Source organism: Physcomitrium patens, chromosome 2 (assembly GCF_059467195.1).
Source record: "Physcomitrium patens ecotype Gransden chromosome 2, ASM5946719v1, whole genome shotgun sequence".
Taxonomy (NCBI): Eukaryota; Viridiplantae; Streptophyta; class Bryopsida; order Funariales; family Funariaceae; genus Physcomitrium; species Physcomitrium patens.
Window position 1 is genome coordinate 87,495 of NC_143411.1, and position 69,552 is coordinate 157,046.

General features: G+C 35.6%; 8 protein-coding genes across 25 annotated transcripts; 6 read left to right on the forward strand and 2 right to left on the reverse strand.

Moving 5' to 3' along the window:
- The first annotated feature begins 5,202 nt into the window (after window positions 1-5,202).
- Window positions 5,203-7,282, forward strand: LOC112279038 (uncharacterized). Of its 3 annotated transcripts, none has more exons than XM_024513092.3 (7): window positions 5,203-5,235; window positions 5,542-5,715; window positions 5,854-5,933; window positions 6,044-6,272; window positions 6,382-6,527; window positions 6,620-6,848; window positions 6,956-7,282. In XM_024513092.3, exons 2-7 carry the CDS (start codon window positions 5,692-5,694, stop codon window positions 7,181-7,183), a joined length of 936 nt encoding a protein of 311 aa, XP_024368860.1. In that variant the 5' UTR covers window positions 5,203-5,235; window positions 5,542-5,691; the 3' UTR covers window positions 7,184-7,282. The 3 variants fall into 3 exon arrangements, with proteins under 3 accessions (XP_024368860.1, XP_024368858.1, XP_024368856.2); XM_024513090.3 differs by having other exon boundaries at window positions 5,542-5,711; XM_024513088.3 differs by having other exon boundaries at window positions 5,542-5,686.
- A 10,832-nt stretch (window positions 7,283-18,114) lies between these two features.
- LOC112293758 (ubiquinone biosynthesis protein COQ4 homolog, mitochondrial) lies at window positions 18,115-20,310 on the reverse strand. 2 transcript variants are annotated; one of them, XM_024543579.3, is made up of 4 exons: window positions 19,854-20,310; window positions 19,260-19,448; window positions 18,802-19,075; window positions 18,115-18,421 (listed from the first exon to the last, which is right to left on the reverse strand). In XM_024543579.3, exons 1-4 carry the CDS (start codon window positions 20,175-20,177, stop codon window positions 18,390-18,392), a joined length of 819 nt encoding a protein of 272 aa, XP_024399347.1. In that variant the 5' UTR covers window positions 20,178-20,310; the 3' UTR covers window positions 18,115-18,389. The 2 variants fall into 2 exon arrangements, with proteins under 2 accessions (XP_024399347.1, XP_024399338.1); XM_024543570.3 differs by lacking the exon at window positions 18,115-18,421 and having other exon boundaries at window positions 18,452-19,075.
- A 4,366-nt stretch (window positions 20,311-24,676) lies between these two features.
- On the forward strand, window positions 24,677-35,174 carry LOC112275227 (transcriptional activator DEMETER). Of its 11 annotated transcripts, none has more exons than XR_012217006.2 (23): window positions 24,761-25,142; window positions 25,278-25,409; window positions 25,602-25,652; window positions 25,981-26,157; window positions 26,465-27,233; window positions 27,391-27,621; window positions 27,764-29,026; window positions 29,141-29,231; window positions 29,448-30,648; window positions 30,756-30,838; window positions 30,941-31,025; window positions 31,270-31,361; window positions 31,578-31,646; window positions 31,769-31,805; window positions 32,016-32,098; window positions 32,540-32,958; window positions 33,079-33,121; window positions 33,397-33,454; window positions 33,615-33,712; window positions 33,854-33,919; window positions 34,014-34,128; window positions 34,248-34,286; window positions 34,477-34,904. XR_012217006.2 is itself a non-coding variant. In XM_024505427.3 (23 exons), the coding sequence occupies exons 1-23, from the start codon at window positions 25,032-25,034 to the stop codon at window positions 34,635-34,637; spliced, it is 5,676 nt and encodes a 1,891-aa protein (XP_024361195.1). In that variant the 5' UTR covers window positions 24,766-25,031; the 3' UTR covers window positions 34,638-35,174. The 11 variants fall into 11 exon arrangements, 8 of the variants coding, with proteins under 8 accessions (XP_090112393.1, XP_024361195.1, XP_024361176.1 ...); XR_002967669.3 differs by having other exon boundaries at window positions 24,766-25,142; window positions 32,338-32,958; window positions 34,000-34,128; window positions 34,477-35,174; XM_024505427.3 differs by having other exon boundaries at window positions 24,766-25,142; window positions 32,338-32,958; window positions 34,477-35,174.
- A 405-nt stretch (window positions 35,175-35,579) lies between these two features.
- LOC112275269 (uncharacterized) lies at window positions 35,580-36,862 on the reverse strand. The gene is made up of 2 exons (XM_024505504.3): window positions 36,321-36,862; window positions 35,580-36,174 (listed from the first exon to the last, which is right to left on the reverse strand). Exons 1-2 carry the CDS (start codon window positions 36,585-36,587, stop codon window positions 35,752-35,754), a joined length of 690 nt encoding a protein of 229 aa, XP_024361272.1. The 5' UTR covers window positions 36,588-36,862; the 3' UTR covers window positions 35,580-35,751.
- Window positions 36,863-37,809: 947 nt separating this feature from the next.
- Window positions 37,810-38,518, forward strand: LOC141045100 (uncharacterized). Its single transcript, XM_073532173.2, has 2 exons — window positions 37,810-38,202; window positions 38,322-38,518. The coding sequence occupies exons 1-2, from the start codon at window positions 37,948-37,950 to the stop codon at window positions 38,454-38,456; spliced, it is 390 nt and encodes a 129-aa protein (XP_073388274.1). The 5' UTR covers window positions 37,810-37,947; the 3' UTR covers window positions 38,457-38,518.
- A 129-nt stretch (window positions 38,519-38,647) lies between these two features.
- Window positions 38,648-39,265, forward strand: LOC112294525 (protein EXORDIUM-like 2). Its single transcript, XM_024545062.3, has one exon. It carries the CDS (start codon window positions 38,660-38,662, stop codon window positions 39,119-39,121), a length of 462 nt encoding a protein of 153 aa, XP_024400830.2. The 5' UTR covers window positions 38,648-38,659; the 3' UTR covers window positions 39,122-39,265.
- A 7,137-nt stretch (window positions 39,266-46,402) lies between these two features.
- LOC112274979 (KH domain-containing protein At5g56140) lies at window positions 46,403-51,868 on the forward strand. Of its 5 annotated transcripts, none has more exons than XR_016506604.1 (9): window positions 46,403-47,106; window positions 47,649-47,734; window positions 47,965-48,098; window positions 48,248-48,355; window positions 48,781-48,897; window positions 49,119-49,262; window positions 49,451-49,769; window positions 50,849-51,024; window positions 51,718-51,868. XR_016506604.1 is itself a non-coding variant. In XM_024504880.3 (7 exons), exons 1-7 carry the CDS (start codon window positions 47,015-47,017, stop codon window positions 49,598-49,600), a joined length of 831 nt encoding a protein of 276 aa, XP_024360648.1. In that variant the 5' UTR covers window positions 46,403-47,014; the 3' UTR covers window positions 49,601-51,228. The 5 variants fall into 5 exon arrangements, 1 of the variants encoding a protein (XP_024360648.1); XR_016506607.1 differs by lacking the exon at window positions 51,718-51,868 and adding an exon at window positions 51,291-51,435; XR_016506598.1 differs by lacking the exon at window positions 51,718-51,868 and having other exon boundaries at window positions 49,451-50,453; window positions 50,849-51,228.
- A 1,531-nt stretch (window positions 51,869-53,399) lies between these two features.
- On the forward strand, window positions 53,400-57,958 carry LOC112274972 (uncharacterized). Its single transcript, XM_024504871.3, has 7 exons — window positions 53,400-54,478; window positions 54,946-55,177; window positions 55,615-55,691; window positions 55,949-55,991; window positions 56,257-56,314; window positions 56,451-56,520; window positions 56,675-57,958. The coding sequence occupies exons 2-7, from the start codon at window positions 54,949-54,951 to the stop codon at window positions 57,584-57,586; spliced, it is 1,389 nt and encodes a 462-aa protein (XP_024360639.1). The 5' UTR covers window positions 53,400-54,478; window positions 54,946-54,948; the 3' UTR covers window positions 57,587-57,958.
- Window positions 57,959-69,552: the final 11,594 nt, after the last annotated feature.

Below are 69,552 nucleotides of genomic sequence, written 5' to 3' on the forward strand. Positions count from 1 at the left end.
TTGTAAAAATTCCATATCACACTTATATGTTAGCCAAATCTACATATTTTTAGACACCATAGATGAAACACTCCATTGAAAGACTATCAAAACTTAGAAAAAATAAAGAAAAAAGAATTTCTACTTTTTGAATTTTAAAAAATGGACAAAAGAGGGCAAGAAAGAAAGCAAGATTGAGGCACTTTTATGAAATTGAAGAGAATGAGACTAAAAATAATGTTGTTATCTAGGTTGTTTAGTGATTAAATATAGATATTTTTATTTATTTTTAACACTATGTAGATATACTTAAATTTATCTTGAAATAATTGAGTAGATTTGATCTAATAAGAAGTAGAAATGAATTATTGAGCTTGGACCAAATGACATGATTGACCAAATTATTGAGCTTAGACTAAGTGACATGATTGATCAAATTATTTAGTTGGATTAAGTCACATGATTGAGCAAATTATTGAGCATAGACCAAGTAATAAAGTTTGATCAAAAGATGAGGTTGAAAATGGATAAAGCTTTGATTTTGGAGGCTTTTACATTGGATCGATATTTTGATGATTTTTTATTGAACTAAACTACTAGTGGCTTTTTTTGAACTGTTCTTTGGCCATGAGTTAGGATAAAAAATTACAAATGAAGAATAGCGAGGCATTTAAATGTTGATTGTGGATTTTAGAGTTATTAGGATTTTAATAGTATTAAGTTTCCATGTATAAGTGAATAAATATATTTAAAAATATTATTTGTAATATTTTTTTTCAATGCCATAAAAAAAATAGATCTTGACTTTCGATTTTAATCTATTGTATTTAATTGGATTTGTTTTTTGAAATGAGCTTTAAAACATTCAATTATGATAAATTAAAAATATATAGATATATGTATATATATATATATATATATAATATTTTCAAGCTAGAAGCTTATTCCATCAAAGACCTATGAAGAATTAAAATGAAGGGGTCCAACAAAGCTAGAAATCAAGAGTAGAAAGTTTGAAGGTACGCAACTCCATAGATAGTTAAAGGTTTTATGTGAAATTTCATATGTATGTAGTCTAATTAGTCTACCATGTATTTTCAAAGTTTTATGATAAAAAAAATAGTTTAAAAGATATGGATAAATGAATGATAGAGGTTTGGCTGTGAGGTAGGTAGTAATAAATTAAAAGTTTAATTTGTTATTGTTGGTTTTAGCCTTCTAAATCTCATATAAATAAACATAAAATAGTTAACTAATTGTGTGAGTAAATGCAAGTGTCTTCATATTAATATATTGAATATATAAAGAATTATATGAAAATAATTTGAGAAGATTATTTAATATTATTTTGCGTTTAGATTAATGTTTTGGAGAAGAAGTCTTGAATTCATAAACCTACTACAATAATAAGCCCCATGCTTATGAACAATAATATAAATCATGATATATTATTAATAGAATTGATGCAAAAAATGTATAGTGATAGAGGATGTGAGATGTATCATACACTTAGATTTCTTCTTAAAAATCCTTTTATAATTAAACTTATACATATAGATAAGATTCATTTTTAAAATTATTTAATAGTAAATTTTGAAGTTATATTCATGAAAGAAGTTAAGAATTCAGAGGTACTAGTAATGTTTTGAATTGTGAATTATGAACAAGAGAGAGACATTATTATTTGTATTTTTTATTTGAACTATTGTGGAAAAATATAGAATAGATTAAATATAAGCTAGTATTAAAAAATTAGTATTATAGAGAAGAAGAAAGATACAACAAGTGGAATGAAAGGACTACTTTTTGTAATAGATGTGAAGTAAATAATGCGATTGTTTGAAGCTTTCAATTTGTATATGGGATAACGACAAGAAATGCAATAAAGAGAAGCATTAGCAACTATAGCTCTATACTCTGTAGTAAAGGAGGACCAATTTAATAATCAAGATGTCACTCCATATTTGCACATTTATGTAAGGAAAATGGAATTGAATAAGATTATAGAAAGAGAGATGATCGAGAGTTTTGAGTTTGCTATAATACCAAAGATACATGGAAGAGTAAGAGTGTTGAAAGAGAATGATGGAGAGTCTTAATTAGCATTTATACAAGCATTGAAGAAAATATTCTTCATAGAAGATTTAGAGAGAATTATAAAAAGAAATTTTTGGAGTAGATTGTACAACCAAATAACATTTTTAATATATACTTTAAATATGATTGGCTTTTTATTATCCAGCTCAATTTTTGCAAATCATCTGACATCATTATTGCAAAATAATTGCTCATCATACAATAAATGAATTATAATTTTTATTCTTACAAAAATAGATTCGTATTAGAGGTGAACACATCTTTTATATTAAGAATATACATGTACTATCAAGACCAGCAAGCTACATTGATGTTCACATTATGGTCAAGGCAAGCATAATATAGCTACTTTGAAGTAGAGAAATAGTGTCACAAAGAGGATGGAGTAGAAGGTTAAAAAATGCACATCAAAATTTCTCTTTATGGCATGGTTGTTTTAATAGAAGTTAGCATAACTTTGTGACAATTAAGGATGATCAAAATTTATCCAAATCTTAGAATCAAAGGAATAGATGCACTAGTTGGTGTTGAATTTTCTTGCTTATCACTCTCATGAGAAATACCAAGCCACATAATATATAAGCCACTTACATGGACTTGATAGAAATCAAACCTGGACTAATTGTGTAAATTATTGCAATCTCCAACCAACTGGATGGCTTGGTGATTGAATTTCACGACATGCAGGTATTTCTACTTACTTATTTTGTTGCTATTTCATTTTTATCTTCTGAATTTTTTGATATCCTTCTTTAAAAATAAATAAATAGTATTTTAATTTTTTAGCTTGGATTAGAATAAAAATTTGAGTTATAATCAGAATGGATAAAAATTAAAAGTTCATTAATTAGAAAATAAAGAGATGATGGTGATTCAAAGATGGGCCAATAAAATTCAAGCATCCAACATAGATAAATAAATTGGCCTTATTTTTTACCATTTGATAAAAAAAATAGAGGTAGGAGATCAAAGAAGTCGTTTTAAGTTCTTTTTTCCTACTTTGAGGTTTGGTTTAAAAGATAGGATGGTACATTTAAGCACCCCAAGTAGTATTTGAATGGACTTAGTGAAATTTTTCATATTTTGTATAACATTTTTGCATTTAATGCAAGATGGATGTGATTAGTTATATGTATATATATATATATATATATATATAATCACATATATACATATAAATATATACATATAAATATATATATATATATATATATATATATCAGGATGTATGTGAAGTGATTTAAGCAATTCATGGCCCAAATTGATAATTCCAAGGATGATATGCACAAGTAACAGATTTAAATCTAAGAGGGTATTATTTTTTATGTTTTATTAATTTTAAGTATTTTAAGTAAAATTTTAGGATAAATCAAGTTATATGGGAGTTAGTTAGTATATGGATGTTTTGTTTAAGCTAAATAAAATATTCTAGAGCTTAATTTAATTAATTTCAGGATTTAATTAATAAAAATAATTCATTCATGTCTAGAAGAATTTTTTTGGAGTATTTTGAATGTTTTTGAGTGAAATTAAAGTTAATTTAAGTAAAAAAGTGTATAATGATAAGTAAAAGAAAGTATATAAGCTAAATTAGATATGTTAGGATCTAATTTAATTAAATTCAGGATTAAATAGGAGAAAGTAATGGTTTAGGATCTATTAGAGGAAATTAGAGGTTTTTGAGGGGATTTAGTAATGAAATTTAGTGATAATCAATAGAATTGTAATTATAAATATTAGATTTTTAGTAAGAGAGTATTTAAGGATAAAATTAGATGGTCTAAGAACTAAATTTAGAAATTTAATATATAACTAAGATTTTAGAGAAGGAATAGATATTTTAAGATCTAATTTAAAAGAGATGCATATTACTTTTAATTAATTTAGACACATTAGAATCTAAGTTGATTAATTTAAGCTTTTTTATTGCTAATATCATGATTTGACATTTAATTAAGTATTAATGGAATTTAAAGACATTATTAAGTGAATTAAAGCATGGCTTTTGAGAATTAAAGGAGATTAAAGCATGATTTGATAACTTCTACTCCTTTCAACTCATTGTAGCCAAGAATCTAGTGTTTCTAAAGCAACTCTTCCTTTATAATAGCTCTAGGTAGGAACAACATTAAACAAGCTAGAATTAGCTGAAAAGGAACTTATGAAGAGTTTAAAAGCTTGAGAGAGGCATATCTTCCTAAATACTAATTCAAATGGGTTGTTTGAGGAGTCTATTGGCATTTTGACAAAGACTAAATAATAATAATGTGGTTGTTCAATAGATTTAAAACTTGGAAGAGGAGGAAGTTATGGAGCTTTAAAAGTTTGGAGGAAGTCTCAAAGGCTACCATGGACTAAATTCCTTTGGAGGAAAATGGTGGTCTTTCAAAAACTTAGTAAATATGGAATTGGACATCAACCTAAGGCCAGTCAAATTCTACAAAACATATTATGAGAGGGGGTTGGTTTCCTTCTTCACTTTGAAGGATTCTAAAGTGATTAGTAGAAAGTCTTAGTGGATTGGAACTGGTATTGGGGCCTCACATGAGGGACTCATGGACTATGGTAAGCTAATGAGGTGGCCGAGCTTACAAAAGAAATTAAAGTATTCTACTGTGAGTCAAAAAAGACCGGAATGAGAGATGGTATCCCTAAGACGATAGAAGGTGGTGGCCAAAAGACATAACTAAGTACTTGGTCCGATTTTCACCATGGAAGTGAATTTATATTTATATATATATATATACACACACATGTATTAATGGAGAATCATGGCCAATTAATGATAAGACAAGCAAACAGGAATAATTCCATGCCATTGCCGGCACAGCGATGAAGACCCACCACCGAGATGCTTTCATTCCATCGAGATGTGCTGCATCCCACTCTGTGACTTCCGCTTTGTCCACTTTCCACATGAACTCCGCTTTTGGCCTCGACACGTGGTATGAATTATGGGGCCGAGGGTGCAGTAAGCGCTCAAGGCAAGTGGCAAGGAAGCCCGCCAGGAAATGCAGTCTCTCTCTCACCTCACCTGACATGCTTCCCACGTACTGATTATTGGGCGAGGATTCCCCACACCTTATTAGTATTTGCTATCTTGGTTGTCAGTCCAATCGATAATCTGGAGGACACACGAGATTGGCATTATCGTTCGCTGTAAGAATTGTCATTTTGTATTCGAATAGTGTTTCAATACGTTTTCCTTGTCTTGAACGAATTTTCTGCAGGATTGAGCTTAAGATGTCCATCCTTGCTTGGCATGTTTTTAACTGCTTGTCATGATTATTCGCAACTCTCCATCTCGACAGAACTCTCTTAACAATTGATTCATGGAGACTTACTGATGAGCATTCTTGAACGCCCTTGATCGGGTTGCAGAACCCTAGAGATTTGACAATATCAGAAACTGAGATCACTACGAATTGCACGATAGATTGAATCTAATGGGAGATGAATTCGCAGGAAAAGGATGGGGCAATGGGGGGGAATACTGGGCCTAGAGACTGGAATTGTGCAAGCACCCATGGGACCTGATATCTCCGGCCCGGAGCTTGTGGCCGCCGTTGCCAATGCAGGAGGTCTCGGCATTCTCCGCGCTCCATCTCAGGTCTCATGCTTCCGTCTCATACTGGGTGTGTAAGTACCAATAGTTTATGTGCATTTTGTATTTAGTTCCATGTGTGTAGATATTTTGCCTGATTGTTTTCGATTCTGGTGGCTCAAGTTTCGATTATCGTTGGAAATGAAGGATTGATAATTCTCGGTTGCTTGCAGGACTATCCAGGAGTGCTGAAGGAGATGGTGGCCCGCACGCGACAGCTGACCAGCAAGCCTTTTGGAGTCGGTGTCATTCTGTGAGTATGGCACCTTACTTGCATCCTAAATTGCCGTCGTCGCCTTTATTAGGTGTGGGAATAGCTGGCTATATGGACAAGCTCACGGGTGGGATCGTGTGTATTAACAGAGCATTCCCACATGAGAAGACCCTAAAGGATATATATGCGGAGAGAGTCCAGTTCTTGCAAGTGTATTGGGGCGACTTTCCGAGAGAGCGGGTTGAAGAAGCTCACAAAGCAGGAGTGAAGGTGTTGCACCAGGTGGGGTCCGTTGAAGAAGCTCGCAAGGCCGCCGAAGCAGGGGTGGATGCCATCATTGCCCAGGGCACTGAAGCTGGTGGCCATGTCATTGGCCAGGCAAGCCTATATCCATTCTGCCTTCAATAGCACACCACAATTCTTCAGTTACTGTTTTTTTTTCCTTACACGGCAATAATGATCTGATGATTCAGAAGTCTACGTACAGGTTGGTTTACTGACTCTAATTCCAAGTGTAGTGGATGCACTCAAGAGCTACAACATACCTGTCATAGCAGCAGGAGGTATTGTGGATGGCCGTGGCTATGTTGCTGCACTTGCTCTTGGAGCCCAAGGCGTTTGCATGGGGACCAGGTTACTAATACCACTCTCTTTCCCATTTGCTTGATTGCACTTGAGAGTATATTTTCCTTTGTATCCTTAAGTGGTACCTCTCTGGTCTGAAGGTTTCTGGCCACACCTGAATCCTACGCGCATCCTCTTTACAAGCAAAAAATTGTTGAAGCTGGATATGACAGCACAGAGTACACTCATATGTATGGGAGAGGCCGCTGGCCAGGTGCTGCACACCGTGTCCTGAAATCTCCCTTCTTTGAGAATTGGAAGAACAAAATTGCACCAGATGAAACTGAAATTGGTCAACCCATCATTGGGAGCACCACTACATTTCACAATGTAAGTCATTCCACCACCCTCATCAGCTTCCGCATCTTAATTATAGCTGTCTATACCCTTGGGTTCATTCATAATTTTGCTTTATATCCACTGAATGTGTGCAACAGAAGGAGGAGGTGCCAAGATTTTCTGGAAAAGTTCCCAACATTACAACACAGGGTGATGTGGATAGTATGGTCATGTATGCTGGGATGGGTTCAGCTCACATCAAGGAAGTCCTCCCAGCAGCAACTGTGGTCAGGAGTTTACTTGAGGAGGCTCAAGTCATTATTGAGCAGAGGCTTCATGGACTTCTTGAAACCCAACTTAAACACCCTGCAAGCACAATGTTGTAAACTTTCAAAGATTGTAGACCCTTATATACTTCAGTGTTTGGTAAAATGTGTGCACAATAAAGTTCATCATGGTCCTCCCTGAGCCCAAATTTCAATGGCGGACGGTTCTGTGCGGCTTGTGACACTGCCACTTCGACAGGCCTAGTTCTTCATGCAGAAGTGATTCCTATGTTTAATTTCTCCATTTACTAACGCACAAAGCATTCCTTATTTCCAAGACTTGACTACAATCAGAAAACCAGCATATCAGGCATACATGGAGCAACAGATAGAATCATACAAGCAGCTGACTATCCTCGCCCCTTATACTTGAAATGCTTGCAGGTTATTTGGTGCATCTATACAGTATTAATAGAAAGTCTGAAAGTTGTGTCTGCCTACAGAGCTTATTATTGAGTTCTGAACACAAACAATAGAATTGACATTGTGTAGTACAAAGTTGTTTTGTTTCAAATGAGGCCTACAAACGGGCTCAAACAATTTTAGTATCAAAATTTTTTTTAAAAAAATTGGGATTTATTCCTACCAAAATTCTTAAGAATTAAGCATTTCATGATTTTTTTCATGATGATGAAGTATAGGCTTTCATTGTAGGAAGTTGTAAGTATTTCTAGGACTTCATGCCAAGAGGCCTGAGATTTTAGCCTAAGACTAAGCTTAAGATTTTAAAAAATATCTATCTTATACGTAATTTGTCATTAAGTAATATGCAAAAGATTTCCTATATTTAATCTTTGATATACTAAATTTGGTGTAATCTATAGAATATGTCAAATTTTATTATCCAATACATTGATGGAAAATAAAATAAAAATAAAAATAAAAACACATGAAAATAAAAAGATTACATTATTGTGCAAATAATTTATTTTATTTCTATCATAAAAGTAGCAAAAATTGTTCTTGTATCATGTGATATGGAGGTACTATACTGGATATAAAAGAAAAAATGCCAAGTTTTTTTGATATGGATAAGGGTGAGTAAGGTGAAGTAGCAATAATTAAGTAATGTATAGTGAGACAATTGTTAAAGGAAAACAAGATGTCAAGAACACAACTTAGAACCTCAATCACAAAGAAATGGTAATGTTCAAAGAAGACTAAAAGGTATAGATAAGAAAATATATTAGACTAGAATATATTAACAAAATGGTTATTTCCTAGAAATATAAAGGTTTAGAAGCCACAAGAAGAACTAATTTAAAAAATAAATTGACAAGAGTAAAGATGATGTCAATATTATTTCTATTCATATTAGCTTTTTATATGGTGGCTCCTTAAAGAATACATGGTTGGTGGGACAACAAATCAACTTGCTTAGACATGTATTCAATTACGAGGCCTTATTGTGCTTGTAGGTCCAAACTACGTCTATAAAACATTTAAGATGTTTTATAAAGAAAATAATATCAAACCAATATATTCTACTTATTTCTACCTACTTCTGTATACTTAAGTAATTTAGACATTTGTTATATTATTTCTTTTAGAAAAGAGTTCACAAAGAGTACTCAAGCTATTTCATAAATTAATGAAGTCTAAGATCCATTAAATCATATTAGTAATAAAGTGGAATTTATATTCTTTATAAAGAATGTAGTGTTGAAGATTGATGATGTAGAGTCTTTGCTCAAGAACAAGTGTTGTAAGATTAAACAAATGTTTTGAAAGTTTTCGTATTTAAGACTACCAAAAAAAAATTTAAATAAATTTTACAATATTTTTATTTCTAAAATATCATGTTACAAAAAAATCATGTTTTCCTTTAACAATTGTATTTGAAGTGCACACAATTTTATTTAAATTTTTGGAACATTTAAATATCTTGAATGAAAATAAATAAAAATAAAATAAAAATAAAAATAAAAACTTGCTTTTAAATTTAAATTTTCTAGAATAATTAAGAATGTTAAGTCTAATGTCAAAAATAAGATGTTTTATTAATCTAATTCAAAAAACTTCATTAAAAAAGCTAGAACCAATTTATGTAAATGCATTTTAATTAATGAATTTTTTTTAAAAAAATATTAAAATCGTATAGTTATAAAAATATCAAATTAAAGAGTTTTTTTTGTCTGTCTAAGTATTTATTAAGATTTAAATTTTATTATAAACTATAATATTATTGTTGACTAAAAAATCATAAAAATAAAGTCTAAGTAATTCTAAGACACATTATTCTAATTAGTTTAGTATTTTTTTATATTTTTAATAGCTTTTGTTTAGTCTCTAAAACTATTGTCTAAAATTTTCTTTTAGATATATGTGTTATTTATTAGAAATTTTCAAAAGATAATTGGTAAGTAAAAAAAGAATAAAAAAGGACATCATGACTTTTTAGTGATTTCTACATTATAAAAAAACTAGCTAATTTAACTCAATTATATTGCCATAAGAAATCAAGAAGTTATAATGAATTATTATTAATTTGATATTATCATCTTATATACAATAAAAGACTTTTGAAAAAATCAATTAAATTATTTTACTAATTTTTAGAATATAATTTTAAGATTTTTTTCTAAATGATTTTATCACTTTTTATAGGCTATTACGAAAAATTAGAGCAAGATCTAAAGGTCTCTTAAAGTTCTTAGGCTAATTAGATGTTTTCAAATATCATGATGAAGTTAATTTATTTTAAGAAATAATTATATTGATAGAATTTAAAGTAAGCAACAACTATAATAGTTGTAGTAGTAGTATATTATGTATAAATTGTAGCACCTTGGAAGTAGACAAGATGATAAGACTAAGACCTTGTAGCTTATATACGACACTATATACCACTTTTGAACCTTAGTGAAGCTCAAATTCTTGATTACTTAATTAAGTTATCCTTAAGATAAAATTAAATTGCCTAATTATTTTTAATATTTACCTTCTACCTTCAAATTGTCATAAACTTAATTATAATAAGATATATTTATATTTTTTATGTTTTCAAAACAATAAACAATAAATTAGATAAAATATATTTCTTAACTAATAATTATAATAATTATTATTATATCATTTATCAAGTAAATATCTAATGAAAAGAGCATGACTTATTTTGGAATACTTACTTCTTTGATTCTCTTTATTTCTGTTTTTCTTATTTATTCATTTTTTTCACTTTATATTGCAAATTTCAAGAAAATTCTAATTGAATTTACCTTACAATTTGGATTGATGCTTGACTTTTACCATCATATCTTATAATTAAATCATATATTTTTTACTATTAAATAAATTCTTTTCAATCTAAAATATATATATATATATATATATATATATAGATAGATCCAATTTTGCTCTTTATTTAATTATATATGAATATGTGTTGGACATCCAAAAGATTTAAGCTTTAAAGAATCTATAAATTTATTATACTAATTCTTTTTAAGTATCTTATTTTTAATTATAATAAATAAATAAAGATTTATAAAATAATAGCAAGACTAGTAGCTTTAACATAGAAGTTTATTCTAATTTTAAATTATTTAACATATTTGTAAATAATCATTCATAAAATTATTATTAAAATATTATTGTGCATAGCACAATTTAACTATATCCAATCGCTTTTCTCCTTAATTAGATGTAATAGCAATTCTACTTTTAAAATTTTCTTTTGTAAGTTTATGAATGGTTTGATCTTCTCATTTATTACCAAAATATAATATCTTTAAGAAATATTTAGAATTCTATCTTTTACTATCTATTTACAATCTATAGAGTCTAATGCATCAAATCAAATAATATATATATATATATATATATATATATATATAATATAAGTATACTAAGTATCAAAAAACATATTCTAAATGACATTAAATATTTTGATATAAATTATATCAAAGCAATTTATAGAAATCTATCTTTAAATATATCAAATCAAGTTTTGTATTTTAACATGTAACTTTTCTTATTCTAAATTTCTTCAGTAATTCTTTTTCTTATGAATAAATATTCACATTATAAAGATTTTTTTTTAGGTTCTATTCTTATATTATTACATAAACAAAGACTAATTATCTCTTCTAATTCTATTGTGTATTTCTTATATTATAAAGTAGTGAAAAAATAAAAATCTATCTTTGATTTATTAATTATTTTTCATATGAAATTTTTTTAATATTACCAATATTTTTTTATAAAATTCTTATTTATATTATTTCAAAATTCTTGATTTCTAAGATTCAAAAAAAAAAAAAAAAAAAAAAAAAAAAATTGTGCTTATTATTCTTGGTCTATTTTTTCCTATTCTTTATAATTTTTGTCTTAAAACTTTTAACCTATAAATTTGTAGACTCTTTATTATATACGCATATATTCTATCCTTATTTATTTTATTTTAAAATTTTCTTTCTATTAAATTTTTCTACTTCAAATTTTATATTTACAAACTTTGTTGCCATTTTGTTACTTCAATTATACTTTAGAATTAGCTTTTGAAGAAAACAAATACAAAATCACTCATACACACATATACACACACATACATATATATATATATATATATATATATATACATACATTATATTAAAAAATGGTTTTATTAGAACTAGAATAAAATACTTATAATTCTACATAGTTATATATAAGAGCTACTAAAATTCTCAAAGACTATTAAAAATACACCTTAAGCCTCTACTAAATATGATCTACATTAGGCTTCACATGGCAACACATTCTACCCTTCTTTAGTCTTGATAAGACTAAAATAATTTCTTTTTTATATTTGAAATCTTCACAGGGATATTTAAATAGATGGCAAGAAAATCCAAGATATATACAGTGACAAACAAAACCAAGTACAAAATCTGAAGTGCCAACTTTCAAGAGCAATTACAGAAATTTCAATGATTGCTTTATAAATCTAAAAGTTACATGGAATAATACACACAATCTTGTACACATGTACAAAGTTGCACATCAAATTGATAACTAAACATCCTTCTACAAAGTCAAATCAACAACTATGTCTTGTACTCAGTATTGTTCAAAGAAAATCTTCAAACTTCAATATTTAGTCCAATAACCTTTTGCTTCCAAAACAGGTGAAATCCTTCTTGGCATACTTTTGTATAGTTTCTCACAATCTTTTGCATCAAAACTAGGGTAAATACTACAAACATTCTCCCACAATTCTTGAACACCTCTTGGCCTTGGAGTGACTTGGCTTAAACGCTGTTTGAGAAGGGCCCAAAAATGTTCCATTGGATTCAAATCTGGAGATTGAGCTGGCCATCGAAGGAGCTGAAATGGCTGTGAAGAGAGCCAAAACTGAACACTTTTTGCCATATGTTTGGGATCATTATCATGTTGAAAAACCACCTTAGTAGGATCTAAGTTGTAATTCTTTGTGGTACTTTGCAAGTAGGTTTCTAAAATTTTTTTGTACAAGTGTTGCTCCATTCTACCTTCAATTTGATACCAAGCACCCGGCCCAAAAGCAGTGATACAACCCCAAATCATAATTGAACCACCACCATGTTTGACAGTTTGACTAACATGTTTAGGTCCAGGTCGTTCTCCTTCTCTCAACCAACACCAAGTCCTACCATCTGAGTTGATTAGGTTAATCTTTGTCTCATCACTGAAAATAATCCATCTCCAATCATCAACGGTCCAATTTTTGTATTTATGAGCAAAACTCAACCTTGCAAGAACATGTCTTTTGGCAAGTAGAGGCTTCTTTTGTTGCACACAAGCACCCAAACCAGCTTCTTTCAAACCACGCCTCAAGGTGATGTCTGAGAAGTGTTTACTTGTTTTTTCTCGAAGTTGTTTTGCAGCTGCACTTGCCGTTTTGAGACAACCAGGAGTGACAAGGTGCACACCAAGTCGCTTCTCTTGCTCTCCTAAAACCTTTGGACGTCCTCCTCTTTGCTTTTCTATTTCACCACTAATCTCCCTCCTCATATGAGCTACTCAAGACTGACTCATTCCAAGTGAGTCTGCAACTTTTCTTGTAGAAACACCACTCCTAAGCTGCACCAATGCTTGATGCTTCAATGATTCACACAACCGAGGCATAGAGATACAATTGACAAATCAACTTTCACTATAGATAGTACACAAGAAGAGCAACACAACAAACAAAAAATGCCCTCAAATCTTGCAACAAGGAGTGTACATTGAAATTTCGAAATTCAGTAAGAAGAAGCAACCAAAACTGAGTACGCACGTTTGTGTGCTTCTACAACACTTTTTTCATAAACCCTACCTCAAATGATAATGAGATTTTTCATCCATATAGAGGACTGGATGAATACACACAATAAAAAAGTAATTCTATCAATTGATTTATGTGTCAGTTGGAAGGATCAATGAATTATGAGTGTTCAGATTTTGTACTCGATTTTGTTTGTCACTGTACATATATATGATTAGTCAAATAAAAATAAGATTCTATAAAAAGAAATAAGTAAGTAATTAAAAAATATATAAGAAAATTGAGAAAGACCATCATACTTATATTACTAGCTATAAAATAAAAGTTGATATTTTTTTATTTATCAAGTTTAATAGAAATATTTAATTTCAAAAGTAAAACACTTCAACATAAAGAATCACATGATAAAGTAAAATCTTGTCCAATCTTATTAATCTAATTGATTGATTAAATTAATTAATTTTAAAAGATTAATATTTAATTAAAGAATGATTTAATGATTGAATATGTTTCAAGATAGTAGTACTTAGATTCTCGAAAGAAGGCTAATTATAATAAAACATTGAAAAAGACTTAACAACTTAGAATTTTTTTATCTAATTAAATAAATTGTAAAAAAAATTATTATAATCAATAAGATTGAGTAAGTTTCTAAAAATTATCAAAGGTACAAATTATTTTTAGAGTTTTAGATGTAACTATAATAATTCTTCTAAAATATAAGAGTTGTAGGAGATTTAAGTCATTTTTAAATTAATTATCTCTACTCTTATTTTTTAGACAAATCAAAGTTGTAGAATAAAATTATGTAAAAGATATAAATAATAAATATATATATATATATATAGATTAATGAAGTATTTTAGTATATAGTTGTGGTGGATGTTAAATTATACCCAAAAACTTAGAAACTCGTGTTGAATTATTATGGATAGTCTTTTAATTCTAAAATAAATTGAGATATTAGAAAAAAAATATTAATAATATTAATATACAACTTGGTTTAGAGATTAATACTAAAATTTGTTAGTTGAAAGTTGGTATAATTATTCTTCTTCTAAAAATTACTGACCAACTATGTACTTGAGTACCAAACTATTAGTATATTTCTAAAGATTGCACATAAGCTACTTATATTATAATTAATTTGGTAAAAATAATAATCCGAATACACAACTCTTCAGGTTGATAAGTAGCAAAGAGATTCTATAAATTATTAATACTCTATAATAAGTGACACTAATCAGATCAAAGAATAAGTTCAAGATACAAAAACAAATCTCAAGATATGCTCAAAATCCTTAAAAGTATAACACATTAGTTTTAAAAAAGTTGTTGGAGAATATTTGATTTTACAAAGAAGATATATAGGAAAAAAATAGAATAAAAAATAAGTAGAATCTGCACAATATAGCCAATTAAGTTTAAAGATTCTGTTGACTGGAATAAAATAAAATAAAATAAATAAATAAAAATAAAAATAAATAAGAATTTGATTTTAAAATTTGCAAAAAAATCAAAGATTTGTATGAAGAATTACAATTTTAAAAAAAAAGTTTTTAGAACTTAAAGTATAATCAAGTACATGATTTTGTTAAATAATTTAAATAAAGTTCAGATGCTTTAAATACCAAACATTAAATTATGTTACAATTTTTTTTGAAAAATTTTAAAATTAATTAAAATTTGGTTAATTTTGCAATATTGTAGCAACAATTAATGGCAAGCATTTTTAAAAAAAAAAAATTATAATTTAATTCTTTTTTAAACGGCCAATAGAAATATTTAAAAATATATATTTTAGACTTCTAGACAATACTTAGATCTTGCCAAATAAAGTTTTGAGATGATGATTGATAGCCACCATAACACTTGGTATTAGTCAAATTAAGACCAAGAAGACATTGATTGAAGAGTGAAGGCATAAATAGGGAGATAGTAAAAGAACCATTAATTTAGCCAATGAATTAGAGATGTAGTAAAAGTAGATAATAATATCTCACTTTATATATTTATTAATAGAAAATCTTAATTTAAAAATAGATATTTTAAAAAAATTCACTATATCAAGTAACTTAATTCAAATTTGTTGAATTAAATGAATTTTTACTCGATTGTCAATTGTGTCAACTCAACTTATTCAACTTAACTACATTTATTTAACTTAGATAAAGAAATGCATATCAAAATTAAGATAAGTGCCAACAATTGAATAGATTTTAGAATATAAACACTTAGTTTTTAAGAGATTTAAGCGCAAATTCATTAAATATTATTTAATCTAATCTAGCTTTCTAGCATAAATTAATGTTTTTTTTTTTCATATATAATTAGAATTATTTTGAAGTAAGTAAGTGTATGTCATATCTTTTGGAATTAGGAATACACTTAAACATTATTTTAAATATAAGAATTAAAAGAATTAGTTTCTTTAATTTACTTATTTGTATTTTAGTTTTGTATAAAGACAAAAATTATACAAAATAAACACAATATGAGAGAAGATTACATATTTTGGCTAGATATATTATTATTTTTAAATGTAATAAAAATTAAAATTTAAAACCTAAGTTTAGAAATAAAAATTGATTCGAAATTTTAAGGTTTATTATTATCATTAAACAAAGTAAGATAGAAGAATATGACAAAATAAATAAATAACTAAATAAATGAATAAATTGAATGGTGGTTCCAAATTTAAAATCTTTATAACAATATGCAAGCCAATGACTATACAAATCTGTATACACAATGATTTTTTTTATAATACACACTACAAAAGGATAAAAATAAATAAATCAAATTCAAAATTAACAAAGCATGTCAACTTTCCTTATTTAAAAAAATTATATGATACTAAAAAATATAAAAATAAATAAATAATTCTCTTTAAATAATATAAGAAGAAATTAAATCAAAAATTATTTTTTAAGTTAATATTTAAACTAAAATACACTATTATTATTTTAGTTTATAATTATTTTAAAATAGCAAATAATTAACTAGAAATAATAGTGATAATTGTTATATTATAGAAAGAGAAGTAAAAGATTCGCTATTATTTTATTTACTATTTTAAAATAGCGAATAATTATTATTTTAGTTATAGTTATTAAAAATAATACACTATTATAAATTTAATAATTATAAAATAATACACTATTATAAATTTAAAATATTTTTTATTATATAGTTTAAAACTATTCTCACTAGCTCTTTTATATTTAACAATAATCTAATTTGGTTATGAGAAAAAAATTATGTAATAATAATTGGACCATCTTGTACTATATTAATTCAAAATTTTAAATTCTGAATAAAAGTAAATAGATAAATAATAACATAATCCACATTAACAGATTACAATATGAATATGAAACATGTGAAGTTGCCAAACAAAACATGATTTAGTTACAAATATATGAGTTAAATTTAGTTCACATGCTTTATTCAGCTAAAAATAATCTATAAATAAAATAATTAAATTAAACTAATTAAAACTTTAGGTATAATAGGCTTTAAAAAAGAATATTTTTACTATTACTAGTAAGGACAATAAAATCCTTAAAAAGATTGTATCTTACATCATTTTTACTCTAGCAACTTAAAACTACATCCTTAGATAGAAATCAATTTCTTGAGTTGATGCTTTAATATTTGTAGAAAGTAATATGTGCATTGCAAGATTATGAACTAGTAAGGACAATAAAATCCTCAAAAAGATTATGTTATTATTGAAACTTGAATATAAAAATAAAACTCGATTCTAATCTTAAACAATTTAGTGAGCAATAGTTAAATAAAATATTTTAAAATAACAGAAGATGACTTTGAATTTGAAAGTATAAGGTTTAGGATTTAAAATGACTTTTTAAGCTGCCATGAATTTTAGATATATCTTAGAGATAGATACAAGACTTCTTGAATTGACAAAATTTGATATCTTTGTAAATATAGTTATATCAATGAAAGTGGTATACAGTTGTAAATACATTTTATGAATATCTAATTTCAAAATGTTAATTACAATTAGAAAAATCTAAAACAAAGTTCTAAGATAGAGATTTAACAAAAAAAAAATTATCATGTTTTAAATTTAAAGTATTTGTTTTGTATTCCAAACATAAATCTGTTATTAAATGGTATTTTATCTTATTGATACTTAGTTTTCTAATTCCTAAATCTAAATGCAATACTATTAAATAAAATAAAAGTTATAGGTTGATATAGACATACTTAAAGTAAAAACATGAAATTAAGATATGTAAACATAAAAGTAAATTAATTAGTCATACTAAGATTCTTTTTTTAAAAAGTTAATGTTAACCTGTAAAAATAACTAGAAAATAGCGAATAATTAACTAGAAATAATAGTGGTAATTGTTATATTATAGAAAGAGAAGTAAAAGATTCTAAAAAGATTTCATATGTTAATTTTAAAGCAAACAATAAAATTTCAAAATTAATAACAAATTATTTTGATTTTAAAAAAATTACATGTTTAAGGTGATTTTGAAGATCTTTAAAAAAAATCCAATGTAAAGTTGGAGTTACAGTCATAAAATGTTAATCTATAAGCCATTTCAACATTGTAAACCATTCTTAGTAGGTGATTCATTTTCATTTATTTTCTGTTTTGAAAAACAAATTTGGCACTCTTGACATTATGTACTAAAATTTTCACATTTGCAAACATCAAGCCAAGTAAATAGTGAAAAATACATACAAGTAGAAAATACATATGTTCTAATAAAATTACAATAAATAGAAATCCGCTAACTTTAAAATATAAATAAATAAATAAAAACTTCTCACTGAAAGTTTGTTCACTTTTGAAAAGAGTGCAAAGCCTCAATCCCTTATTACAAAGAAAATATATACCCCTATGTTCCACTCACCAGTCGAGTGAATCTCAAAAATAAAGAAATATAACCTCTTTAAATTGGATCCTACAAAAAAAATGTACACCAGAATTCGACACGTTTTTAGCGTCCTCCCAGAACGATTCTCCAACCTACCCTCTAATTTTTGAAAAAACAATTATGGAAACTGTTCGCTGTACAGAGCATAACCTGAGCACTCCACAATCAAACAATGAAGAATTATAACGAATCTGAATTTGCATTTGTACTTGGTTAGCCTAACAGAAATCAGAAAACTTCAGCTAGTGTGAAATTTGGAAGACTTGTGCAAGCTAACAGGGGGATCAAATGCTTGCTAAGAAGCACGTCATCTGATAGCTTGGAGGTCAAGCTTCGTCCTGAGTGCACAATCAGGATCGTTATGGCATAATTGCTGATAATGAGAATGGTCATGTCTTATAAATTCAATACACCACTCTCCAGACCCTAGTATGTGCTGTAGAATTCTACTGATTAAATCCTAAAACTGGAATGAAATAGGCCTATCTACACAACTTTCTTCTTGGGCCTTAGAGGGGCAGGAATTATACCCCACTTACTGCGAACTTCATCCAAATCCTCATGAAGATGCTTTTCGTAATAGATACACATGAGGTCCCTGGCAGATCTGCCAGCCCTCATTGCCCATGGCCCGTAATGTTTGAAAAGCGCTGCTCGCTGTTCAGATTTAAGACGCCAAGATGCTCCGGCAACGGAGAGGAAACACATAGGCAATAATGTTTGCTGAAACTCTACCATTTTGAGTGCTAGCTCACCGACAACACTTGTTGGGCAGTTGAAAAGAACGTGCCAAAAGTCATGAACCTGCAAGTATGCCAGATTTGGCGTTTCAGCAATCTCTTCCGTGTCGTCAGAACTGGAAGAAATGAAAGAACCCATATACGATATGACAAGACATAAAGATCCATCAGAGACATCAACAGTGCAATCCGTAAAACGTCTAAGGCATAAAAATTCTCGATGGCATGGATCAAGCACAAATGAGTACCTCTCTAGCGCGTTGAGCGACATATGCTAACTCCTCGCTTTCCACGAAACGGACTGGTGGTCTGTCATCAGGGGAAAAGTTACGAGAGCCCATGAACTTAGCATAAGCCCCTCCAAAAGTATTTTCGGGCATATCCCACGCGTGTTGAACTTGGGATGCGATCACTCGAGGTCTTTCATTCAATATTTGCTGAAAATAGAGATAACAACAACAATCAGCCATTGTCGTCCGACCCTATGATTGACAAATCTCCGCCCCAAATCGGACACTAAAAACAATGTATTACACCAAAGTAGAAAACAAAAGTAGACGTACTCACAATAAATTACTTCCAAATCCAAAGTCTTTCTCTCACATTCAGCGCATGTAATGACCCTTTGCAGCAGGATTTATAAAATTCTGATGCAATAATAAGTTGCAAAAGAAGGTCCCTCAAATTCAAAACGAAAATTTCATTGGAGTGTGAATCTGAAATCCAGAATGATATAAGGACAGATGGGATCCCTTTGTTATCAAGATTTGCATCGTATAGGTGGTGAAATTGATAAACCCTAAACGGCAAATTGATTGAAAAGAGAGATGAAGATGACGTACTTGACCTTCAGGGGAAGCTTTCATGCGCTCTAGGATGAGGTGGAAGGCGGGGCCTCCGGTGGTTTCTCCGAGCGCAGCCACAAAATCAGCGCGGGCAGGGTTGATGAAGGCGCCAACAGCAGAACCCACAGCGACAGCTGCCTGTTCCCAGGGTCTCAAGACAGTGATGGGAGTCGGGGTGGGAAGTTGAGGTTGAGGTTGAGAATGGGGATGGGAATGAATTGGATTAGAACGGCTACACAAGTAGCGATGCGAGTGAAAAGAGAACGGCTGGGACAAGGATCCAGAGAAGAGAGAGGAGAGAGCGCGAGTAGGGCAATGCATGATGGAGAACAAGAATGGAGAATCACAGCAAATGATAGGAAAACGGTGAAGGTGGCGCAATACGGACTCAATGGAGACAGTGAGCTTACAAGAAAGCGGTGATGTTCGAGATGGTGACCAAAGGGCGACGGTGAGGAGGAAGATTTACAGGAGAAGAAGGAGGGCAGGGGTGGAGTAGGAGGGTTGGGGGGGGGGGGGGGGGGGGGGGCACCGAGGCGAAGTTTTGCAGGCACACTAAAGTGGGAGGGAGGAGAGTCGCCCCTTCCTCCCCTCCCACACCATCACGGTCACCTCGGTGCCGGCCAAGTGTCTAAACCTGGTTCCAGCAGCAAAATTACGAATATAGTTGGTCCAAAGTGTTTTCAGCAATTCCATTTCCATGCTGTTCCGGCGGATACTCTTCAGTGTTGCTATGACAGTCTCCTATGGCCAATTGCATGGTTAAATTTCTAGTCCTCAAGGTTGTAGTAGAATATTATGAAACAAATAAAAACTAACTATACCATTTCCACAATAACCTTGCCTCGAAAGGTTGTAAGTCAAGTATAGAACTTAACACAATTGAAAAGGTCATGTAAAAACTCTTTCCTCTACAATGGCTCTCTATGTTACAATTTTCAAATTTTGGGTATACAAAAACATTCAATTCAAACTAATTTTTTTTGAGTTGAATTGATGTCAACGTAAAAAAAAAGTTCTTCACATCTCTAACTAGGATTCTACATAATTAGAAAATAATAATAAAATTATATTCCTCAGTGAACCTATAGAATTGATGTTTGATTCTATCATTGCATATAATCACATTAATACTGGTAACGATTCTTTTGTCCCCACCATAACGCGCTTTGAGAAGCAAGGCATTTGCTAAACCCTAACCCTAATCTTACAACTAATACTAATGGTTCTTGCCTGCTGCTGTGATTGTCCCACTGCAAAATTTTATCTTAATTTGAAAGCGTAAAGAAACGATATAAAACCCCACAAAATCCAGCTCGCGTGTCGCGGCCAAGCCCACCGTCAACTCAAGTTTACTTTTGAGTATCTTGAAGATTCTCAGTTTGATCGTTGCACTTCTACGGGGTAACTAGCATCTGTCTAGGATGCACAACAATCACGCAGACCGTTGGAATGAGACCCATGATTACAGGAGAAAAATAGTGTCATTCGAAGGTTTTAAGAAACCGATTAACTGGTGAATGCATCTGAGCTGTTTAACCAAGGCAATTGGCTTCCAAGGGTCGACAAACATCATCATCTCTACTCTCTTAAATTATTCAAACTTGTTTTTTGGTGTGAAGATATGAAGTCATGGTAGATGACATCAAAACCTTTCAAGCACAACATCACAAGCTGAAGCCCGAGATTAATTTCCATGACCGTGACAACCATCACCTGGGACATTGAATTCAGACACAACACCAGTTAATTACAACTGAGACAACGAATCTGCTGCTACAAAAAGGAACGAACTCTTCCAGATCATTTCCAAACGGAATGCAAGTTCAAAACAATAATCGAAGCATGCAGGGACACTAAGTTCTGTGATTGACTAGTGATTCCAGAACGTCTTTCCCGCATGAGGAACACAAACCTCATACTTAAGGAGCTGCAACCCCAAAGAATGCAGAGTCCTGCAATTTTCACAGAGAAGCTCTGGAGCATCAGACACAGTGAAGCTAGAGATCGAATTTCTTGACGTGGGAATTGCTCCATTGACCTGCAACGTACTCTGAAATGGGCCAGCCGCACCCACATTGAAGCTTGCTGACGATAACCTTGTCCCATCCATGTGCATCAAGCTTCTGTACCCCACCAAATCCTCTTCTAATCTGATTGTTCCCATGTTGTAATGGTCATCCCTGTTGTCAAAATTAATCGGCGCAGCTGCCATGACGCCATTCGCGTGATACATATAATTCAGCTTCCTCACGTTCGACACTCCAATATTTTCACCTGTAATTATGCTTCGGTTCTCTAATGGGTCGAAGTCAGGCCTTGAACCCAGATTCCATTCTGATGCTTGAGGATGTCAAAAACCTCCTAACTGCTCAGTTCTTGTCTGCAATGACGCCCCTGGATTCGCGAATGCTTCGCAAATGGCTCTATCACAATCAGAGCTTCCTCGAAAAGTATTGCCCTCTTTCGAAATTCGGTGACGCGTCGTCAATTGCTGACCAGAACAATTTGCTAAGTTTTGAACAACAGATTCAGTCTCACGTTCAGGGAGTTTGAGCGTTGTTGGTTTCTGGAGACCGTTGGCTGACTTTGAAAGACGTACGATTTCTTTGCAAATCTTGCAACTGCTCCCTGGAAAGATTGTTCACCGGAATGGTTATCCGGATCAATTGCGGATTGATTCAAGTTTATATAGAGAGGTGGGCTGAAAGAACGTCAAGAGAGGGATTCTTATCTAGTGCGCCTGCTTTCGACTGAATTGTTGGCGCTATCATGAAATTTGTGGGCATCATAGTTTCGGTGAGCTGAAATGCTTGCGTTTCCACTTGGCCGTTGCTAGTGCTCGTGCCCTTGCCGACCAGATTGGCATTTGAAGAAAGAAGGCACTGCAAGTCTTCCGCATTCTCGCACGGCTTAGTTGAGTAGGTTGTCACGAAAACACCGGCGCGCTGCCTCCTCTGCATCCTGCTCCTAAGAAAGAGAGATGTTTAGGATCCAGAATCATACTCACTATTGTTTGTACTTGTAACGATCGTCATAGGATGAGAACGAGCTAAAGAAGTCGATGAGGAGTTACCTGATTTCCAGTAAGTAGGGCCGGAGCAGGCCATGGTCCCTGCCTACAAGGTTGCGCAACAGAATCATGGGCGATGATGGGCTGGTGGCCGACAGAATCTAACTTACACCACCCATGTCACAAATTAGTACAACTACCTTACACAACAGTTTTATCTTTGAATAATAAAAAAGGAAGTTGCAGAATTGAGCAGTAGACCTCAGTTGATTAGCAACCATTTTAATAGTAGAGTACCAAATTCTAAAGATAAAAAAATATGTAGTATTCTTTTTTGCTAACAGAAGGACTAGGTTTCTTAAGAACGTAAAGACCGAGTTGTACAAAAAGATAGTTAGGAATGAATGGATACGACTATAAAATTAATTAAATTAAAATAAAATAAAACACACCATATTATGACAAGAAATTACTAGCATTAAAAAACATGAGCGTGAAGATTATAACATTTATAGAAACAAGTAATTTAACACAAGATTCTAAAAAAAAATAACAAAAAAATTGAGATTTTAAGAAATGAAAAATTTATAATTCAATCAATTAAAAAAAATATTCGAATAAATTATATATATATATATATATATATATATACATATATAATTACCAAAGGGAAAAAAATGTTATATTAGAGAGATTATTGTTTTGGTAAATATAAAATAAACTATCAGGGAAACAAATGCAATTTTTATTATAAATAATCTTGGGAAATAATCAATTAATATGAAAGTATTATGAATACATAAGATGTACTTGGTTGAAGTCTTCTTAAAAATTTGTTGATTTGAAAGGCGTTTAACCAATTGAAGTCCCTTCTACATTTATGATATGTAGTTGTATTTTATTATAAATAGTTAAAATATTATATTTACATGTATGAAAGAATATATAATAAACATGTTATGAGTCAAGAAAATACATTTAAATCAGTTGATATATATTGGCAATTTTACAGTCATTTCATGTAATAATGATATGCACAATGCCTACAATTGCACATTGCAATCACCAAGTAAAGACCCTCATATCAAGATTGAGATTTTACACACACATACATACATATGTACATGAACAAATGACAGCTGCATTGGCTTGCAGAGAAATGAATTGATAATATGAACAACATACTACCCCTGGGCACCAACAAAAGAAATACTCAGTGGCCAATTCCATGTGTGAAAAGCAGCAATGAACCACGAGGCTTCAGAGGCAGGCTAGATTAAAGCTACAGCACTGCCCAGAAAGAGAATGGCTGTCCCAACTGCTGCTGCTGCTACTGTCTCTTCTTCTTTTTCTTTTTCTTCTTATTATTATTATTCTCATCATTATACTCCTATAGATCTGCATCTGAGGTGCTGTGTGGGCTTGGCCACACGGTGAATGTGCATGGAATCATCGAGTGTATCTGCTAGTCTCTTCCTCAGTATATCTATATGGATCTTTGTGATGGGAGGTGTTGTCAGAGAAGAAAACAAATCTGGGGCATACTCCCCGTAGAGCAGGACATGATTAGAATTAAAGGAAAATTGATCATTCTGGTAGTAGAAGTAATGACAGCAGTAGTACTATGTGAGAGTAGTAAGGAGGATAGTGTGTGAGAGAGCCAGGAGAGGAGAGAGTACAAGAATCTGACCATGAGAGAGGGAAGAGAGGGGGGTAGGGTGGGGATAAGGTTAGGTTCTTACAACTGAAGTGGAATGGAGAGCTTTAATGAGTCGTGGGGGGTGCCCAGATCGCCGCCCTCCGTTGCTCCTCCCCTTCTCGCTTCCCAAGGTTTTGCATGAATGAATGCTTTCATGCGCTTCTCTCTCGGGGCCCCCTTTCCCCCTCTCGCACGTCTCCTCCTCACCCCGACCTCGCCCTCTCCCCTCTCCTGCCGTCTCCTTGGTAGCCCATGACGCTACAGCATCCCCCGCCTTTGCAGTCCTCTCTCTACTTTCATGGCTGTGCTACAACATGCTTCCATGTGTTTACATCATGGTCAGAGACTTGTGCATCCCATCAGTCCCCTCTTTCCCTGCTTCAGGCTTATTGCATCATCTTTGTCCCACTTGCTTAGTTGCTAGCTGTTCCATCATCCCCCAGTGACCAATTGTACCCCAGCCATGTTCGGACGTAGGTCTTGTCATGTTACTGCTCATGCCAGTGATGGGCTGGTCCATGAGTTGCAGCTGCAGCAACGATTCGGTCACTCCTTTGAATCCATGCCCTACCAGGTGGGTCAGAGGCCTGAATCAAATGGTCTAGCAAGATGCATAATTTCTTGCCGTAAGATTCTTCATAAGCAGAAAAAGAACGATCTTGTCGTCTTCTGCTCATTTCGGCGATCTTTGTTCTTGGGACGTGAGCAGGTTGCGTTATTGATGGGGCTCACCAGGAGGAGGAAAAGACGCAATCACGTCTGTTCTGCAACAGTTGCTACAGAGCGGAATAAGAAAATTTTGACACCAGTGCCACTAATCCGCAAAGATCACTCATGGGGGGTACGTTGCGTTTCAATGCATCGAAACTAATTTGACACAATGCACGTGAATGCTTTGAATGGTGCCGAAATTTCTCCTCTGTGGTGTGTGCTTACTACAACAATTTTACCTTGTACCTATTGCGAAAATTGTGGATGAAGAAGAGGGAGGTAGGCAGCCTACTTATAAAGTTTCACAAATTATGATAATCAGGGTAAGAAGTTGAGAAAGAAGCCGAACGCCCCAGCATTTCTGGCAGCGACGGTAAGTGGTTGTACATGAATATGTCGAGAGGCCATTAAGCCCATTGTCTATGTCTCTTTAACTCACCAAACGAACTTGTCTTGTCGGAAGGTGGTGTTAGGACATGGGAGTACTCTTCCTATCTCCAGTTCCATTCCTGTACTGCTTTGAATTACGCATCTCGAAAAGAACATGCCTAACGACAAGTTTACTGAGATTCTAAACCTTACCGTTCATAAGTTCTTGTACGTCCGGGATTTACGAGGGTTTTGCTGAATTCGTCTACTGGAGCCCTGAATGCGCGTGAGTATTCTGAACTGTATTAAATATCTCAAGACCGATTTTTCAGCACCAGGCGGCCATAGCTGGCAAGAGCCCTATTTTCGCGGAAGCTTTTGCTGGGAGCTCACTCGAGAAGGAAGGAGCAAGAACCGAAAGCTGGATAGCTGGTGAAGAGCAGCTAAAATGTTACAGCAGAAGGAAATTCAGACAACTGCGTGTGCCAGCAGAAGCGCCACCTTCAGAGGTACTCAATTATGGTTTTCCTTGGTCAATTCATCTCTGAGAAGCTCATCTTAGTCACTAGCTCTTGTTTCTCCTGCAATGTCTTATGGGAGCGCCTTGGCATCCAGTGAAAGGAGAGTTTTAAGAGGTATCAACGTCTTTACAGCACAATGAATTAGACGGAGCGTGCGATGGAAAATGTCAACAGTATGCTAGGCGGAGATCTAGAGGCTCTGCTAAGGTTGCAACAATCTCAGCCTACTTGGGCGAGCATAATTTCTCCGTTGTGCAAAGATTACTGATGAAAATCACATTGATCTTGTGCATAGGAAGTCTGCGAGGAGAATGCATGCCAGGAAAACGCTTGCCAAGAGAATGTTCGCATAGAGAACTTCAGCGCAGGGTTTTGCGAAGACTTCGGGCAGTTCGACTGCGAGGAGCATCCCAAGTCACCACCTTTATCGACGACGTCGAAATTGACAGGGCTGCGTTCCATCAGGAGGAGACGAGACAAGCCTCTTCGGTCATTGCCACAGATTTTGAAAGAGATCATCAGGGAAGACGGTCGGAAAAAAGACACACCTCCAGACCCACAAATCAGGCGGCCTCAACGGCGAAGGAGGGAGAACCCCAGATACTCCAAGGACTGTTTTCGATCAACTGACACAGCTGAGTATGATTGGGATATTTTCTACCCCGAATTGCCATTCGAGCACGTATTTCTGCACGGAAGTGGCATGCAACTTGGGGAGGTGGAGACGATCACTAATTCCGAAGATGGAAACTCGTCGGATATCTCAGCCCATGTTGAGAAGCCTGTCCCACTGAAATCTCAATTCAGAGACTCTCGAAGAACTCGAAAGGCAAGGAAGATTTTCGGTGACGGGCCGTTACTCGCCACTCCAATACCGGATGTGGTCCATGTACTACAATCAAGACCTGCCGTGCCAGTGCAACCCCCAGAGGTCGATGAGGTGTTTATAGCTCCACAGACTCCAGACCCACCGCAGGAGAGCAATGGCGAATGCGAAGTTGATCGAAATCTCTCTTTGCAGAACGAAAGTGCTCTCGACGAGGACAGCTGCTGGACCCCATCTAGTAAGTAAGAGCGCAGGATTCCTCTGTCCTTGAGCATTCAATGCATGTGTAGGAATGCTGACACCACTCCCTGATTTTCGTGGCAAATCCTGGCCTGAGAGAGCTTCCTGATGTATTCGAAGCCAGTTTAGCAAGATCTGAATTGCTGGTCCTGTAGAGTGTGATGTGGCCAGGAAAGTGCATACGCGGTTGCAGGTATCACGATCTCGGCAAGGGGACAATGACAGAACGCAACTCCACTTGGTTGTGGAGCTTTCAGGATCTCCAACTATCAAATCGGTCAAGGTAAAAAAGAAGCGCATCCGACCTCGGGTGAAACAACCCAAGAAAGTGAAAATTTCCAAGTCCCCCAAGATTCCCAAGATTTCGAAAGCGTCCAAACGAAATAGTAAGTGCAGCAGCAGCAGGTGATTTGATTTCGCAGGTTTTTAAATCATCGTGTCTGGTAAAATCGTGAAACTTAAAAATACTCTTCTCTGATCTGATTCTAGAGCTTGCTTGCACAATGAGTACATTGAGCACCTGTGCAGATGCTTTCCCGAGAGGAACCTTGGAGCACAACGATGCAACTGCAAATCCTAAGGAAGCGAAGGCTTTACGTAAGCCGCCACGGACAAATGAAAGAGTGTTTTCGAGCTCACCAGTAGATTCTACTTTGATTCCCGTTGTTGAAGTTCCAAACATTGACAGGCTCGTAGATGAAGCCCTTGTCAACTACTACGCTAGTAATGAGGGCGAAATTTGCACACAGTTGCCAATGGTGGAGGCATCAAGGGGAACGAGCAATAGGCATGAGTGCACAGTTGATATTGAAAAAAATTGTGCGCAACCCGCCACTGCACAGGTGGGAGAGTCCAACCTCGGATTGAATAATCAATCGGCCTCTAAAATCGCTACCGAGGAGATCCCTGTAGGATCAGATGACCAGCAGACATTGAATCGCCCCGTGATTCGATGCATTCCTAACTTCGGCGATGTTCCCGTTCTATCAGGCTCTTGGATGGAAGAAGACCCTCCCTCCACACCACGCGCAAATGCATTGATTGTCCACCCAGCCAATGTCCTCAATTCGCCTTCTTTTCCTCTAGAAGAGGAAAGTTGTGAGGATAGTTTAGACAGTGAAGATGAGCAAACAGGCCCAAGTTCGAAACGGCGAAAGGGGCCGATCTTGACACGACGAACGCGGCGATCGCTTCTGCCAGTGGTGGAAGCCGAATTAAATGATCTTGCACCACTTCGCATTGCAGCTCCCGTGACCCCACCCCATTTTTCAATCCTTGAAATCTCGGAGACACAAAAGAAGCAGCATGTGTGGGCCTTGTGCCAGAATCAGCAATACTCAGAAGATCCCATGGGTCTTGTCAAGAAGTTGACGACAGGAGCGCCGAAGCATCTGCTAGAGGCTGAGACATGCGAGTTGGTGAAGGATGACGTGGAGAAGATTTTTGTTCCAGAGGACACTCCTATCCAAAAAGTCTACAGTCGACGAAGAACGGCCGTGCACTTTCCGCAACCACTAAACTCGAGAGAATTTGCTGCAGAAGACGAGCTTCAACTTGTGGTGTATGGGCAGAAGTCGAATGAAATGGTTTCATATCGGGGCATGAGACCCAAAGTCAAGTGTAAGCCAAAAGTGTTCTTAGACGAGGTGACTATCAAGACCTTCGAAAGATTGCTGTTGCAAGGTGGTGAGGCGAGTGACGCCGACCGAACTGATGAGAATTGGGCGGAGCAAAGGCAATTGTGGGGTGGTCGCGCTCACAGTTTTAATGCTGTCATGCGCGATGTTCAAGGTTAGCATCGTTCTCTTGCTCTAGGTTCTTAAAATCGTCACGGATAAGACATTGTAGGTTGGAATCCTGATGTGGTGGTATGCGTTTTGTGTTGGACCTGTCCTGGCGATGCAGGAGATCGAACATTCTCGAAATGGGGGGGTTCGGTACTGGACTCTGTCGTTGGGGTATTCCTGACGCAGAATGTCTCAGATTTTCTCTCCAGGTACGACCTCAAAACACGTATTACAGAAGCTCGTGTTTGGTCAAACTTCGCATCAACCATTGAATTGCTAGTGTGCATTTAACTCTTCTTTCACTTTTCGAGTATGTTATCAGCTGCTGCATATTTGTAATGACGTCACTTTATGAACCTTTTCAATCCTTGTTGTCTGTGCAACATTTATTATGGTGATAATGGATCACTGCGACTCTGTGGCAGCAATGCTTTCATGGAGTTATGTGCCCGCTTTCCAGTTCGTAGAGATGCTACTACTGGGTCATGCGTGGCTTCGAAGGAGCAGTCCCTACTATCTAAGGAGATGTCAAGGGAATGTCCAGTAGAGACACCAGACCCTTATTTGACCCGAGCACTTCACCCGAGAGCTGAAGGGTCGGCTGCAGGTATTGATGAGCTTCAACAAAAGACAGCAGGAGCGCAGGATGACAGTGGACAAGTTATCACCGAGGTATGCGTGGCGGAGACACCAGACACACTCTTGAAAAAGCCACAGGAGGCAAAAGATATTCTTGTAGATCTGCCCACAAGGGATGATGGGCACAGAGATCTGGATATCTCGGACCCTTACAGCCTTTCTGATGGCCACGGTGGTATCGAAGCGCTTAGCAGAAGCATTGCTATTGATAATTTAGCGGTCGCACTAGAAACAGTACATATACAATCTTCTGCAGTCCCTAAAGACTGCTGTTCCTTCATGAAAATGACCACTACCAACGTACGTGCTCCTGATGAGCACGTAACAGATGATGCCGACTACGCGTCTCGACCACAAGCCACAAAGATCGTTTCAGAAATGCCCGGAGATAACAGGGTGCAAGAAAGCATTGGCACTGAGGCTGGGACCCAAGGGCCTACTCAAGACGTTGGTGAGAAGCGCCACTCAAGTGAACAAGGATGTCTTGTTGGAAATGACGAAAAGTCCGACACTAGGAAACCTTTTTCGAGGGGTTACTCGGTGCTGCAGGATAAATTCAAACTCTCTTTGGAGGAGGATCTGACACCAGATAGGTCGGAGAAACTTCTTGCAACCGCACTTAGACATATCTTGGGCAAGTCGATTACAGCACGAGAAGCTGCGGTTGTCAAAGAGCCATTGAAGATAGAGAAGCGCAGAAAGCTCAAGAGTAGCAAAAACGCTAGGCATGTATCAAAAATATCAGTCAAGGAGCTTACAGGGGGACAGCGCGCAACTTATGAACACGGCTTCAATTACAAATTGAATGCAGAGATGAAGACAACATGGGAAGCTCTTCGAGCGAAGGTTTTGTCAGATAATTTTGAAAAGGATTATTCCATTTCAGACTCTGTGGATTGGGAGGCAGTGCGACTTGCCGATGTGGCGGTAGTAGCGGATCTTATCAAGGAGCGAGGAATGAACAACATCCTGAGCGGAAGGATCAAGGTACACCTCTTTGTACTCTTTGCCAACTTTGTCTTTTTTGCATATCGTGTGTCTCATTAATGAAACCTCTTAAATAAATTCTAATATTTTGTATTGCGTTCTGGCAGTCACTACTAGATAGGATTTATCGTGATCAGGATGGGAGTCTTGACCTTGAATGGATTCGAAAACTCTCTCCCATCGATTCTCAGTAAGCTTGCGACCCCTCACTCATGTTGCGCGTCCTACTTTGAGAAGGAACATTTTAGGGTCAACACTCTTAACTTCTACATTTTGTTGGATGTGTGCATAGAAACTTCCTGATAAATGTGCGTGGCTTGGGGATTAAAAGCGTTGAATGCATACGGTTACTCACGCTGCATCACCCCTCATTTCCTGTAATGCATGAGTCCTTCGTATACATTCACAGCACAGCACATTCTTTTTAGGGATTGTTCTCATGATTATGATGCCGGTAAATTCTTCAGTTCGTCCATATTTTGTTGCAGAAAGAGGTTAGATCTGGGCTCGACAAATCCGCTTTCACTGCAAATGTAGTGTAGTGGATTGTAAATGTGGTATTCGCAGCTGTGCTTATTAGAAGTCGGGAGTAGTGAGGTGCTTTGACTAATTTGTACACAGGTGGACACGAATGTGGGCCGTATCCTAGTCCGCCTGGGTTGGGTGCCATTGGAGCCACTTCCCGAGAAAATTCGGCTGCATCTTCTTGAAATGTAAGCTTGGAGCAATGTATGCATTTCTTTGCAAGGCAGGGCTAAGTTTTACTTTTACTGGTGACCTATTGGTGGCCTCTTATCAGTGTCAAGTGTGCAATTTATTTGTTAGCAACTCGCCTAAGAAGATCTGCTGTTTAGTCAACTGTGGTCCACGTTTTCCTTCGAATTATGAAAACTTTTGATCCTCTCTCATCTGGTTTCTGGTAATCTCAGGTACCCTGTACAAGAACAGATTCAGAAATATATATGGCCCCGACTTTGTACACTTGACCAGCAGACATTGTATGTATGAATGTACCCCCAATGCAACTTTAGAGAGCCAATTTTTGAAGTGTTTCGTTAGAGGCCCATTAAATTGAAGTAGGTTCAGTGCGTTGCTGATCAATATTGGTTTGATTTTTCAGGTACGAATTCCATTATCAATTAATTACCTTCGGAAAGGTAGTTTGCATCTCATTATTGAGACTCAAATGCACAGCCTTTATACTATACATACTTCATAACCCTTAGAGCAATCACTGTTTTCACTGCAGACGTGGCCTGGAGCAGCAGCATTGAGATCGTTCTGGTGAAAAGCTGAGCAGAATCCTCTTGAGAATTTTCTTTTTTCAAAGGAGTTGATTTTCATGTAAATTAATGTCTTTGTGGCAGGTATTTTGTACCAAGAGCAAGCCTAATTGCAGCGCATGTCCCATGCGAGGTCAATGTAAACATTTCGAAAGCGCAGTCAGTAGGTATGGTTGTACTTATTTCGTCCCTCTTGCATATCTTTTTCTTTCTTTTTTTTTTATGGAAGGTGAATTCATGGTATTACTCGAATTTGTGTTGCAAGGGCATAGGCTAGAGTGGTTTCATAAGTTGTGGTTCAGTTTATTTTACATTGTTTGTTGAGTTTCACATTTACAAAATTGATGTGCATTCCTATGGCGTGCCCAATTTGTATGAGTTTTACCGCTTGTCTTGCTTGTAACAGTTCAAGGCCACTTCTTCAAGGATCAGAAAGAGCATCCAATCACTCAATGCAGCAGATTGTGCCTTTAATACCAAGACATTCGATGCAACATGTGGAAGAAACACCTAGTCTGCTAACTAGTGGAGAGGCTGATGGACCATATAGAGGAGCATGCATCCCTATTATAGAAGAGCCTTGCTCACCTGAACCGGATTGTGTGCAGGATATTGAAGATGTGGGCATCATTGCAAATTATAACAATAATTTTGCTCTTCAAGAATCAAACCGTAATGCGAAACTGTCTACTTCTGATAACGTTGCGGTTTCTGGAATTTGCGGAGATGGGATGTACATGCATTTGAGTTCGAACGACACACTTACTCAAAATATTTGTTTAGGAGAAGAAAAGGAAGCAGGAGAAGATGGTGATGACAGTGAAGAAATATGTTGCAAGCGAGTTGCCTTGAAGGCCGCACTTCATGAAGCGGAGGTCACTATTACGGAAGAATGTGTTCCACAATTAGTGAGCCAAGAGTTGGCTTATCCCCCTTCGCAGGAGCTTATCTTGTTGCCCCCTTATGCTGCATCCTTCCCTGCTCCTCTCCTCAAGAGTGTTCAACGATTGCGCACAATCCACTATGTGTATGTTCCACTTCACGGGCAGTTTCTTTCGGATTTTGAAATCGAACAGAATGTTCAGGTTCGTTACACTGTTCAATTAAGCTTTTTAGCACTTATTCACTTCAATCTCGTTGACTGCAGCTATGAATTGCCAGATCACCATCCCCTTCTTCACCAGGCAAAGGTAAGATGACTCCTTTCAATATTACACGTGCTTAATCAATATTCTGCTGGAAAAGAGCGCCGCATCTGCGGTTTTAAAAAGTTTGAGCCTCAAACACCATTAGTTCAGAGTTTCTAAAGCTTTGAAGGACATGAGTCTTTCATTTTAGTTTGATTTTTTAGATGAGAAAATTTTGCAGAGAATTTGAAACCTTTTCCGCCGACTTTTCTCGATAAAATGCGTGTTAAATTATCACTTGTAGTTGAAGTTACATGTGTGGGTATGGTGTGGCTCAGATGGACAAAAGAGACTCGGACGATCCGTGCTTGTACCTACTTGCCATTTGGAATGCAGGTTAACCTTTGAATTTTCTTGAAGTGTTCCATCCTTCCGTTAGAGCTCTTCAGCCAAAGTTGCCTGCTTTTGTGAACAAGATATTGACTTATAAAATGTGAGAGCTAATTCTGTTGAGCTTATATTCAAGCATGGACTGATGACGTTGGTATCAATGTAGATGAGGTGCCAGCGGCTATGCCCAAAATTAGCGATGATGATGCAAGCAACCCATTTGCTAGTTGCAACTCAGGGCAAGAAGTCCCGGGAACAATTCTTGTAGGATTCATCTTGCCTTTGTTGTCCTTATAAAACTTCATGTGACCCCATTTCTTTCATAGAATACTGTTTTCCGAAACTTCGGCAGGGCTGAAAACTTTTTTTAAAGTAGGGCCTTAACTGGTGTTCCTATGGGAGCAGGTGCCATGCAGAACTGCCAACAAAGGCTCTTTTCCTTTGAATGGAACATATTTTCAAGTTAATGAGGTATGCATATTTGTCCCGGACCAGTCAAGTTTCAATGCACTGTATGAGGCAAGTTTGATAAGAGAAATTGATTCATCCAGGTTCTCTTCTGCAGGTGTTTGCAGATCATGCGAGTAGTCATGACCCACTGCGAGTTTCCCGAACTTTAATGTGGAACTTGAAGCGCAAATTTGTTTACTTCGGCACCTCTGTGACCAGCATATTCAGAGGTCAGCGGTAGTTTTCAAATGCCTCCCAATTTAGACTCGTTGCATTGGTTTAGATCTGAAAAAAGTGAGGTTATTTGCTTCCTCACAAAAGGATCTGACACGGAATGGTATTGAAACAGACATGTCTCAAGGAGAAATCCAATGCTGCTTCAAGAAAGGTGAGTTGAAATCCCAGGATGCTGCATTTTCTCACTCCGGCGAAGAACCTGTGTAGTCCAATTATGTAGGATTTTGCGGCCGATTACGAGCAATAGCATCTGATTGTCTAGCTGATTTGAGAAACTTTTTAGGCCCCTAGTGGGTATTCTTTACCTTTCATTTATTTGTTTTTTCTTGGCATTTGTACAGGATACGTATGCGTGAGAGCATTTGATCAAGCCACAAGGAAACCGAAGCCTCTCGCACCCAGGCTGCACCAATCAGCAGCTAAAATTGTGGCAGCCCGTGCTGGAGCTCAGAGATCAGGAAGACGGGCAAGCACATCAAGACACATCAAGATTCACGAGTGATGGCCTCCACAATCTATGTGGAAAGCAATACGATCTCTCGTTGGTTTCACTAGCAATGCTGCCTCCATTGCGAGCCAGATTCATGAGTTCTGAAATACTTCTCTCGTAGGTGGCTTAGCATGCAGTGTGGAGTATGTCGCCAACGTAATAACTCGCTCTCCAAACACACTGTTTGAGTGAAAGAATTGCACACTTCTTGTACAGTTTGGTAACTATTGGACACTGTAAGTGTTATTCGTCGTAGGTCTAAATTTTCTATTTCTCAAATCAGTGTCTGTGTTCATTGCAGCACATCACACCCAGGTTTAGGAAAACACTGCGTGCCTTGTGTTTTCATTCGATTTCAAAGTCAACAGATCAACTGATGCCATTGACGTGTGAAATCACACCCTTCACATCAACGCTTGAAACGTGTTTAGGGTAACACAAGAAAACGTATTTTGCGAAAATAGATGCCATATGACACCGATTTCAAAGTCAACAGTTGTATATTTCTCAAAATTCTTAAAAATGGCGTTCAAGACCTTCAACATCCAATTATTACGTGTAAAGTGATTAATAGTTGCATACATTTCCAACATTGACGTATTAGATTTGCCATGTAAAACTCGAACAAGTCAATAAATGCACAACTCTGGTACACCTAGATGTAAGATTATACTTCACTCCCCCTTCATAAGCTAACATCTAAAACCCCAAGGCAGCTTCCGGGCTGACTCGGAAGGTTCGTGCTAAAAAGTTTCAAGCATTCACAAAACTACAATGTGAGATGACACCACACTGCCAGAAACACCTGTCGAATAGGGGAATTAAGAAAATAATTGCATCATTAAGGCCATGTGCACAACAGATAAACTATATTCATAAATACAGGGTTCAGACCACGAATTTCCTACCAAAGATAGTGGATGAGAACACACAATAAGAGGATGCTACTGATCGAAGATTGAACGAACCGAAATTGATTTTAGATTCATACATCGCAGTTTATCATGTTACTTATCACCTACCCAGTTGTTTACGCAACCAACTGCAGCACCAATATATGAATCGGTGCTTTGGTAAACTCGAAAATTGGCAGTGAGAAAAAGAAAATTGACTAAGCAGCATGAACCTAGAACTTCTCTGCTAGACGACTGGACACAGCTCTGAGCTTCGAGTAGACTTTCCCTGCGGGAGATCCTAGAATCAAACTGCATAAAGCATCCCTCGACACTCGAATATTAGCAAAGGAGCCTAATATATGTATTCTGGTATCAGCTATGACTATGCGAGTGCGAGTGGAATTCTCAATAGCGAATTTCGTCTTGCCACCCTTTCCAGACAACCTGCCGATGGCACGAGACAGATGTTCACCTTTCAACGTCTTCACATCCTTGATCTCGAAAGATTCCACATACAGATCATCCAGCCTTAGAAGTGCAATTGCGTCTTGTATATCAAACCCCAAGATGAAAGCATGTACAAAATCAGCACACTTCTGAATGGAACCAGTATCTGGCGTATCTCGTCTGGTCTTCAGCTCAACCTTGCGGGCCTGCACGCGACCATATGCAGAAGAGCTCAGCATTGCACACTACAGCGCGAGGTGAGCAAATATCAAAGAAAATAAAAACCCTAACATGGCGATACAGCAACAGGTCACGTCCCGACCCAAAACAAGACCCTACAAGACGAACAAACCTTCAAGTTCATCCGAATGTCAATCTTCATTTGCTCGAATACAGGTGTATAAATCTCCATCCAATGTTCTTTAAGCGGCGTAAATCGATGCGTCGGCACGAACACCTTCCGAAACTCGAACTTGCCTCCATTCATTTCATGCGCCGACAAAGCCCCAAATTGTGGTTTCGGCGGTGGCACAAAATCCAGAGCCGGCGAAACATCCCCCTGCTCATCATTCACAGCCATGGGCTGCACTTCACTCGTACCGTTCGCAAGCTCCGCCATAGAGCGAAACAATTAAGTGCCGCTCACACGCTCGCAAAAACTCCAATACCACCACCCCCAACTCCACCCTAAATTAGGATCAGAGCTTCCAGACTCGTTCCACCGCGCAATTTAATCTGAACTGAAGCACCTGATCCAACATAGACCGTACGAGAGGCGTAAACGGAAACACAAGACGAGAGGAAAGGGATGTGCTGCAAGACAGAGACCAGAGGCGTCACCAGTGCAGGGCAGGGCACAGATATGAGTGATGCGGCCCACGAGTAGGGGTGGCGACGCCGCGAAAGAGCCTACAGTCGCAGACAACGCCCCTTCTCATACCCATCTATGCTCAGGGTTGGCCCCCTCCCTCCCCGGGTGCCGGTGTGAACACCCTCCCCCTCCTGGACAACTTTTAAAGTAAAAGTATGACCCCCTCTCCCCAAAAAAACTGGAAATGACTTGGGTGGGCTTTGGCTCTTGCAGGCAGGCAGGCAGGCAGGGCAGTTAAGCATGGCCCGGAAGAGCAGTTTATTGATGTTGCCTTCGTGTGTAACTTAGTTGCTGGCCTGCTGCTGCATCACCCCTCGCTTCCCCACCTCTACCTCCACCTCCTCGCTCCTGTTTGCTCTCTTCTCTCCCTTTCATTTCTTTTGGATTCTGTTCTCTTTTGTTTCTCTGCCCGTTTCTTTGCTCGCTGCTCTGACTTCTTGAGGGGGCATGCTTGTTCTTCTCAATGCTGTTCCTGCCCATCCACATTACCGTACACAGTTATCCAATGAAAGCTTTTTGCTGTGGTGCGAAGCTTATAACGTCACCCTTCCTTATCTTTCGATCATGTGGTGGAAGTGGTCAGTTTCTGAGTGATTGATTGATTGTTTTCGAACTTATCGCCGAGTCATTCAAATCTGATATTCTACAGAAAAAATGAGAAATTGATATGTTTTTTATTTGAAAATCTGGAACTGAGCTCTTGCAGTCTTCAGCCAACATCTTCCCACGACGGTTGACAGTTTCAGTGTGTCGGAAAATCCTCTCCATACTTTTCCTGAGACGAAGAAGTCCCTCAAGAAACACAACCGCCTCTTTCAAGCAGTCAGAGTTCGCTATCCACTTCTTTCTGAATCTCCTTCGGTCGCTCTCATACCGAGCATTGAACAAGGGTTTTTCGATGGATGCGTCCCCATCAACTCATTGAGGACGATGTTCGGAGCTGCGCATCGGAAAATTCAATTTCAGTTTAAGCTCATCAACTCACAGGATTGAGATTGAGAGAGAGAGAGAGAGAGAGAGAGAGATTAGACCACCCATTCACAGATAATCAGAATTCACAACCATATCAAACCCAGGTTCAGCTTCAAGAGCAGGACACGAAAACGCAATGGAACGGTGCCTAAAATACCCTCCAAGCAAATTTCTGGCAAATATTGGATTCATATTTTGGAGTGCGATTCTACTTGCACCATGTGCTGATGCAACTGCGTCCGGTGTCGAAAACCCCCTTGCTGAAACGCATGACCACGAGAGGAGCCGTCGTCCATGGAGCACAAGCGGAAAGTACACTGCACACAAGAACTTTGAGGAGCATTTTGTAAGTGGGCGACGACTAGCGGGACTAGTTGCTCCAAAGCCGCTGGTACTGCCCTACCACAATGGACCCATATTATCTCGCATGAACAACGTTACCAAGCTGTACGTTATCTATTATGGCGCCTTCACCAGGATCCAACGACTCACTGTGCGGCGCTTCTTCAGGTCGTTGGCGCCACCGCGTCACAGGGCTCGTGCAAGCATCCCCACTGTGGCCAAATGGTGGGAAATTACCAAAGGATATCAGGATGTGTGGGGCGAGTCCGTCGCGCAGCTACTCATCCCCAGCGGAGAGATTGAAGACAAAAGCTACTCTCGAGGCAGGACACTTGACCAAAGAGACATCGAAGCCTTACTATTGAAACTCCCTCACATCCTTTCAAATCAGTGCGAGATCTCTCTACATCGTTCTGAAATCCTCAGATGTAGAAGTTAGAGGATTCTGTCAAGAGGCATGCGGCCAGCATGCTTATCTGTACCCTTCCGGTGCCACAGGCGGCCAGATGCTGCCATATGTGTGGGTTGGGGATGCGTCAACGCAGTGTCCAGGACTCTGTTGCTGGCCGTTTGCCAATCTCAACTACACATTCATGGAAAACTCCCAAGATAAACCGCTACTGCCGCCCAGTGGTGAAGTGGGGGTTGACGGGATGATAATCAATCTTGCCAAACTTATTGCAGGAGCGGCCACAGATCCATACCAAAATGCATACTACCAGGGCGACGCCGCGGCTCCAGTGGAAGCAGCTGAGGCATGCAGTGGCATCTTTGGATGTGGTGCTTACGCCGGATACCCGGGTAGTCTCATGAAGGACCCCGTCACTGGCTCCAGCTTCAACTCGTTTGGCTCTCGTGGGTATAAGTTCCTGTTACCATGGATGTGGGACCCAAAAACCTTCACATGTGCCGGCCAAAGTCATCAGTCTACGAACTCACTGCAATTCGACTTGAATCTAGCATGTTGAGGAGGATCTGATCTCATCACATACTCAAGGGTATCTGAAAAAAGCATGCAAGAACGCAGCACCCATTCCACATTACATGTGAACCAAGGTTGTCGGTGCCTAAAAATTATGCGCACGATGTACCAGATCTTGGACTGGCTACAGATGGTGTCTAAGGAGAGTTGAAAACAGTTAAAATTTCTACGCCTGGTCACATTGCTTGGACACACTTGCCAGTATCTATCGCACTGCATCATAGGAAGACATGTTCAGTGTCACGAACCCATCCTGAATCACCTGAGTGATCACACCGCAATGTTTTTTGCCACCTCTCAGGCCTAATTTCTGTCAGAAAAGGAGAATGTGAATTGGGTCGCACCCCCTATTCTCCTACATGTTGACAATCTTTGGGATTGTTGACACAAAGAAACATTTGGATGCAAATTTCTAAGCATGCTCTGCCCTCTAGCTTGGCGTGTACTCATTCAGCAATCCTCAAGTTTCTCCCTCATGCAAGGTCTGCGGGTACAAGCACCAAACAAAGTATAAAGCAAAAAAAACTAAAACATTGTGCAAAATGCCTTCAGACTCTTCTATTCCTATTTTCTTTTTTTTCTGTATTTTTTTTTTTTTTCTAAAAACTCGCTGATTTTGCTCACTGTCTTGCAAGCCTTTCATCCTGTCTCATGAATACAAAATTACTTTGCATTCAAGTTGCAGGAATCGTGAATGCATAGGTTCAACCTAGCAAGTTCTCACAGCAACTTGCATCTTGAGAAGGATACCAAGAGTAAATACATTCAACCCTTGCAGGAGTTCAAATGTAATATTGTTTATCCACACCAATCTTTGAAATATTCACATATTTGACAATTCCAGTTAAGATACTTACAAACTGCGCTTGACAATGTAATTGCAATAAAAAGACATCACACAAATTATTATGAAAATCTTATAAATGTTTTGATTAAAATCCTAAGACTAACACCACATTTGGTTGGATAGATATTTTACAACTGTTGGTTTAGTCTATACAATTAGGCAATAACAAATTTTGACAATGACTCTTTATACAATATAAATAATCTTACTTTTTAATTAACAAAAGAATCTCATATTTGCTATGGGCACATAGTTTTGTGCTTTGGAGTATTGTTTTGACCTTGGTTCACAATTAGTCTTCTTTAGATATTAATCTAGGATTTTTTTGGATAATTTTTGCTAAAAGCTACTTTTTTCTTTCACTTAAAGATACTATTAATATTAATTTTGGTAACCAATTTTGATTTGTCTTATCTATGGCCTTACAAAATAAATAGAATTTTTTTACAAAATAATAATATTAAAATTAGATTTCTTTTTTTACTACCTTTCTAAAATTTATTTATATTTTTAGAAGTAATTTTCTATTATATTTTAATTAAGCTCTTATATAGTATAATTGTTATTTTTTTCTTTTACGTAATAGTTGTATTACAATTCAACAATAGTTACGGATAATAGTAACACAATTGGCATCAAGAAGTCAATGAGGTCCATGTTCACATTAGATATTAATCAAGGCTAGGTCTTAAATTTTTCAAATAGATAATAAATTTGTGAGAGCTTTGCAAAATTGAGATTGTTTTGGATAACATTGTATTTTATAGAATAAAAAATAATTATGAGATTTATAGCAAATCTTCAAGTAAAAAATTTAGATTTATAAAAATAGATATGTTGGATATGTGTTGTGAATTAGAGCTTAATTAGATATTCAAATAAAAGGTCATTAAAATTTAAATAAGTTAGGATCCAAGAAATTGAAGTTTGAGGATTAGTAAGGGTTTTTATGATTTTGAGTAATTAGATTAAAATTATTTTTTTAGATAATCTTATACTTTATTTATATTTTTAAACTTTTTAAAACTTTTAGAACAAGTAAATGGTGCAAAAATAAAACTATTGACCTTAGAAGATTGACATCAAGGTTGAAAAAGGAAGATATCTAACACGCAAGTAGGTTAGGATTTTTTTGTTTCAATGTGCATGTTTGGTTTTTTTTATATTTTTTATCCTTATTTTTATTTAATAGATTGAAAAATGTAAAAAATTTGAATTAAAATCAACAATATTTTACTGAAATACAACTATTGAATAAAAGAAAAAAAATATGTTATATGACAAAAGAACTTATTTTAAAATATAATATCAAAAATAATTTAAAAAATATAAATAATAGTTAAAGAAGTAATAAAATTAATAAGTATTAATTTTTCTATTTTATAAATAAATAAATAAATATAATAAAATAAAAACTTCTACTTACTTTCCAAGGCTTTAAATAAGGCAAAATAAAATAGATTAGCAAAACAATTATCACATGCATCTTTAATTAGAAATAAAAAAATAGCAATCAGCAAAAATTACTTAAATAAATCTTAAATTGATATCTATAGAGTGTAAATCATAAATTAGAATTGACATTAGATTCTAAGGAATAAAACTAGGAACCTACAACAAATAAAACTCTCTTTTATTAATCAAAGTATGAGTTTTAAAGCAAACTTAGTAGAATTCTATGAGCATTGGTTTTGAAGGATTTAAGTGCATATTGGCTTTATGAGAGCTTTGCAAGGTTTAAACTGCTTTAATTGGCTTTATTTCATATTGAATTTAAATATATCTATATATATATATATATACATAAATATTGTGAATTTTCTGAATTTCGTAGCAGATCTCCGAGTAAAATGATATGGATTTGTGAATGTAGTTGTATTGAATTGAGACTATGAATTCAAGCTCAATCAAATGGTCAAATCAAAAGTAATTGAGATTCAAGTGCATTAGGATCTTAGAACTAAGTTATCAAGGTTAGTGAAGATTTCCTAGATTTTAAACAAAATGCCAATTGGATTGAAAATTTTGTTTTGTGTGTTGATGATTGATTGAGTTTATAAAATTTATATATATTTTAAAAATAAGTTAATAATTAAAGAGAGATATATTTAAGCTATAAGTTTAATGTTAAGCTTGGAGAAGATTAATAATTGACACCTAAGTGGATTTTAAGCTATTTATTCTAATTTATAAGTTAGATTTTTTTAGAACTTAGTTTGATTGTTATTAACTTATAAATCAAGGATTTTGAGAAATTTGAATTAAGATTGATGGTTAGTATAAAAATTATTGAACTTTTAAATTTTTTGTGGTGTTTACTTATAATAGATTAAGATTCATTGAAGTTTCTTTTAAAATTACTTTTGAGTTTTTTAAAGATTACTTTAAGATTTTTATATTTCTTTAATATAGTTTTAAAATTTTATAATTTATTAAGTATTTGATTATCTTTATTTATTTATTTTTATAATTTCTATATGATTATTGAAGAATTTCTTTTAAGTTTCCTAATGAATTTTTCAATAATTTTCTTAAGATTTTTTAAAAGTTAGTTAGGACTGATTTTGCGGATGCTTGATAAAAAGAACAATAGACTTATACTTACTATGTCATAACTAATTTTATAGCTATTTTTTGTAGTAAGGTTCTTCATTCAATAAGATGATACTAGCAAAGTTCCACATTCTTTTTTAATCTATAAAAAAGAATTGTTTGGAAAAATCTTGCATCTTAGTTGACATTTCAAGTGAGCTTATAAAAGCTTTAAGTTTTATGCCACTTTTAGCCAATCTAGCTAAAGATTCTACTTAAGAGATTTGAATATCTTGCCTTTTGTGCACAAGATAGATTTAATTTATTAGTTACAAATTAATATATAGCCAAATCCAATACCCAATATTTTAGGTCTTTCAATTAAAGATCAATATGTAGATGCTTTAGTCTTGTTTCCTTCATGACTAGCAAACCAAGCATGTAGGATCTTCATTGGTTTAATATACATGTCAGAAGTATTGGCAAACCATAATCTTACCACAGTAATATTAAAAGTGTATGTCTCTTCTACACTCAATTTCTCTTCAAAAGTGATGTAAGACTCCAAAATAAGTTTTATGGCAGAGCTAAGTGGATCTCTAGAAGTGGCAATAGATAGAAAAAAATAAAAATATTTCTAGAAATAAAAGATTAAAATTAAAATTTTGATGATTATGGCTTTTAACATGCCTAAAAATTCTCTAATATTAGCTAAGATGAGATATAAGTCAATATTAGAGATTTTTAATATTACTAAACAAAGAAAACTTCTTGATTTGAGATCCATCTAAAATAATAAAGGCACTCTATTAATCTATCATTACATAATAGAGGAACTTTATCATCCGTGCATTCTTATGCAAGTATTTATTTTTCTATTGAATTAGCTTCAACCATGCCTCTTATAGTCTTTCAAGTATTTAATAATATTGTAAGAAAATTTAGAATTCTTTTTCTTCCAAACTCCTAGCTTTGAAAAAGTTTGATCACTATAAATCTCTATTGATAGATTGAAAAAAAAAATCATATATATCTTTGAAATATGTTGAAATGTCAAGGATATCCTTATATTTTTGATAATAGCAAATTTATTCTTTAATTTTGTTATAAGATCAAATCTACCCTCTAACTTGATAAGTTATCACAATTATTCTTTTTTAAGTGGAATTGAGGCCCAACCTTCATATTGCAGAGAAATTGGCGGGCTCTCTTCTGTATTTTATTGATATAATTTGGTATTAAGGTTGATTACATGATTCAACTTATAATTTCAATCAATTTGTCAATTATGGTCCTATTGTAACATCCAATCAAATAATACTATGATGTAATTCTAGTTCCAAAAGAAAGTGAACATGGACAATAAAGAATGCAACTTAGGTGAATATAGCTAGTAGTGACAATGATGATGTCCATCTTTGCAATAATACTAGATTTTAAGGCAATCATGCAATTCATGCCTATTGATTTTTATAAGAATCGGTTATAAATGTAGATTTTCATTCTATAACTCTTGAAAATATGTCTAATATTAAGGATGTGTCCTTTGGGAGTTTTATATCTAGGATTTAAGTTGGAAGAAGAACAACCATTCTTGCTTGTATATGGTAGGATATAAGCAATAGATTCTAGCACTCTTCTAAAGAAGATCAAAATTGATCATTAGATGTTGATCTTTTTGCAATTTCTATTGTTTTTGTTAGGAAAATTAGAAATACCAAGGTGTTGCTCTACCAATCTATTATAAGCATACTTATGAATGAGAGTATGAATGAAAGCACATCTTCTTAGGTTCTTTTCTTTGGTTGAATGTTAAGCAACTCTGCCCCGTCAATACCACATTGACTATTATTACTTTTGCATGTGAAAGACACAATACCATTGAGGAGATTCCCTAGTCCATAGAGGTCGCAACTTACGTATGGATCAACAACAACTATGGCAACAACTACTAAATTTTTTGCAAGCATCAAACAAAATTCTAGAATAGATGGTAGAAATAAAGGAAAAAAGGCCCAAACATAGCAAGAAGAAGTTCAATTGTTGACAATCCTCTATAATTATTGGCTACAATAACATTTTGCAAATGCACAAGCTAAAATACTAATGTTTGCCCAAAGTGCAATGGCTAAGGTATATAATCATATTTCCATTGCTTTACCTTCACAACAATCTAATGAAGTTGGAAGCTATTGTACATTCAAATGATTAAATGATTCATAGAATCAATCTTAATGCCACAATGATGTTCACTAAATTTTAGAAAAGTAAGCTTGGCATGGCTAGTCCTATTCAACAGCAATTTCATATGCCAAAAAGTGTAAAAGAAAGCCTGCTAATTTCTCAATTGTACTTTAAAAAACAAAATTGTGATACCTTATTAAGTTGAAGGATAGATTTGATATTATGACAAAAATGAGGAATAGGTTTGCTATTATCAAGAATATAGGAATATTCTTAATATTTTAATATATTTTAGAGGTAAATAAGATATTTTTTCTTTAAAAAAATCTAGATGTCTAATAAAAAAACTAGAAATCAATATGATGTGTTGTGATGCTCCTTCAAATATTACATATTGAAGTTGAATATATATATATATATATATATATATATATATATATTTTATATATAATAATCAAGATCTAAATAACTTTTCAAAGATCCTAAAATTATAAAATTTTATTCAATGAATTTTTTTAAAATGTGATTTTTTTTTAAGAATATAAAATATATAGATTTAGAGCTTAAGAATTAGACAACTTTTTGTAATTAAATGTAGATTTTACATTTTGAAAACAATCTTTAAATATATAACCAACTTCAACAGTATGGTTGCATGGAGTGTTTGCACTTATTTCACCAAAGATTATCTTTTTAATAATATAAGATCTTTCATGTGTAATAGAACCTTTTGGATTACTTTTCAAGCTAACTTTGGAGACTTTATTAGAATAGTGAATATATACGAACCTAATAAGTGACAAAAAAAAATGCAAACTATGGGAGGATTTGGCAAATACATTTCCATGTAATATTCCATTTGTCTTTGGTAGTAACTAGAATATGATAGAACGGGTGATTGATAAATTGTCTTTCAATAAAAATTTTCTTTCTAAGAATCAAGAAAATTCATGGAATTATTTCTATTCTTACATTTTATTAGTAGATGCATTTAAACAAGGTTGTTCATTAAAATATTCAAAGGATAATAAATAAAATGGTAAAAGGGTGTTAATGAGATTAGACAAATTTTTATTAAAATTTTCTTTTTTTCTAAAAAACTCAAATTTTAGACAAATTTATATAAGGTGATAGTGCACTATTTGATCACCTTCTTATTGAATTTACTCTTTAGCTACAAAATCTAAATTTAGAACTTATAATTTTATAATAAATATTTTTTATTTAAATGATTTTCAAGTTCTTCAATACATTTAGGTTTTAAGAAACATAATAACTTGTGGATGATCAAACATATATTTGGTTCTAGAAATAACAAAGTAATTAAATTAAACTCTAGAAGTTTTCAATGTAATGTGATTTTACGTGAAAGTCTAAATAAGTTTGTTTTGATATTTGTCTTGTGTGTTGTGGTACTCTTACTTTGCCTTTGGATATATAATATTAAGTAGTTTGTTGTAATTTTTTCCACTCTATTAATACATTGAGTGTATTCCATTTTTGTGTCAAATATATATATATATATATATATATATATATTTTTGTAACGAGTAAATTATATTTAAATGTAATTTTAGATTCATATAATGCATTCTATTATAACTTTGTCTAATTGATTTTGCAATTGTGGTAGTAGGCCCCACTACCATGTGCAAATGCATTTTAGAAAGGTAATGCAGGTGGATGAGTCTCTCTCCCTCTCTCTCATTTGTATTCAGGTTCTTCTTGTAGGGTGTGGGGGGGGGGCACAGTCTTCTTCTTCTATTTCTTCTACTTCTTGGTGTACGGTTCCATGAGACCCAGCCCAGCCTGGTCGCCATAGCCATCACCTCTCCCTCCCACAATGGCTCCCTCTTGCTGCTGCTCCCCTTGCTCTTCCTATTCCTCCTCTTCGCTCTTCTTTCCCTTTTCCTCCTCCCCCGTCGTCTCTGCCTCGACACCCCTACTCCTCCCCCTCCCCCTCCTCATCATCGCCTCTCCTTTTCAGTCAGTCAGTCCGGGTACTTGGAGGAATTCCTCACCAATTTTCTTCTTCCTCTTCTTTGTCTCGAATCATTCCGTTTTCTTCGTCTCTCATTCCATGCTATAGCTCTGAACTGTTGTTGACGAAAGGCCTTTGTGCCATCACCAACAATGTTGACTCCTGCACCACCAGCTTGTTCTGTTGTCGCTGGGGCGTGTACCGACTGTGCCAGGACTGAGGATTTTCATGAGTTGGCCAGCTCTTAGTTGAACAGAAGTAGGAGTTGGAAGTGGGTGTGGGAGAAGGTTGCAGGGTGAAGCCAGGATTCCAACGGTTGGGGGAGGAGGAGAAGGATGGCAGGCCGCTATATGCACTTTTCACCATCGGCAGGGGGCTCTCCACAACTAGTCATTCGCTCCTCCACTGCTGCTGTTGATCACGACAAGTATGATTGCGCTGCTGCTCTCTCCGTTCGACGTTTCTTTCGTTTCCGCTTTGTTCGGCTTGTGTTCTGTATCGCATTGTTTGTCCATCTCGACTGCATATAGCGTGTTGCTTATATATTATCCCGCCAGTACGTTTTGTCGTCATGGAGGTTACTGTCCGATATACCTGCCAACTGATTCTCAAGGTTAGGGTTTCACTTAGCATACAGTCTGATATTGGATTCTCGGCTGGATAAATTCATCAGGAGTATTCTTCATTGCACTTTTAGGAATGTACATATCCTTTCCCGTCCTTCCGAATCCCAATATGCAACCACTGTTTCAAGAGCCAATTTACGTGGAGATTAAACATAGTTTTCCTGACGAGACTTCAAATCATTAATGTTGCGGCCTTTTTTATTTTTTTTATTTTTTCTTTCTTTCTTTCATCAAAGATGTAGGATGGTCCTTAGTAATTGGGGTTGCGGTGTAGAATTTGCAGGTATTCTAATGTTACATTCATAGATCCTTTTGACGAAGAGATCTTTCAATTGGTGCGCAGGTATCTGTCTGAACTGCTTGCGGAGAGACAGAATTTGTGTCCTTTCATGCAAGTCCTTCCCAATTGTAGTCGTTTGTTAAATCAAGGTAAATTTATTCTATTCTATACGGTTTTATCATCCTCTTGAGTTGTTATGCTGTTCTTTCAGACGATACCTGCTAACTGAACATACTACTCTTTAAATGCGTTTTTTATTCACAAATTTGCATGCAACAACTGGAAGATTCATGTATCCTCATGCTTAAAACCAGTGTATGCTCGATATACCTCAGCATTGCACATGTCCAACTCTAACCTCTGACTCTTTACGGAACAGAGATAATGCGAGTAACAACTCTTGTTGGGAAATTGCCTTATCTCGACCAGGATGGGCTGGATCATAGAAGCCCTCTTCCAGTAGGCACACCTTTAAATGACGGTGGTTCGGGGGACTTAAATGGCTGGGGCGAAGTATGGTCCTTACTACTCTAGTGTTGGGCAATAAATGTGGTGCATCATTTCGCTTAGCACGTCAAGGCTGGTTCTTTTATTTGTATTGCTCTTTTCCTCTACAGCTGATTTCCAAAAAATCTCATTTATTCGTGGATGTGATACTCCAGAGGCTCGTAATACCTCAGGTAGGTTGGCATGGGACTCCTGGCGCATCCGCCGGGCTAATATTGAAGAAGACTCAACGCATCGACATTCCAATTGATAAGTACCCGAATGTATGAAACAAGTCGCAACATCTGAAAAAGTTTTGGTAGTTGATGTTGTGGCACTGTATAAATACAAGTCTGAAGTCGCATCTTTAAGCCATCACTATAGTTCCCTTGGATGGAACCTATTCAATGTTGGCTTCTCGAATTCTGGTGGTGAGCGTGTGAGCAGTGCTTACTCGCCGTTTTCCTTCGGACACTATTTGTGTCTGATTGATGCCAAAAAGTAAAGCGCATTCGATCAATTAATTTACGCTTTGACTTAGGACTAAAGCAATGAAAACTTCTCTGAGAAAATGAATGGGTGCATCCTCTGAAGCCAACGCTCACTATGAAAGTGAATTTTTGTATTTCTGAAGCTTCATTTATGCTTACAAACTGCCCACAAGCTCCTGGTCATTCACGCCGATGTGGTCGATGTTTCCGTTTTGCAGTATAATTTCGTTGGGAGGATTTTGGGACCCCGAGGAAACTCTCTTAAACGAGTGGAGGCAACAACTGGCTGCCGTGTATTAATCCGTGGTCGGGGTTCCATTAAAGACATAGCGAAGGTCATAATATTTCTGAAAGTTGCTGAAGTTGCAATCGGGTGTCTCTCTTATAAATCTTGCAGTTCTTATGAGTGTCTCTTTGGTGTGATGACGCAAGCAGGTGCTGTAGTTTCGAGTTATCTTTTGACCAGGAGTTCACCTACATAAGGCATTGTTCCCTTTTGAGTCCGTACTAGTAGCTGATGGGACTCTTCTTGGTTGGTGGGTATGATACTGTGCAGGAAGACAAAATGAGGGATAAACCTGGTTTTGAGCATTTGAATGAACCCTTGCATGTTTTGGTCGAGGCAGAACTTCCAGCTAATATCATTGATGTACAACTTAGTCGTGCACGGGAGATCCTCCATGACTTGCTCAAGCCAGTTGTAAGCGCATGCCTTGCTCTTAACTAACCAACTGAACGCAGGCACACAGAAACGTTTGTTTTAAGATGATGCCCTTTGTCTGCCAACTGTATTCTTTGTAATTGTCCAGTTTGAACCTTGACCTTTTCGATTTGAGTCGTGTCATGAATGAATACTCACATGAGTGGGTTGGCTTGAGATTTCTCCAGAATGAATCATTTGATGCCGTAAAGAAGGCTCAGCTCCGTGAACTAGCTACATTAAATGGCGCTTTACGTGAGGAGGGTCTAGCTCATATGAGTGGCACAGCATCTCCTTTCAACAATCCAGGAATGAAGCGTGCCAAAACTCGGCGATAGTTTGTTATGTAGGGTTTCAGTATGTGCCTGTTTCTCGGTACCATCCAGAGAAGTAACTTTGGCAAGATTTATCCTGTTCTTCTTCGAGGATTCTAACAGAGGTGATATGGATGGATGAGCAACGCTGACAAATGAACAGTATCAAAGTGTGGCGGTACTTGGATTTCAAGTAGGTCCAGTCAACTACTATTACTGATCTTTCTGAAGGATTGACTGTATGATTCCTTCTTCTGCTTGTCGGATGTGTAATTATCCACGAAGTGCGGGTAGTGCAGATTTAGGCAGATGCTGTTATGAAAATTGTCGGGTAGCTATTGTCGCCGAGTTGTCTTGAATGGCTCTGCGTTTGAGAGGCTCGATCAGTGTCTGGACCTTGACAAACGATTACTGATGATGCTTATCGAATATACATAAATACCACTGACCAGATGAAGGGTTAGTTGCGATTGTAAGTTTTATTTCGAATTGGACTTTACATAGGCTTTCACTTGTGATTCGGTGTCCTGGACAGCTGTTTGCCGTCAAGAGAGATGCTGATACACAATTTCTAATCTTGGAACATGAACTTTTGTGCCCTTAACGAAGTCAATAACTGTCGGCAAGGAGATATAGTATACTAATATTCGAAGCGTAAGTGGCGAGTAGTAGACTTTTAAGAGGAGCGCGTTGGCTATCAAGGGTTTTGACTTTAACGTCGAGGACTTGGAACGGTTCTATGCGTGATTTACAAGTTGCGAGAGCGTGGATTAGTTTTAAGTTGTTTTACTATTGGAATCTGACTAAATGAAGCCGGTGCCTCTTCAATGTGTGCCTTACTTAGCGTTTGCTGAAATTTTGCTGTTGCGACTTCAAGGTACTTGCCGCTGACATTTCTCTAATGTTATCCAACTGACATGAATCTGAGACCAAAGGAGAGTAGAAGACAATTCAAGTTGCTTTTCATTAGATTACTACCAATTGAGTTGTTTTACTATTATTATTATTATTATTATTATTATTATTATTATAAGGGTATTTTCATGCCCATCGGGCTCTTTTTTGTGAAAGATTGTTTACTGCTTGCTGCCCATGGTCAGTTATCGAGTTAAGTAAACGATTCATGTGGGACTCATTGGTAGATGGAGCCTTGCAATTGTTAAGTGGTTCATTTGCTGTTCCTGAGTTTTATGTAGAGAAATACTGGTTGATGGAGTAGTTTTAGATGCAAGTACTTGTTCATTTGTCTCATGAACTGTATGCTCTTTACAGGTGCTCGGCAATCACTAGGAGACCTCGCGGATATTTTTCCAGTTATCTTTTTGAAGTATCAAATGGAGATTCAGAATCTGAACATAACCTTCCGAAAGAGTTCGTTGTTCATGCTATTGTCCAGCCAAATAATTCCTGAAGCTGCCTGTAGCAAGGTGTACGTAATGTTCTATTTGGTTAGTTCAAAATTCATTTGCCTAAAATTTTGCAATGCTAAGTTTTCTTCTGGTGAGAACCTTGCATAGTTGAGATGAACATATTGATAGGCACCATTTTATTGTCCTCTTTAGTTTTGGTTTCGTCCTTGAAGATTTATCACCTTTCTTCTTTTTACGCATCATCATGGAATTTGAATATTCCTACACAGCTTGGCTTCTCCATACGTGTCTTTGTGCAGTTCTCCGCATGCACAACTAATGAGTCTATAGTCTTGCTTTACCAGCCAACAGTCTTGTGTTCAGTTTTCTGAACCTATAGCTTTATTGGATGAGACCTCGTTTCGATCACAGCACGGCTTTCACGAACGGATGCTGGATTTCTCGTGGGACACTGTATTTGACTATTTTTTGGAGGCTTTATTCAATCTTCCTGTGGAGTAGCAGTGCAGCTAGCAGCTCTCAATCAAATAGAAATTTCGTTGAGTTGAGAAGTGATTTGAAGATATTTAGTGGTTGGTAGTGTTCAGAATTTTGTTCCTTCTCTAGAATGAAGGTGTGTGTGTGTGTGTGTGTGGGGGGGGGGGGGGTAAGAGTTCAAATCCCTGGTTATTTCGTAGTAATGTTGTCCTGTAGTCACTCAACTGCGAATTGCATGTGGTCTCAGTAGAACAGTCCTCTGATACTCTGTACCTGCTATTTGTAATTTGTTAGGTTTGTCAACGCAATGTAAATTGCTCATACCTGGCGGTACGTCACAACTTCGAGATATTTCGGGCAATCATAATATCTGACTTTATTATTACATAGATCTGCAAATGACTAAAGATTAAATTTAAGGCGTATATTTCCAATTTTGAATTGAGTTGGTGCTAACGGTATTGAATCAACTTCTGAATGTGAATGTAAGCTTCCGGTTATGCTCAATTACAGCCTTTGTGGAAAGAAGGAAACGTGGTAGTAATGTGTACCCCGCTTTGACTTAGAGAACTTATCATCAACCGCAGAAGGTGCTTTCGATTCTACAAGAAATATTGCATCTGATGTAGGGAACGATGCATTGCGTGTCGCAAAGCAGAACCCCAGGGCCTATGAAATGAAGTTTGTTTCAAATGTTGAATGCATGTGGTACTGTTTCTGGAAAAGTGCCTGCATTACTTGAAGAACCACAAGCTTTGTGGTAAAGTAGTTTTGTGAAATATGACATTCTCAATCGTGCTCACGGTATATATATGTATTCCTAGCAGATGACATGTACACGTAGACAGTTTCACAGGCAGTAGCCTTCCATGAGTTGCGCGTGCTGGACGCACCTACGTCACACAGGGCATGCCTAGGACTTGCTGAGGAGACGGCCCGAGTCTCCTCTGCTGTGGTAACGCCTATGATACCAATGTTTCTGAAGCTGGTGACTCGTTGGAACCAGAGGTCGGAATCGTATAGCATGCTGACCGAACGGATTCCCGTCTGGACGCCACGAGCACCTCGTAGTCCCTTAGTGGTCGGGGGCTTCTACAGCATCGCTCCTATCCAGGGTTCCATCATCTCTTTCCGAGCTCCATTCAACACTGAATTTATGGATTGTGTTATAGTGCTCACTGTAGTGGCTCCCTCGCCGCATATAATCTGTTCTTCAGCTTAGGTTTTCCTTCGAGGAGATGAGTAGTACATTACAAATGCCCAGCTCATTTTACAATATGCGCACATTCACTGAGACCACATGCACCAGGAGGCAGGGAACCGACCTGACATCCAGTGACTGCACAATGCTGCGCAGAGCGATCAACGATGAGCGGACTTGCAGACTCCACAATAGATGTATACATATTGGGGTCTTTTAGGTCTGGGAAAGTGAAGAGAAGGCGAGGATTTACAGACTATTATCGTCATGGTCTCATCATGTGTTGGACTGGGATAACAAACTCGAAAGCAGACATATGGCGTGGTTCTCTGGGATGACTCTACGGATGTCAGGGCCAGGGCTCTCGTAGCACAGAGCAGTGCAGGCTCGAGGAAGGGAATTACAGAGTTGCAGTGCACGAAAGCAGAGGTTCCCTGTTGCTGTCAGCACTCAATCATAGAGCTGTAGGAAGGTAGACGTGGGAGAGGGGGAGTGGCGGGAAGTGAAGGGAGGCCTTCGAGCCTGCCTGAGGCTCACTATTCTCGCACGAGTCCCACACGTCCCATGTCACCGCAGCACCGCCAGCAGGACGAAAAAGTGTACAGAAATGCAGCAGCCCGAAGTCAAGTGTAGACATCCAATATCTAACCAATCAGACGTTGATGAGTAGTAATAGGGACCGTAATTCAAAATGGCCGTTCCCGACTTAATGACTGCAGGCGTCGGCGATTGTTTGAGTGAATTCGCAAGTTGACTGCGCTGTTTTCACGCTTGTGCATTGTTTAGAGTCTAGACCTGCCGTGGGAGGTTAGGGCCGGAGCTATAGAGCTGGTCAGGGCCTAGGTGGGGCGAGGGTGAAGCTGATGAGGTGGGGGTTGTGGGGCTGGACTGGGCTCCGACGATGGCAGTGAGAAGGAAGACAGAAGTTGCTAAATGAGTAGTATGCTGGCGGGAAGTAGTCAGTCAACAGGCGGTCATTGCAAGGGCGGAGGGTCCTCGAAGATCATTCTCTCCTCTTCTCTCGCTTTTCTTCTCGCCGCTTGATGCTCATAGTCTCATCTTCATAAAGAAACGGGTGTTACTGATTACAGGCGTGTGCAGTGCTGCTCTGGTGCTTTGTTTGTACAATCATCGTCATTACGACGTCGTTAGTAAGTCCTTGAACAAGGCCGGAGAGATTGCTGTTATATCATCGTCATTAACTGCCACTTCGTTCTCTCCCTCATCTCTTTGATGCTCTTCTAGGGTTTAGCAGCTAGAATTCGGAGTTTGAGACAGGGATTTAGTTGGATTGAGTGGTGGAGTGCACATACAGATCTTTGGGATTTGAGGGGAGGTGGGAGAGTGAAACAGTGGCGGGGATTGTATCTGGCGCAAAAGTTTTGTTGAATGGTCGGGAATGCGCGATTTCTGAGGCTTTTGAATGTCGAAAGATTTGCATTTCGGGCTATTGTTCGGGGCATGGAAGGTTGTCTGTGCTTGGATTTGAGAAAGCAGGGCATTTGAGCTCGGAGAGCTGGAGACCTCGATGGTCACAAGGAAAAAGTGTGAGGCTTTGTTGGCTTGGCAAGGCGCGTTTCAAGCCATGGATGATGTATGAAGGATGTGATTGTGGAGCGAGTGGGTCTTTGATTTCTCAACAAGGGGCTGTTTTCTCCAAGGCGAGGCTGGGTTTATTTACAACGACAGTTTTTATTGTTGAAGTTCTTATTTTACTTCTATTTTTTATTCCTTTATTGGAAGAGAGACAAGTTTTTATTTTCCCTGCCCTTATCGATTACTGCAAGGTTTCGTATAACGCAATCTGCCGTTGCTCATGGTACGGGCTCGTGTGACGTGAGCTTTAAATTTGAGGTTAGTACTGGAACCCTACCAGGGGTCGTCTTGATTTTGTTTTGCTTACTGAACTACCTTCATTTGCTCGGAATAGTACCGTTAGTTTTTATTTCAGCATTGAATTGTACCAGAATGTTTATTGTCTGATAGTGTTCCTCTGCTTGATGTAAACTCGCTCTGTGTAGGCGCAATTTTAGCGCCTAAATTTAAAGTTTTCTTGTGAGTGATTAACCTCTAAATTCAATGTCGTGGAGTGCAGTGCGAATGTTGGTTCTCTTTTAGAGCTACAGTTAACTTTTTTGTTGATTGAATGTTTGATCAGATTTTGTTAGTTCGCAGTGGTACCATTATGGTGATGATCGGACCTGCCTCCAATGGTTGGTTTCCCATTGAATTGTTGTTCAAAACTGCAATTGTTTCACATCATAACGAGCTTGAGCATATGCATCTCATTTTAGTAGAATGGTGTTGATTTTTTAATGCAGACGATGTATCAAAACAAGAAGTTTTCTACAACCAGCTTAATGCCCCAGAGGTCTGCTAGTCAGGCACCGGAGCCTCGAGGGTCAAGTGCAACTGGAGCCTCTACCAATTCGGCCAGCAGTCCGGGTGGGGGCTCTGGAGGTGGTGGCTCAGCAGCAAAGCAGCGATTACGATGGACGCCTGAGCTGCACGACCGTTTTGTGGATGCCGTAACTCAGTTGGGCGGCCCTGATCGTAAGTTTTCTTCCTGTTCATCTATTTCTTGACTTGGTCCAGAGGAAAGGTGGGCAAGCAAAGAAGCAAATTGGCAATGTCGGAGACTTACTAGAATATCCTATCCTCATTTGACTTCAGATTTCATTCTTACCGCATGCTACTCTGAAATTCTAGTCTCTTCACTGTTATCAGTAGGACGACTAGATTATCTCTACTTCATCCTCCCCCTTGTGTTAGTTACACCTTATTTGTTGTCGAAGCTATCGCCGTTGAAATAGTAGGTTCTGCATTCAAACCATACCAGCTATGTCCCAATCATTCATGTAGCAGATATGTCAACTGCCACGAGTGAGTGCTATCGCTTTCTGGGGGAGGCCCACTCTTTGATCTCACTGCGAACTTTTGGACGATGTCGGGACTTCTGACCATTTCATATGACATGTATCACATGGCAGGGGCAACTCCGAAAGGGGTCTTGAGAGTTATGGGCGTGCAAGGCCTAACTATTTATCATGTGAAGAGTCACTTACAGGTTACTCCTCTTTCCCCAAGTTCATGCAAATGTGTTTCGCTGTCACATGTGAGGAATGGTTCACATTTGAGGTTGCACCTGCCGGGCTGGAAGAAATTGAGTTGATGTAAATGTGTGCGATTCTTGTTGGCACGATAGGTTTCTATTATATGTAGAAAAGCATCGGTGATTTCCTGTATATTTTCTGGCGACTGCCTTGTGATTGCCAATTCTTAGAGGCGTGAGGTTTTCTAATCTGGTACCTTACGTGTCCGCAGAAATATCGTCTTGCAAAGTATATTCCTGAGTCTTCGTCAGATGGTGAGTCGCCTGTGTTTAGAGGTCCTTACAGGATGCAATAATCACTTTCATTCATCATTTGCGTCATTCTTATTTGTTTGTAGGGCGTATGTTAAATGGATGAAGTATCAGGATCGAGGGAAGCAAGCACTCACTGGTGATAGTGCAGTTCATGGTTCTGTAGGCCGATATTGCATTATGATGTAGAATTACTGTTATGTTGGTCGGGAGAACTAAGAATTACTGTTATGTTGGTCGATGATGAGATTGTTGTGGATTTTAACAGGAGGAAAGTCAGAGAAGAAAAACCCGGCTGATGTCCTTCCTACTTTGGATGCAACTTCGTAAGCTGCTGTCCTAATGTTGTTCTCTTTGTATCTTGTCTGAGAATTTGTGGAGCGGTGAGCCGTGATGTTGCACAAGAATACCAGTACCAGTTTATACTTAGGAAATCTATTAATAAAATTTCTTGTAACACAGGGGGATTCAGATTACTGAGGCTTTACGCATGCAAATGGAAGTACAGAAGCGATTGCATGAGCAGCTTGAGGTTTGTGTTTGACCTCCTGTATGTTGCATGTTACTTCCCTGAAGTTGCACTGTTATGTCTCTTTTCGTGTGATCAGTTGAAGTCTGATAGATGTAGAATGGTTTTGGCCATCTGTGGATTGCCAATTGCACTGAAGATGCTTCCTCGTTTACAGGTGCAACGGCATTTACAGCTACGGATTGAGGCACAAGGGAAGTACCTCCAAAAAATTATCGAAGAGCAGCAAAGAATTGGTTCTATTACTAATCTTCAGGGTACTACTGAAACTGGGGCTCCCGCAGCAGAAGAGGCGAATCAAAGACAGGTGGTGTCGGTTGTTGATGCCAAGCCAAAGCTTCCCTTAGCGCCTGTTACAACAAGTGAGACCCCTACTTCCAATAGCGCTGCTACTGCGCCCGTGTCTAGCAGCGGCTTGGGACTCCCTCAGGCGGCTATCCTCCTCTCGCAGCAGCTTTCAGAGAATCAGTATGCGTATGGCACTTTCATGAACCCACCTTTGCCCGAAGGCTCGCCTGTTCAGGGTCCATCTAAACGGATTCGAATAGAGGATGGAGCGGGCCAACCTCAGACTGGACAACTAGCAACTCAGCAAGGTCCAGGGATTCCTCAACCAGGACAAACCCAGGGCTGTGTGAGTGGAGCTTTCCACCCCACTCAGTCCGACTTTCAGTCTGGTGCGACTTTTTCTCCTCGTCAGAATGGAGGATCTTATACTCAAGACCCTCTGAATCAACAATCATTTCCACAACTCCCTCCCCAGGCGGTCTTCGGTAACCAAGCTTTTCTGCCAGCAAACAATACAAGTACTCCTGTGAATGCTCAGGTGCAAGGTACAGGAGCACAGGCTACGTCAGATCGTTGCACATCTGGAAGTACACGTCAACATCCAGAGGTTTCAGGCGAACTAGATACAGGGGCTTTCCTGAATAATGACAGAAAAGCCTCTCTACTACCGTCTGATGGTGATCGAGGAGACAGAAGCTCTGCCCCTTTGCCTCAGGCTGGTATGTACGAACAGTGGGATCATGTCAACAGAGGTGGCCAACTATTTCATGAGAATGGCTAAGTTGAAAAGACTTGCACAACATGGAAATTGGTGAGCCAACTATTGATCGAAGGATGTCTGCTGTAAACTTTAGCAGTCCAACGTACAGAGTAGCTGTCCAGTATTTTTTATTTTTTATTTTTTATTTTTTTCCGGCTAATCACTTGTTCCATTCTTACATCTTTCACCTGTCTGAACCCTATTTGTTTCGAAGAAGTGGCAGCTCGTGTGAAGAAATCTGGAAGCAGTTTTCTTTAATCTAAAGATAGACGTATGTACATGTCCTGGAAGCTCTGACACCGGCTGGTTGGAAGTACACAAATCCTGTAACCTGGAGATGTATGACATAAAGTATATCAGAGGTCCAAAACTTGCTGATCCAAACTTCTGTCTTATGCAGATTCATTTTCTACTGTGATTAGATTTATTGCCTATTGCCTGGTACATATTAGGTTGAATTTGGAATGGTAACAGCCCTTATACAGGGTTCCTCAAATAAGTGCAGAATTACAAGTGCTTTCTAAACATTTTATACTCGTTTTGAGCCCAGTATTTGAAATTTCCTCTATGCGAATATCACTATTTCAAGACTTGACGAACCTGTCTTTTCACCTACTCAACATCAATTGGCGAACCGGAACTAATGTCATGAGACGAGAGACTCGTAGAACGGTCACTTGTCGTTGAAGATGAGTGATCACGGTCTAAAGTTGTCGCAGCATATTAATGCCCCTCGTATTTGTCATTTTGTTGTCTATAGTAAATAGACACTAAAGGATACAAATGTGTCCAAAAAGACTGCTTAGCAGCAAATCAATGTTCAATATGGATGAAAATACGTGCTCCTGAAGGACTTGCCAACGCATCTAGCTACTCGCTGATCCCAGCGATTAATCACAGTAATACAACAAGGTGAGACAAACTCCGGGACAGAGAAGATCCAAATGCAATTAAGTGTATGGTAAAGTCGGCATAGAAATTAAGAGAAGAAACTCAAGAATTTTGGCACTCAGGAGCAAGTGTCTCACCCACAAAGACCTAACCAACCTCTAGTGCCTATGAGTCACAAGAGTGAAAGAGAGACAAGAGTGAAACAGAGACCTTCGTAGGATTGTCTATTGAATCACATTCTATCAATCCATAGTACTTGATAACAGAAACTACAGACCAATCTCTAGTGCCTATGAGCCATTGTAGATCATTGTAAAAAACACACAGAATAACAAGAGCAAACAATTATCCAAGAATCAGCAGTGACACCACTACAGGTGCTAAGAAGAGTGAACTATAGATTTTATCGCACGCATTGTTTTTATACAGAATAAGTTACTCTAGTCGGATGGATATCCATTTGATGTATCAACGAGTGTCTAGAACTATGTCTCAATGATAACTATCTATGATTATAACATCTGCAATATTGATGTTCATGTTCAAGGGGTGTCTAGCCGACAAGGTGACTATCCATTGTATTCAACACCCTCCCTTGCTCTAGAGGCTCTAGGTTGCATGCTAACTATAAAAAGTTGTGTGGAGGTCTCAGTTTGAAGTTTGCTTTATTATTTGTGGAAATCGGCAAGAAAGTAAAAAATTGATAATGCTATCGTATTTTGTGAAGTTTAAGAATGCACCAAACATTTGGCTATAGAAGGTAAAATAGAACTTGCAATAATAAGATCCTAACAATTGTAATAAAATCTTAAATAAATTCTAATTAAATAATAATAATGCTAATCATTTTTTAATTAAATTCCAAAAGAATCTTAAAGAACTTACAAAAGAAATGTAAAGAAATCATAAATTAACCTTAAAGAAATATATATATTAAAAATATCCTAAAAAAATAACAAAAAAATCTTTAAAAATTATTAAAAATAAAAACCATAATTGAATCCTAAATAAATTTTAATATGATCCCCAATCAATCTAAATGAAATCCTAAAAAAATCCTAAATAAATCCTAATGAAATCTGAATTAAATCTTAAATCCTAATAAAATTCTAGACTAAATCTTGAAGAAATTCTAATCAAACCTTGATGAAATTCTAACAAAATTCTAATGAATTTTAATCAAATCCTAAACAAATCCTGAATAAGTCTTAAGTAAACCTTAAATCTTAGATTTAACCTAATCAAATCCTAAATCCTCAACAAATTCTTAACAAACCTTATAATAGATGGAAATCTCACCAACTAATGATTGAATTATTGATATTGATTCAAAATTTGTACACTTTTGAAGAACTCAATTGGAAACAAACATAAGAAAAATGAGATTAATTGTACTTACAAATTGAGAGAAATATAAGATAATCCATTTGGATGATGGATGGCCTCCTTTTTCAACCTTGATACTGAGCTGTCAATGCCAATATCTCCTTTCTAGACCATGAAATTCCTCTAAAATTTCATAAAAATATTTAAAATTAAGTCTACTATCTACACAAACAATCTTCACTTCAATTCAATGGACAAATTGCTAATAAACTTAGAAACTCTTAGTAATCCTAAAATTCCAATTTTTGAAATCTTAATCTACTTGAACTTCAATAACCTTCAACCTAACCATTTGATTAAGCTCAAATTCATAGCACACATTTAGCACAACTATACTTACTAATTTTCAAGTTTTTATTTATAGATCTATTATAAAACTTATGAAAATTTTTAAAATGCCAATTCTATTTTATTTTCCAAAAACTAGGGTCATGTAAAACCACCCTCATTTTTCAAAGCTCTTATAAAGGCATTACATACTCAAATTCTTCAAAATTAACATTCAAAGAATTTTAATCCCATTTTCTCTCAAATCTTGCTCTTTGATTTATAAAAGAACCTCAAAAACAACATAAGTTCTTAGTTTTGTACTTCAAGGTCTGATTTTGACTCTAGTCAGTAATCAGTCTTCTCTAGTTATCAATTCTTATTTTTTTGAAATAATTTTTATTAAAATAAAATTTTAATTTATATATATATATATATATATATATACTTATATTTTTTATTTTTCTAATCTACCTTCTTCTATATTTTTTTATTATATCTTCTTAATTAGGCTCTTTTATAAAAATATATATATATATATATATATATTTTATCTAATGATTTTATTATTATATAATAGTGCATGAGCTAAAAATTATTATAATTTATTAGTAGGTTTAAGTATTTATTTGTTATTGTGTAATTTCTCCTTGCAATTGTTTTGAAATAGAAGTTTGTTCTGGTTTCTCAAAGTTGATCTTTTTGGCTAGTCATCTAGGTTTTGCTTATATTTGAGACAAATCTTTGCAAATAGATGGTGAAGAGATTAGAGAATTGTTTGTTTCCTATTTGTATGAGGGTTTTTAGTCAGAGCAATATTAGAGATGTTTCTATGGTAAAATATGTTTTTAAAGTTCAAGTTCTTTCTCAACTTCATAGAGTATGCAGTTGTTATGATGATTAAGAAGAAATTATAGTGCATCATAATCAAAAATATTATACTATTAAGTTTGGATTTCATCCCAAATTTTATAAGACTTAAATAGAATGTAAGGTCAAAGTTAAAAGATTCAAAAATGCTAGGTATAAAGCCTTTAAAAATAGGTTATAAATAAAATAATATATATATTAGATTTAATTTAATTATTTTTTTTTAATTTTTTAAAATTTTTATGCCTCTAATAATATATAATAATATATCTGAATGTCATAACCATATTTATTCTTTTTCTAAAACTTTCAAATAAGAATTATTCTATTGGCTTTATAAATATGTTTGCTACTTGTTCTAAGATTGATATATATTAAAGACTAATTTCTTTAAATTTAATTTTTTCTATGATAAAATGATAATGTGGTGCTATATGTCTTATTTTGGAATTAATTCCTAGATTTTTTGCAATATTGATACTTCTTATATTATTAGAATGAATAATTGTTCATTATTTGATTTCTATATATAAATCTTTTAGTAGTATGGAGGTAATTAGTTTCAAATGATGATACGACTACTGTTGTTTTTTTTTTGATAACCATGACATAGGTGTATTTTCTATACTAAAAATAAAACTAATTATTGATCATGCTTGTTCCAAGTTCCTATCTAGTCAAAATCTACAAATCCAATGAGATGATTTTGATTAATTTTTGATAATCTTCATTGTTCTTGATATATTTTAAGATTCTTTTTACAGCTAGTAAGTATGATTTTTGAGAACTTGTCATAAAATAACTTACTATTCTTATTGTAAATTATATGTCAAGATGAGTATATATCGAATATAGGTATTTTCTTACAATACTCTAATATTGTATTGGATCCACTTTTTCTTCTTTCATATCAATTTTGAGTTTAATTTTCTTATTTATAGCTTTGTCACTGATATATGACTTTCCATACTAAAAATTACTAAGATATTTGATATATAGGTATTTTTTATTATGAACATTCTTTCTTTGTCATTTATGCATTTTACTTTTAAATGAAGAATGACTTCTCCTCTTAATAATTCAAACATCTCAAAGTAATCATGTAATTGTTTTTTAAAGGTATTCATATTTATTGTATAATTTCCAATCATCAAAAGATTATTAACATATAATACAATTTGAATAATTTTATCTTCCAATAATTTTGAATATAGGTTATGATTGCCCATATCTTCTTGAAAGCCCATTTCTTTTGAGTAAAAGTGTATTTTTTCATACCATATTTGTAGTGCTTGTTTTAAAGTGTACAATATCTTTTATAACTTGCAATTTTTTTTTTTTAACCAAATATTTCAAAACCTTATGGTTGAGTAACATAAACCTCTCCTTTCATATCTTTATGAAGAAATATTATTTTTACATTCATGTGATATAATTTCTAATCTTTTTGAGGTGCAATTAATATTATTGTTTTAATAGTTGCTGATTTTATAATTGGTCTCTTCATAATCTATACCTTCCCTTTGTTCAAAATCCCATGCCACAAGTTTGGATTTATATTTTTGCAATGATCCATGAGTGTTGAATTTTGCCATAAAAATCCATTTAGTAGATATAACACATTTTCTATGGAGAAGATTTGTAAGATACCAAATTTCAATTTTATGTATGGATTTCATGTTATCTTACATAGCTTCTATCTATTTCTTATGATATACTACCTCATAATATATTGATGGTTCTAGATTTAATAATGTCATGAATCTTGTAAAATAATCTCTCATCTACTTTGGTGCTCTTGTTTTTTTGCTAGCTCATGTCATTGAGATACAACTAAAAAAGATTTGAGAAGATTCTAAAAGATTCTAAAAGATTCTAAAAAAGTTTTAGAAGGTCATAGGAGATCTTTAAAGATTCTAAGATACTTTAGACGATTTAGGAAGTTGCCAAAGAAGGATCTTAGGCTTATTTTGTTCCTAAGCCACATAAAAATTCTCAAGAAGCTTCTTTGGATCTAATATATATATAAAAGTTAAAGCTGAGGGGATCCTTAGTCTCAACAACTTATGTCTTGTGGTTTAGCTAAGACCTTCTTGCCTTGTATCTAGTTATAGTTCTAATGTTGAGCTAAGTCCATTTCTTAGTCTTGAATCTTTGTCTTGTATATGGTTCTTAATAATTTTTCGAGATTGCCATAAAATAATATTAGAAGCTTAGTCATTTTTGACAGAAAGTGGATTACTCTTCTTTTTGAAAGTACTATAGCATTCTAAAAATTACACATTACCCTCTTGTAGATTAATATTATTTTTTTTAAAATATTTTTTTGGTTTTTTTTTTTTTATATAATAGATCATTTGTTTTTATTTTTTATTTATTTTCTTCTTCTTCTTCTTCTTTTGAATGCATGTGTTTCTTTGATTTTCTACATCAAAAGGTGAAAAAATCAATATGATAGATTTCAAAGAGATCAAGTTAGATTCTATTATTAATGCTCTTGAAGCATTTAGGATTAAGACAATGTCATGCACATACACATGTAAGCCAATAATTACCTATATAAATAAGTAGAAATAAATAGAAGTAAATAAAAGTAAGTTAATTCTATAATATCTTCTATAGAAGCTTCTTAGAAGCTTTATAGATGCTGCTTTGACTTTATAGGAATCTATAATTGACTTTTTGGGTTAGAAACGTGGTCAACAAGTTGGTCATGTACCACACATGTAATTAGTTTGAAGACCAAGCTAACTATGTGGCCCATACATAGAAAAACTTGTCTTATAAGTTAAGGCATGTGTCCTACAAAGTCAACACATATTGGAGGTCCTATAGAATATTACCAAGTAGCTCCTAATTAGATAATATATATAGGGACAAGAATAAAGCCCACTTCACTCTTGTCAATTCCTTTCTTACTTCTACTATAGATTCAAGTCTCTAGTTTCTTTGACTTTTGGCAATAGCCATTCTAGTTTCTTTTAAATATAAATACTAATTTATTTCTATTTTATCACTTCTCTTTTGATACAGATTTCTCAAGTTTATAAACTTCTTTTAGTTCATGTCCTTAATAGACAGAGACTTTATTGAAGCAGAATGAAGAACTATATATGACCATATATAATGGTCATAGAGCCGGAGTGCCTCAACTACTACATCAAATGGAAATAGAGATTCTAAATCCTCAAATGACTATATTTGCTTCAACAAACATGAGAAGTGCATTCAATGAAGGTAATTATTTGATAATAATAATAAAAAAAGAATCAACAATTACCCTTCCAAAAAAGTTCGATAGCACTTGCTCAAAATTTTGTGGCTTTGTAAATCAAGTATGACTAATCACCTTGCTTTAATCTCAACGATATTCCATTGAAGCATCTCATGTTGGTTTGGTTGAAACCTTCCTCTCAAATCAAGCTTTATCTTGATTTGTTTCATTATTTGAAAAGAATTCTCCTATATTGCACAATTTTGAAGCATTTTTGGCAACATTTACAAAAGCATTTGGTGAACATTATAAGATTCACTCTTCAACAATTAAAATTCAAAGCCTTCAAAAAAAAATATGTTTTGTATCAATGTATGCCTCAAATTTTTAACAATTAGTATGAGATATAAATTGAGAAGAAGATGTGTTAATGAACATATTTCATTGGAGATTAAGAAATGATATTAAGAACTTATTGTTGTTTATGCTAGATCTTCAAATACTCAATGAAGCCATTAGCTAAGAAGTGAAGTGCGATAACAATTTATTTCAATAATGACAAGATAAAAATTCTTCAATTATGCCACATGTATACATCAATTATTTTGTAATTTTTTCTTTGTCCAACTCTAATGAGTATTTGGAAGCAAAAGATATGCAGATTGATGCAGTTCGCTTCAAACTTCTTTCTAAGCAAGAAAAAAAAACATCAAAGAGAACTTGGCCTATGCTTATATTATAAAAAATATAGCCACAAGGTTGATAATTGTTTACAAAAATACTAGAGTATATATCAAATAAAGAGCACGGCCACATTATCAAAAGTTTTATAGGAAAACAAGGGCATTTAGCTATAGTAAGGATCATGCAGTTGGATTCTTTACTATCACAAACCAAAAAAGATTCTGTACTATGTGCTAGTCCTTTCTGCTATTTTACTATATCTGTACAATTAGGAGTTACAAAACTAGAATGTCATGCATTACTTGACTCAAGAGCCTTTACATGTTTTATTGAAAAAGAATTTTTTAGATCATACAAAATTTATACAATCAAAAAATCCAAAGCCATACATATAGAAGTAATAGATGGTCGACCTTTATCCTTTGGAGATGTCACTCTTATGACGATTCCATTAGATATAACCTTTGACAACTATAGCAGTCAAGTAGTATTCAACATCATTAGATCACCATCAAGTCTAATCATTTTAGAACTCTCATGGCTTAAAAAATACAATCCATAGATAAATTAGTTATTCCAAAAGTTAGAATTTCCTTGAGTAGATCATGGAACCTCTAGATCTATAAAAAAGCTTCTAATACCTGACAAGCCAAAACTTAAATAATATTTATTTATTGGAGCTAGAGCATTTGTGAGGGCGGCCAAATAAGGCACTTTGTTTGTTGTCTATACAAATCCACAATTAAAACTTGTGGTTGCTACAACAACAATTCTAGAGGTGTATAAGGATTTTGTAGATATATTTGAAAAGAAAAATATGGACATCTTGCTGAAGTATTGCCTTTATGATTGTGCAATTGAACTTCAAGAAGGCGCTCAACTACTGTTTGGATCCATCTATAATTTATTATAGAATGAACTTGTGACTTTAAAGAAGTGCATTGATGAAAATCTAGAAAAGAATTTTATTCCACATTCCATATCACCAACTGGTGCCTCGATATTATTTGTGAAGAAGAAAGATGGATCTTTATGGATGTGTGTCAATTGTTACAGTTTGAATAAAATCATAGTAAAGAATCAATATCCATTGTTCTTGATATTCAGACTTCTTGATTAACTTAGCTAAGTAAAAATATTTACAACGATTGATCTATGAGGTGTATATAACTTGGTACACATTAAGGAATGAGATGAATAGAAGAAAATATTTTGTACCAAGTATGGACATTTTAAATACAATCTCATGTCTTTTAGACTTATCAATGGACCAGTTATATTCCAATACTTAATAAATGACATATTTTGCAAGCATCTCAACAACTTTGTTATGATCTATTTCGATGATATTCTAATCTTTTCCAAGAATCTAGAAGACCATGAAAAATATGTCTGCCTTGTATTGAAAAAGCTATGAAGTACTGGGCTATATGCAAAACTGGAAAAGTGTGTATTTCATGCATTTCAAGTCAAATTTGTTAGATATATTATTTCTAACAAAGGCATTTTTATGGATTCTAAGAAGGTACAAGGAATCATTGATTGGGACAAAACCAAAAACTGTACGTGATGTCCAATGCTTTCTTGGATTTGCTAACTTCTACAGGATTTTTATTGGAAATTACTTCAAGATCACAACTCTACTTACGCACTTGACATGCAAAGACAAGCTGAACTATGGCCCTAAAGTAGAGAAAGCTTTTCAAAGCTTAAAAGATACTTTCACAACAACTCTAATTTTGATACATCTAGATTTCAACAAGCCCTACTTTATGGAGACTAATGCTTCAAACTTTGCATAAGAAGCAATCTTATCGCAATATAGAAAAGATGACAAACTTCACCCAATTATATTCAATTCTAAAAAAATTCTCAATAATAGAAATCAACTATAAAATCTACAATAAAGAGTTCATTGCCATTATGGATTCTTTCAAAGAATGGTGCGACTTTCTTGAAGGTGCCTCTCATTAGGTGATTGTATATACAAATCACAAGAATCTTGAATATTTCATGTGAGCATATATGAGTCTTGAACCATTGCCAAGTGCATTGAAGTATATCTTTATCACAATTTGACTTTTATATCTCATATCGATCCGAGAGCCAACAAGAGTTATCAAATGCATTATTAAGACATTCCTACTTTGAACCAAACAAAGGCAAGGTAGCATATAATCAACAACAAGCAACCTTGTTAAGGCCTGAGCTATTTCATCTTCAAGCAACCAATGTATCAATGCCTATGGATTTATCATTTCTTGATGAGGTTTGTAAAGCCTCAACTATGGATCCTCTTATTATTAATATCAAGTATCTTGCCAACAACCTTCTTAAAGAATCTTCTAAATTCAAGATTGAAGACAATCTCTTATTCTTTGAAGAACATTTTTTCATTCTTGAAAGAACAATTTGCCTATGTATTCTTCAAGTATGCCATGACTTCCCTATAATCGGACATTTTGGATTCAACAAAACCTTAGAATTTTTGTCTAAAGACTTTTGGTGGCGTAAAATATAAAAAGATGTTAAGAAATTTGTACTATCATTTGATACTTGTTCAAAGTCAAAAAACCCTCGATATCAACGATATGGACTTTTTTAATTCTTTCCTATTCTAAGACAACCATGGTCATCTATTTCTATAGATTTTATGATAGATCTTCTTCCATCAAACTCATTTGATATTATATTTGTAGTCATTGATCGATTGACCAAGTTGGCACATTTTATACCTTGCAAGAAATCAATTACTGATAAAGAGATGGCAAGACTCTTTATTGACAATGTCTATCATTACCATGGATTCCCAAATGATATTGTGTCAAATCATGGGCCACAATTTATATCAAGGTTTTGGAAGGCACTCTTCAAGATTCTTAAAATTGACATCAACCTTTCTTTTACCTTCCATCCTCAAATTGATAGCCAAATGAAGCAGATCAACCAAATTCTTGAGTAATATTTGAGGTGCACCATCAATTATCAACAAGATGACTAGACATTCTACTTGTCATTGGTGGAGTTTACATGTAACAATACAATCCATGCATCTATACAAGAATTGCCATTCTTTTCAAACTATAGTCATTGTCCAAAGTTAGATATGATAGAGTCTTTAAAGTCAGTAAATCCAACAGTAGAAGAATTTTCTATGAAGATGGCCAAACTTCAAGTAACCATGAAGACTCACCTAAAAAAGACTCAACAATGTTATAAGCTAGCATCGGATGAATTGAGGAAAGAACAACCTCTATTTTAAGTTGGTCACAAAGTATGGCTTCTTTGGCACAATATTAAAATCAATAGGCCATGTGATAAGTTAGACAATTAAAGATTAAGACCATTTGTGATTTTGAAACAAATCAATAATATAATTTATCGCTTGAAATTACTTTCATCTATAAAGATTCATCCAATCGTTCATGTTTCACTTTTAAAAAAGTATAAAGAATCAAATATATTAGGTCAAAGGTAACGACCACTTCCTATGGTTAAAATCAATGATCATGTTGAATTTGAGGTAGAAGAGGTATTAGATTTAAGGATAACACATAGAAGGCTTGAATATCTGGTTTATTAGCACAGATATGATATCAACAATCGCACATGGAAAACAGCTACCAATCTTGCAAATGTACAAATGAAGGTTCAAAAGTTCCATCAATGACATCTATCTAGACCGAAAGTGGTGAAATGAGGAATAGTAGCTTGGTAAGATGGCTTCACGATAAAGATTCTTAATTTTTGGCCTCATAAAAAGAGGGAGGAGGCAGTCTCTAAAGATGCAATTTTTTCAAATGTTTAGAATAATATAAGTCAATAGTTGGAGTTCATGACTATAGTCTCTTTATATTCTTTTGGTCTCATCTATATTGTGTGGTATGGATAGTTAAGAGATAGACACCCTATCGGTCATACAATCTCAACCAAGTTGCTCGCAAAGACGATCCTAAGATGAAAAGCAGTCTAAATCACAAAGATAACAAAAGATACCTAATAATAGGTCACTAGTGATTATGCTTGAGATAGAACAAGCCTATGAAGGACACCTAAAAAGAGTATTTGCAGAACAATTCTACAACAAAGATATTGAAATTCATGCTTAGTCACAAATAGAAGGCTTGAAATACTATCAATGGCTATAAGAGCCTATGAACCATTTTCATTGCAAAAAAAAATTAGAATATATATTAGACCCCATACGATAGATCTTCAACCTCTTGCACATATTTTGACTTTCAGCAATATTACTTCTTGGAGATCTCAAAGCTAGAGGAAGAAGTGTTGTCTAAGACATATAGTTGAAGGAGGTTCGAGAAGGTTCTAGAAGGTCATATGAGATCTTGGAAGATTCTACGAGGCTTTAGATGATTTAAGAAGTTGTCAAAGAAGGATTTTAGGCTTACTTTCTTTCCAAGCCTAATGAAAACTTCTCAAGAAGCTTTTTAGGATCTAGTATATATAGGAGTTGAGACTAAGGGGATTCTTAGTCTCAACGACTCACTTCTTGAGGTCTAGCAAAGACCTTTTTATCTTGTATCCAATTATAGTTCTAATGTCAAGCTAACTCCATTTTTTGGTCTTGAATCTTTGTTTTGTATACAGTCCGTAATAGCTCATGTGATAGTTGGTAGTAGCTAAGTTGTATTATACTTCAATTTTGAAAGGTGTA

Coding starts and splice junctions, on each gene's coding strand:
- LOC112279038 (XM_024513088.3), top strand. CDS start 5,549: ATGGGGCAATGGGGGGGAATACTGGGCCTAGAGACTGGAATTGTGCAA. Junction 5,934..6,043: donor TTTGGAGTCGGTGTCATTCT/GTGAGTATGGCA, acceptor GTGTATTAACAG/AGCATTCCCACATGAGAAGA. Junction 6,273..6,381: donor GTGGCCATGTCATTGGCCAG/GCAAGCCTATAT, acceptor GTCTACGTACAG/GTTGGTTTACTGACTCTAAT.
- LOC112293758 (XM_024543570.3), bottom strand. CDS start 20,177: ATGCATTGCCCTACTCGCGCTCTCTCCTCTCTCTTCTCTGGATCCTTG. Junction 19,449..19,853: donor AAGCTTCCCCTGAAGGTCAA/GTACGTCATCTT, acceptor CTCTATTTTCAG/CAAATATTGAATGAAAGACC. Junction 19,076..19,259: donor TCGCTCAACGCGCTAGAGAG/GTACTCATTTGT, acceptor GCATACTTGCAG/GTTCATGACTTTTGGCACGT.
- LOC112275227 (XM_024505408.3), top strand. CDS start 25,032: ATGTTCGGACGTAGGTCTTGTCATGTTACTGCTCATGCCAGTGATGGG. Junction 26,158..26,464: donor CAGAAGCGCCACCTTCAGAG/GTACTCAATTAT, acceptor TCTTGTGCATAG/GAAGTCTGCGAGGAGAATGC. Junction 29,232..29,447: donor GTCTCAGATTTTCTCTCCAG/GTACGACCTCAA, acceptor ACTCTGTGGCAG/CAATGCTTTCATGGAGTTAT.
- LOC112275269 (XM_024505504.3), bottom strand. CDS start 36,587: ATGGCGGAGCTTGCGAACGGTACGAGTGAAGTGCAGCCCATGGCTGTG. Junction 36,175..36,320: donor ACATTCGGATGAACTTGAAG/GTTTGTTCGTCT, acceptor GGTCGCGTGCAG/GCCCGCAAGGTTGAGCTGAA.
- LOC141045100 (XM_073532173.2), top strand. CDS start 37,948: ATGGAACGGTGCCTAAAATACCCTCCAAGCAAATTTCTGGCAAATATT. Junction 38,203..38,321: donor TAGTTGCTCCAAAGCCGCTG/GTACTGCCCTAC, acceptor GCGCTTCTTCAG/GTCGTTGGCGCCACCGCGTC.
- LOC112294525 (XM_024545062.3), top strand. CDS start 38,660: ATGCTGCCATATGTGTGGGTTGGGGATGCGTCAACGCAGTGTCCAGGA.
- LOC112274979 (XM_024504880.3), top strand. CDS start 47,015: ATGGCAGGCCGCTATATGCACTTTTCACCATCGGCAGGGGGCTCTCCA. Junction 47,107..47,648: donor GCTGCTGTTGATCACGACAA/GTATGATTGCGC, acceptor ATTGGTGCGCAG/GTATCTGTCTGAACTGCTTG. Junction 49,263..49,450: donor ATGACTTGCTCAAGCCAGTT/GTAAGCGCATGC, acceptor AGATTTCTCCAG/AATGAATCATTTGATGCCGT.
- LOC112274972 (XM_024504871.3), top strand. CDS start 54,949: ATGTATCAAAACAAGAAGTTTTCTACAACCAGCTTAATGCCCCAGAGG. Junction 55,178..55,614: donor TCAGTTGGGCGGCCCTGATC/GTAAGTTTTCTT, acceptor ATCACATGGCAG/GGGCAACTCCGAAAGGGGTC. Junction 55,692..55,948: donor ATGTGAAGAGTCACTTACAG/GTTACTCCTCTT, acceptor ACGTGTCCGCAG/AAATATCGTCTTGCAAAGTA.